The sequence below is a fragment of the Centroberyx affinis genome, unplaced genomic scaffold, assembly GCF_046629955.1.
Source record: "Centroberyx affinis isolate AG114_WGS23_722 - 3 ecotype Tasmania unplaced genomic scaffold, CSIRO-AGI_Caff_v1 ptg002260l_1, whole genome shotgun sequence".
NCBI classification, from domain to species: Eukaryota; Metazoa; Chordata; class Actinopteri; order Beryciformes; family Berycidae; genus Centroberyx; species Centroberyx affinis.
In genome coordinates this window covers 701-72789 of record NW_027280548.1, presented here as the reverse complement: position 1 = coordinate 72789, position 72089 = coordinate 701, and the positions used below count along the sequence as shown (strand labels likewise).

General features: G+C 40.0%; 3 protein-coding genes across 3 annotated transcripts in view; 1 reads left to right on the top strand and 2 right to left on the bottom strand.

Annotated features, from left to right (window-relative positions):
- Positions 1 to 16629: 16629 nt before the first annotated feature.
- trim54 (tripartite motif containing 54) lies at positions 16630 to 47466 on the top strand. Its single transcript, XM_071532853.1, has 9 exons — positions 16630 to 16842; positions 22220 to 22398; positions 27028 to 27208; positions 31500 to 31595; positions 33622 to 33855; positions 41140 to 41162; positions 44977 to 45101; positions 46767 to 46865; positions 47387 to 47466. Exons 1-8 carry the CDS (start codon positions 16630 to 16632, stop codon positions 46841 to 46843), a joined length of 1128 nt encoding a protein of 375 aa, XP_071388954.1. The 3' UTR covers positions 46844 to 46865; positions 47387 to 47466.
- A 10398-nt stretch (positions 47467 to 57864) lies between these two features.
- Positions 57865 to 64400, bottom strand: LOC139655442 (UI-like). Its single transcript, XM_071532855.1, has 2 exons — positions 64383 to 64400; positions 57865 to 58311 (listed from the first exon to the last, which is right to left on the bottom strand). Exon 2 carries the CDS (start codon positions 58306 to 58308, stop codon positions 57865 to 57867), a length of 444 nt encoding a protein of 147 aa, XP_071388956.1. The 5' UTR covers positions 58309 to 58311; positions 64383 to 64400.
- The window catches only part of LOC139655441 (mitochondrial inner membrane protein Mpv17-like), a gene marked incomplete at its 5' end in the record, with an annotated part of 10301 nt that continues 585 nt past the window's right edge, over positions 62374 to 72089 (bottom strand). Inside the window, 3 exons of the mRNA XM_071532854.1 lie at positions 62374 to 63309; positions 65859 to 65911; positions 66103 to 66135. Of these exons, the coding sequence (XP_071388955.1) occupies positions 63240 to 63309; positions 65859 to 65911; positions 66103 to 66135 (156 nt within the window). The remainder of the gene's footprint in view (positions 63310 to 65858; positions 65912 to 66102; positions 66136 to 72089) is intronic.

Here is a 72089-nt window from a genome sequence, read left to right as displayed (position 1 = left end):
TTGTCCGGATGCATGCCCCTACTGTACAGCATGTTAATACACACATACACACACACACACACACACACATACAGAGGACTGCCTACCTCTACAGACCCGTGCAGACACTGGTTACACGCACCACATACAAACACATACACACACTCTCACTCACACCAGCCCCCCTCATGTCCATCCTGTGCCATCCTGTGCTGAAAAAGCCCCCCCCCCCCCCCCCCCCTTCCCAGAATAATCCATTGACTTTTAACAGACAATGACCATACCAGTGAAGCCTGTGGATGAAAAAAAAAGAAACTCAACATTGAACTTGTTTTGAACAGGAGAGCGACGCATATTTCGTTCTCCTTTTTGTCCGATTTGTGTCCTCGCGCTATTTATTTTGTTTCCAGTCAGTTGTTTTGCTAGACCAAAGCCAACAGCTCCATGTAGCCAGCCAAACCCATAACGAGTCACATCAGGATAGTCTCTCCTCTTCCCCAAAGACCTGAGTTCAACGGAAATTGCCATCTGCTCTGTGTAACCCACTGATTTATTTGTCATAGGTGTATGTACAGTATACACTTGGGTCTATGCACTCTGTGAAACTGGGAAGCGGGTTATTTTCACGTTATCGTTTTTAGTCCTTTGACATCTTGGGTCAAGCAGTAGTTCTCGCATCCAGCCTCTTAGTGTCTGTTTCCAATAAAGGGCGAAACCATTGTCTGTAATGATACTTGATAAGATAGAAACTCAGGTCCAGATTCACTAAGATTGTTTTTGTCTTATTCACTATGCAAATCGAGTTGGGGCTCAAACAAGCTCTCGCACTGAACAAGCAAATTCGATTCAATTCAAGAAATCTTTATTGTCCCCGGAGGGCAATTCTGGTGCAGCATAAAAAACATGGGAGAAGCAAGTAATAGCAAACATCAAGTTAGCAAAGTGCAATGAATATTAAAAAAAAAAGTAGTAGAATATGCAAAGTGCAACAATAAGAGGTGGACTATGGTTGATGGCAGCAATTGCCTTAGGAATGAAGGAGCCTTGAGCTCTGGAGCTCCTGAGCCAAGCAAATAGACCCTTCATCCACAACTGCAAGCGCAAATTTGCATGTGTCAGTTGTAAGACGAATCCACCAAGAAGAAGAAGATAGTGCACAAACCTTAAGTGAATCTGGGCCTCAGTGTTGTTATCACAGCTCCTGGAACCGCATGGTGACGTTGGCCACCAGAGATCCATCGCGGAGAGAAGATCTGACCGCTGAAGCTTCATCAAAGAGATCCACATTCCCGGTGTCACACTTCCCAGTTATTGTACTAATCCTTCTCACTGTTCACTACTTTTCCTTTGTCACCTGTTTTTGGCATTTTCCCTTTTGGATGACGGTTTTGGTTTGAAACGCAGGAAGAGAGCGTCACACGCGGTCCTAGTAGCCGCCATAGTGCACGCCACATGGAAATCAGTATAATACCAATGTGCTCTACACACTGCCTACAGAGAGGTCACCAGTGGTACTAGTCTAGTGCTTCTTTTCTAAGGTCTATTTGTTAATATATAGGGCTGTGGATAGGGGTTGTGTTACCAGTCATCACTGACAGCTAGAAAATAATCACATCATTTGCTAACATCTAATTTCACATCATCATACCCTCAAGTATAGTAAGTCAGAGGTGACCGGATGCAACGGCCAAGTTAGTCGCCTTTAACCCAAAGCAATGTCTTCCCCTCAGTGTTTTATGAAGCCTATTCCAATTAGTTAGCCAATTCACTATTTCTGCGTTGCGTTCAAAGTCAGAAGTCAACCTCGGTGCGTTCCATTGGTCCAGCTCGGGAAAACCAGGCCAGAAACATGGACGCCCGCAAGACTTTCTTAGCCCAAATACAGTCCCTCACGCAACAGCTAATGTTAACGTCAGTATTTGGCAACGTTAGCTAGCTAGTTAGCATAGAACGTCAGCAACTGTAAGTGCAACTTTACATGTCAAATGTATACGTTTAACCGTTCACCACACAGTTGTTTTGATGAATTTACGGTCACGCACTGCTAAAAAAAATTGAATCTAAGAGTATTTTGAGGATTCTAAACATGTTAAACGTAAAGCTGTTTAGCATTTACAGTGTAGACGTCACGTCTTGGAAACAGCTTGGTTGAGAAATCTGACCCAGATTTCCTACTTGGATTTCCAACTTGAAGTTTCAACTTGTTCCATTGCATTTTTTCCTCGTAGGAAGTCTGACTTTCTCACTTTCCGGCATCTCTGAAACGCAGCATAAATCAGGGCATAAATTTCCAAACATTCTCATGTCTTTGTGGTGGTCAGTTTGCCTCTTTAATACACCACAATATATTTTTTTTTAATTAGTTAAGCACCAAATTTGCCTATACAGGTATTTTTAATCAGTGTTCTCCTAGAAAATATGTAAAAAAATTGTAATGCCAAGTTTTTAAAATGTTTGGTAAAGCAAGGCGAAGCTCTAGGAACTTTTTGTTGCCGTGCAATGTTAGTTTGTTTGATTTTTTGACTTAAGTCTGGAATCTGGAAGTTGTTGTGCTGTGGAGAATTATTGTCCAGTGCAAAGTCTTGTTGGTTGTTGGTGAATTGCCATAGTTTTTAAATTTTGATACGTTCTCTAGCTATGAATACGTTTATGAAATTTAAAGGATCTTTATTTTTTTTCTCCCATGATAAACGAAGGCCATGGTGTTTCTATGTGTCGGGCTGAGGTTTAAAGGTTGTTGTTGTAAAGCACAGACACTGGACCATGTCAAGCTCCTCAGCTCCTAAAACCCTTCAATATTAACAAATACATTGCAGTAAACTCTAGTGCAGACCTAGGACCAGCAACCAGCTTTCCTACTGAGAGATGCTTGGTGAATACGGGCCATAGACATAGAAAGAGTTCGGCTTATATTTCTCATTGGAATTAACTTTACTGTCAGCTTATCTAAACTCTTTACCATCAATAGCCAAAAACTTAACATATTTTCCATAGTGTTCCATACTAAATCAGGTGTTATTTCCTTGTCTTTCTTCAGATCATTACAAATCGAGTAATTTCAATGTAAATGCGATAAGGTCATAGAGCACTGAAAGAAGACATTATTCTTTTTTTAATTGTTGTAAATAATTCTCACAAAACAGCAGATGTATCACATCATGCAAAATAACTCAAGATTCCTCATGAATGGAAATGGTAAGAATCAAAATCCGTGTACATACATTTTTAGTCTTTTTTTATTTTATTTATCTATATCAAATAGAAATATTTTAATTGAATTTGATGACAGAAAATGAGGGGCAACCTCTGTTCTTGCCATTATGCTGAATTTGAATTCTCTCTCTCTCTAGAAGTGGACAATGTTAGGTGATTCCCCCTTTACCAATGAAATGCGTTTACTACATAATGGAAAGTGTACACTTTGCTGTGTGTGTGTGGGCAAGTACATAGTTAAAGGAATACACCAGAATACAAGTTTTTGGGAGTTTGTCCCGTTGGTTCACTTGAGAACGTGGGCACCAAAATTACTCATGTGTCCCGGGTAGATTGATGGTTCTGGTGCTCCATGCTAACGCTTTAGCATACACTATGTTGAGTGATACTAGGCTCCATGCTAACGCTTTAGCATACACTATGCTGAGTGATAGTAGGCTCCATGCTAACACGTTAGCATACACTATGTTCAGTGATAGCAGGCTCCACGCTAACACTTTAGCATACACTATGTTCAGTAATTGTAGGCCACCATGTGTCCCAATTATCTTCTGGGGACACAGGGTGGATTATGTGGGTGTCACTAAGTTGACCAATGGGCCAATGTACCAAAAACAAAAACCTCATCGTATTCCTTTGAGAGTGACGAGAAAAACATTAGAATTAAGCATAGGAGTAGAAAATAGCAATGAGGCACGTCAGCCAGTCAGTTTAGGGCGGGTCTAAACCTCACCAAGCTCCCTCTGGTAAAAGGGGACAAGGACACTGTCCACTCTGCAGTTAAAACTGGAATAATTCCTCATTGTAGATTTGACAGAAAAGCTTTTTATTTTTTGCGTGTCATTCATTGTTAACCATGGCTCCGTGTGGACGATCTTTAAATGTGTATTTATATAATGAAATTCAATCAAATAAAAAGGGGGATTTTATAAATCGTTGTCTGTTTGTGTGCACTTGTTTGTGAAGTTATGGCAAAATGTAGGCCATCCTTCTAACTGTTGTCTCAGGCAATGACTCTGCAATCATTAGTGTAAATTCGATCAGCTGCAGCATCATGCCAAGCACCAACCACAGGAATGCCATCTGCTGCTCTGCTACAGAGAGAAAGCAAGAGACTAAATCTATTTCAGTCAGGCAGCTTGCATATGGAATGTGAACGTTTACATAGAGAATAAATACAAATAAATTGAATTGAAGTCAAGTCAGAACAAATCAAGAGTCCAGTATCAATTTAATATCTTAAAGAAAACTAAATATCTAGGACTTTTCAATGCAATATGGTTTTAATAGGATAAAAACTTGGTAAGAGCAACATGAGTTTTATTTCTATAATGAGTTTCAGCTTCAATAAATTGAATCATTCCATACAAATTCAGAAAACAGAATTTAAATTCAGTCGTCTGCTGGAACAAATCTCATCACTTTCAATCTAAGTCATTTACACAAACACAAGATCTCAAGTCAAGACTTTAGAAACCTTTTCAAGTCATCAGAGTACAAGTCAGAGTCAAGTCCCAAGTCAGCAGAACCCAAGTCAAGTCAAGTCTCAAGTCTTCTCTTCATGCATCAAATCAAGTCTCAAGCTATTAAACTTGTAACTCGAGTCTTTGTGGCACAGATGCTCATTTTTCAGCAGACATTACTCCACCTGAAGCCATAAGAAGCTGGTGGAAAGGCATGAATGATTGTGTATTAGTGTGTGTTGAGCTTACTCCGCTCCCCAGCCTATAAATAGTCCTGTAATCCCATTAGCAGCTTAGTTTTAGCTGACTCTATTCTGTTGATTAGCAATTACCTCATCTCTATGGGAGCTAGGAAATGACCTCACCGCTGTCTGCTCACTAACCAGGAAGTTGGCAAAGGGAAGGTAAGTGAAAGTGGTTCTGGGTAATGTAGTGAAGATTGGGGTTAGACCGATATATGGGGCTTTATTAAAAAATGCGTTCTGGTCCAGTCTGATATGATGGATATGGTGCAGTTTGATTTGATTACATATTTATTACCTCCGCCAAGGAGGTTATGTTTTCGATGCCGTTTGTTTGTTTGTCTGTTTGTTTGTCTGTTAGCAGGATTACAGAAAAACTACTGGCCCAATTTTCATGAAACTTTGTGGAAGGGTGTAGCATGGGCCAAGGAAGAACCCATTAAATTTTGGAGCAGATCCGGATCCGACCCACGAACAAGCAATAATAGCACAAACTTTGGCGGAGGTCTGCGCTCTCTGAGTGCCCTTCTACTTATTATTATTATTATTATTTCCACCCTGCCAAGAAACACTGAATACTTATTTTCTAATTTTGTAATTTCTTTATTTTTTGGCTTGAACATGGTCAAATCTAAAGTCTAGTGAAGATGAAGATTATAGACTGCAGGCCTAGACTTTGAAATCCAAAACTGAATGTGGCAGATGCAGATTCTGAATTTGTATGGAAACTCATGATGCTCTTACCAAGTTTTTATCCTATTAAAACCATATTGCATTGAAAAGTCCTAGACTGTAACACACACTGACACACTGTACACACATTAACGCAGTGTAACACAGTGTAACACACTGTAGCACACACTGACACAGTGTAACACACAGTAACGCAGTGTAACACACTGTAACACACACTGACACACTGTCCACACATTAACGCAGTGTAACACAGTGTAACACACACTGACAGTGTTACACACAGTAACGCAGTGTAAAACACTGTAACACACACTGACACACTGTCCACACATTAACGCAGTGTAACACAGTGTAACACACACTGACAGTGTTACACACAGTAACGCAGTGTAAAACACTGTAACACACACTGACACACTGTACACACAGTAACACAGTTTAACACATTGTAACGCATACTGCACACACAGCAACACACTGTAACACACTGCAATACACTGTAACACACACTGGCACACTGTACACACAGCAACGCAGTGTAACGCAGTGTAACACACACTGACACACTACACAAAGTAACGCAGTGTAACGCAGTGTAACACAGTGTAACACACTGTAACACACACTGACACACTGTACACACTGTAATACAGTGTAACACTGTAACACACACTGACACACTGTACACAAAGTAACGCAGTGTAACGCAGTGTAACACACTGTAACACACACTGACACACTGTACACACAGTAACGCAGTGTAACGCACTGTAACACACTGTAACACACACTGACACACTGTACACAAAGTAACGCAGTGTAACGCAGTGTAACACACTGTAACACACACTGACACACTGTACACACAGTAACGCAGTGTAACGCACTGTAACACACTGTAACACACACTGACACACTGTACACACAGTAACACAGTGTAACGCAGTATAACACTGCAACAAACACTGACACACTATACACACAGTAACTCAGTGTAACACACTGTAACACACTGTAACACAGTAATGCAGTATAACACTGTAACACACACTGACACACTGTATTACAGTGTAACACACAGTAACGCAGTGTAACACATTGTAACGCATACTGCACACACAGCAACACACTGTAATACACTGCAACACACACTGACACACTGTACACACAGTAACGCAGTGTAACACACTGTAACACACACTGACACACTGTAATACAGTGTAACACAGTAATGCAGTGTAACACACAGTAACGCAGTGTAACACACTGTAACACACACTAACACACACTGACACACACTGACACACTGTAATACAGTGTAACACACAGTAACGCAATGTAACACTGTAACACACACTGACACACTGTACACACTGTAACGCAGTGTAACACACTGTAACACACACTGACACACTGTAATACAGTGTTACACACAGTAACGCAGTGTAACACATTGTAACGCATACTGCACACACAGCAACACACTGTAATACACTGCAACACACACTGAAACACTGTACACACAGTAACGCAGTGTAACACAGTGTAACACACTGCAACACACACTGACATACTGTACACAGAGCAACACAGTGTAACACACAGTAACGAAGTGTAAGACAATGTAACACACACTGACACACTGTACACACTGTAATACAGTATAACACACTGTAACACACACTGACACACTGTACACACAGTAACGCAGTGTAACACATTGTAACGCATACTGCACACACAGCAACACACTGTAATACACTGCAACACACACTGACACTGTACACACAGTAACGCAGTGTAACAGAATGTAACACACTGCAACACACACTGACACACTGTACACACAATAACGCAGTGTAACACACTGTAACACACACTGACACACACTGACACACTGTAATACAGTGTAACACAGTAACGCAGTGTAACACACAATAATGCAGTGTAACACACTGTAACACACACTAACACACACTGACACAGTGTAACACACAGTAACGCAGTGTAACACTGTAACACACACTGACACACTGTACACAATGTAACGCAGTGTAACACACTGTAACACACACTGACACACTGTAATACAGTGTTACACACAGTAACGCAGTGTAACACATTGTAACGCATACTGCACACACAGCAACACACTGTAATACACTGCAACACACACTGACACACTGTACACACAGTAACGCAGTGTAACACAGTGTAACACACTGCAACACACACTGACATACTGTACACAGAGCAACACAGTGTAACACACAGTAACAGAGTGTAAGACAGTGTAACACACACTGACACACTGTAACACACACTGACACACTGTACACACAGTAACGCAGTGTAACACATTGTAACGCATACTGCACACACAGCAACACACTGTAATACACTGCAACATACACTGACACACTGTACACACAGTAACGCAGTGTAACGCAGTGTAACACACTGTAACACACACTGACACACTGTACACACAGTAACGCAGTGTAACGCAGTATAACACACTGCAACACACACTGACACAGTGTAACACACAGTAATGCAGTGTAACACACTGTAACACACACTGCACACACAGCAACACACTAACACACTGTAATACACTGTAACACACACTGGCACACTGTACACACAGCAACGCAGTGTAACGCAGTGTAACACACTGTAACACACACTGACACTGTACACACTATAATACAGTGTAACACATGGTAACACACTGTAATACACTGTAACACACACTGACACACTGTACACAAACTGACACAGTGTAACACAGTAATGCAGTGTAACACACTGTATAACACACTGCAACACGCACTGACACAGTGTAACACAGTAATGCAGTGTAACACACTGTAACACACTGTAACACACACTCACACACTGTACACACAGTAACGCAGTGTAATACAGTATAACACACTGCAACACACACTGACACTGTAACACACAGTAATGCAGTGTAACACAGTGAAACACACACTGCACACACAGGAACACCCTGTAACACACTGTAATACACTAACACACACTGACACTGTAACACACAGTAATGCAGTGTAACACAGTGAAACACACACTGCACACACAGGAACACCCTGTAACACACTGTAATACACTAACACACACTGGCACACTGTACACACAGCAACGCAGTGTAACACACTGTAACACACACTGACACACTGTAACACAGTGTAACACACTGTAACAGTGTAATACACTGTAACACACACTGACACACTGTACACACAGTAATGCAGTGTAACACACTGTAACACACACTGACACACACTGACACACACTGTAATACAGTGTAACACACAGTAACGCAGTGTAACACTGACACACTGTACACACAGTAACGCAGTGTAACACTGACACACTGTAACACACTGTAACTCACTTTACATACTGTAATACAGTGTAACACGCAGTAACGCAGTGTAACAAACTGTAACACACGCTGACACACTGTACATACAGTAATGCAGTGTAACACACTGTAACACACTGACACACACTGACACATTGTAATACAGTGTAACACACAGTAACGCAGTATAACACACTGCAACACACACTGACACACTACACACAGTAACCCAGTGTAACACACTGTAACGCATACTGCACACACAACACACTGTACTAACAGTAACGCAGTGTAACACACTGTAACACACTGTAACTCACTTTACATACTGTAATACAGTGTAACACGCAGTAACGCAGTGTAACAAACTGTAACACACGCTGACACACTGTACATACAGTAATGCAGTGTAACACACTGTAACACACTGACACACACTGACACATTGTAATACAGTGTAACACGCAGTAACGCAGTGTAACAAACTGTAACACACGCTGACACACTGTACATACAGTAATGCAGTGTAACACACTGTAACACACTGACACACACTGACACATTGTAATACAGTGTAACACACAGTAACGCAGTGTAACACACTGTAACACACACTGACACACACTGACACACACTGTAATACAGTGTAACACACAGTAACGCAGTGTAACACTGACACACTGTACACACAATAACGCAGTGTAACACTGACACACTGTACACACAGTAACACAGTGTAACGCAGTATAACACACTGCAACACACACTGACACACTACACACAGTAACCCAGTGTAACACACTGTAACGCATACTGCACACACAACACACTGTACTAACAGTAACGCACTGTAACACACTGTAACACACTGTAACACACTGTAACTCACTTTACACACTGTAATACAGTGTAACACGCAGTAATGCAGTGTAACACACTGTAACACACGCTGACACACTGTACACATAGTAACGCAGTGTACCACACTGTAACACACACTGACACACTCTGACACACTGTAATACAGTGTAACACACAGTAATGCAGTGTAACACACTGTAACACACACTGACACACACTGACACACTGCAATACAGTGTAACACACAGTAACGTAGTGTAACACTGTAACACACACTGACACACTGTACACACTGTAATGCAGTGTAACACACTGTAACACACAGTGACACACACTGACACACTGTAACACAGTGTAACACACAGTAACGCAGTGTAACACACATTAACGCAGTGTAACACACTGTAACACACATTGACACACACTGACACACACTGACACACACTGACACACTGTAATATACTGTAACACACAGTAACACAGTGTAACACTGTAACACACACTGACACACTGTACACACTGTAACGCAGTGTAACACACTGTAACACACAGTGAAACACACTGACACACTGTAATACAATGTAACACACAGTAACGCAGTGTAACACACAGTAACGCAGTGTAACACACAGTAACGCAGTGTAACACACTGTAACACACACTGACACACACTGACACACACTGACACACACTGACACACTGTAATACAGTGTAACACACAGTAACGCAGTGTAACACTGTAACACACACTGACACATTGTACATACTGTAACGCAGTGTAACACACTGTAACACACACTGACACACACTGACACACTGTAATACAGTGTAACACACAGTAACGCAGTGTAACACATTGTAACGCATACTGCACACACAGCAACACACTGTAATACACTGCAACACACACTGAAACACTGTACAAACAGTAACGCAGTGTAACACAGTGTAACACACTGCAGCACACACTGACATACTGTACACAGAGTAACACAGTGTAACACACAGTAACGAAGTGTAACACACTGTAACACACACTGACACATTGTACACACAGTAACACATTGTAACGCATACTGCACACACAGAAACACACTGTAACACACTGTAATACACTGTAACACACACTGGCACACTGTACACACAGTAACGCAGTGTAACACCCTGTAACACACACTGACACACTGTACACACTGTAATACAGTGTAACACACTGTAACACACACTGACACACTGTACACACAGTAACACAGTGTAACACATTGTAACGCATACTGCACACACAGCAACACACTGTAACACACTGTAATACACTGTAACACACACTGGCACACTGTACACACAGCAACGCAGTGTAACGCAGTGTAACACACTATAACACACACTGACACACTGTACACACTGTAATATAGTGTAACACACTGTAACACACTGTAATACACTGTAACACACACTGATACACTGTACACAAAGTAACGCAGTGTAACGCAGTGTAACACACTGTAACACACACTGACACACTGTACACACAGTAACGCAGTGTAACGCAGTATAACACACTGCAACACACACTGACACAGTGTAACACAGTAATGCAGTGTAACACACTGTAACATACACTGACACACTGTACACACAGAAACACAGTGTAACACACTAACACACTGACACACTGACACACTGTACACACAGAAACACAGTGTAACACACTGTAACACACACTGACACACTGTACACACAGTAACACAGTGTAACGCAGTGTAACACAATGTAACACACACTGACACACTGTACACACAGTATCGCAGTGTAATGCAGTATAACACTGCAACACACACTGACACACTGTACACACAGTAACTCAGTGTAACACACTGTAACACACTGTATCACAGTAATGCAGTATAACACTGTAACACACACTGTACACACACTGACACACTGTACACACAGTAACGCAGTGTAACACATTGTAACGCATACTGCACACACAACACACTGTACTAACAGTAACGCAGTGTAACACAGTGTAACACACTGTAACACATTGTACACACTGTAATACAGTGTAACACGCAGTAACGCAGTGTAACACACTGTAACACACTGTACACACTGTAATACAGTGTAACACGCAGTAACGCAGTGTAACACACTGTAACACACTGTAACACACGCTGACACACTGTACACACAGTAACACAGTGTAACACACTGTAACACACACTGACACACTCTGACACACTGTAATACAGTGTAACACACAGTAACGCAGTGTAACACACACTGACACACACTGACACAGTGTACACACAGTAACGCAGTGTAACACATTGTAACGCATACTGCACACACAACACACTGTACTAACAGTAACGCAGTGTAACACAGTGTAACACACTGTAACACACTGTACACACTGTAATACAGTGTAACATGCAGTAACGCAGTGTAACACACTGTAACACACTGTACACACTGTAATACAGTGTAACACGCAGTAACGCAGTGTAACACACTGTAACACACTGTAACACACGCTGACACACTGTACACACAGTAACACAGTGTAACACACTGTAACACACACTGACACATTCTGACACACTGTAATAGAGTGTAACACACAGTAACGCAGTGTAACACACTGTAACACACACTGACACACACTGACACACTGTAATACAGTGTAACACAAAGTAACGCAGTGTAACACTGTAACACACACTGACACACTGTACACACTGTAACGCAGTGTAACACACTGTAACACACAGTGACACACACTGACCACTGTAACACAGTGTAACACACAGTTACGCAGTGTAACACACAGTAACGCAGTGTAACACACAGTAACGCAGTGTAACACATTGTAACACACTGACACACACTAACACACTGTAATACAGTGTAACACACAGTAACGCAGTGTAACACTGTAACACACACTGACACACTGTACACACTGTAACGCAGTGTAACACACTGTAACACACAGTGACACACACTGACCACTGTAACACAGTGTAACACACAGTTACGCAGTGTAACACACAGTAACGCAGTGTAACACACAGTAACGCAGTGTAACACATTGTAACACACACTGACACACACTGACAAACTGTAATACAGTGTAACACATAGTAATGCAGTGTAACACACTGTAACACACTGTATCACAGTAATGCAGTATAACACTGTAACACACACTGTACACACACTGACACACTGTACACACAGTAACGCAGTGTAACACATTGTAACGCATACTGCACACACAACACACTGTACTAACAGTAACGCAGTGTAACACAGTGTAACACACTGTAACACATTGTACACACTGTAATACAGTGTAACACGCAGTAACGCAGTGTAACACACTGTAACACACTGTACACACTGTAATACAGTGTAACACGCAGTAACGCAGTGTAACACACTGTAACACACTGTAACACACGCTGACACACTGTACACACAGTAACACAGTGTAACACACTGTAACACACACTGACACACTCTGACACACTGTAATACAGTGTAACACACAGTAACGCAGTGTAACACACACTGACACACACTGACACAGTGTACACACAGTAACGCAGTGTAACACATTGTAACGCATACTGCACACACAACACACTGTACTAACAGTAACGCAGTGTAACACAGTGTAACACACTGTAACACACTGTACACACTGTAATACAGTGTAACACGCAGTAACGCAGTGTAACACACTGTAACACACTGTACACACTGTAATACAGTGTAACACGCAGTAACGCAGTGTAACACACTGTAACACACTGTAACACACGCTGACACACTGTACACACAGTAACACAGTGTAACACACTGTAACACACACTGACACATTCTGACACACTGTAATAGAGTGTAACACACAGTAACGCAGTGTAACACACTGTAACACACACTGACACACACTGACACACTGTAATACAGTGTAACACAAAGTAACGCAGTGTAACACTGTAACACACACTGACACACTGTACACACTGTAACGCAGTGTAACACACTGTAACACACAGTGACACACACTGACCACTGTAACACAGTGTAACACACAGTTACGCAGTGTAACACACAGTAACGCAGTGTAACACACAGTAACGCAGTGTAACACACTGTAACACACAGTGACACACACTGACCACTGTAACACAGTGTAACACACAGTTACGCAGTGTAACACACAGTAACGCAGTGTAACACACAGTAACGCAGTGTAACACATTGTAACACACACTGACACACACTGACAAACTGTAATACAGTGTAACACATAGTAATGCAGTGTAACACTGTAACACACACTGTACACACTGTAACGCAGTGTAACACACTGTAACACACACTGACACACACTGACACACTGTAATACAGTGTAACACACAGTAATGCAGTGTAACACTGTAACACACACTGACACACTGTACACACTGTAACGCAGTGTAACACACTGTAACACACAGCGACACACACTGACACACTGTAATACAGTGTAACACAGAGTAACGCAGTGTAACACACAGTAACACAGTGTAACACACTGTAACACGCAGTGTAACACACTGTAACACACACTGACACACACTGACACACAGACACACTGTATTACAGTGTAACACACAGTAACGCAGTGTAACACAGTGTAACACACTGCAACACACACTGACATACTGTACACAGAGTAACACAGTGTAACACACAGTAACAAAGTGTAACACACTGTAACACACACTGACACACTGTACACACAGTAACGCAGTGTAACATAGTGTAACACACTGCAACACACACTGACACAGTGTAACACACAGTAACGCAGTGTAACACCCTGTAACACACACTGACACACTGTACACACTGTAATACAGTGTAACACACTGTAACACACACTGACACACTGTACACACAGTAACACAGTGTAACACATTGTAACGCATACTGCACACACAGCAACACACTGTAACACACTGTAATACACTGTAACACACACTGGCACACTGTACACACAGCAACGCAGTGTAACACACTATAACACACACTGACACACTGTAATACAGTGTAACACACTGTAACACACTGTAATACACTGTAACACACACTGACACACTGTACACAAACTGACACAGTGTAACACAGTAATGCAGTGTAACACACTGTATAACACACTGCAACACACACTGACACAGTGTAACACAGTAATGCAGTGTAACACTGTAACACACACTGACACAATGTACACACAGTAATACAGTGTAACACACTGTAACACACACTGACACTGTACACACAGAAACACAGTGTAACACACTGTAACACACACTGACACACTGTACACACAGAAACACAGTGTAACACACTGTAACACACTGTAACACACACTGACACACTGTACAAACAGAAACACAGTGTAACACACTGTAACACACTGCAATACACACTGACACACTGTACACACAGTAACGCAGTGTAAAACATTGTAACGCATACTGCACACACAGCAACACACTGTAATATACTGCAACACACACTGACACACTGTACACAGTAATGCAGTGTAACACACTGTATTTAGTTTTCTTTAAGATATTAAATTGATACTGGACTCTTGATTCGTTCTGACTTGATTTGCTGTTCTACATTTAGACTTGAGACTTGACATTAATGACATGGACTTAACATGGACTTGACTTGGTAAGCTACATTGACTTGAGACTTGTGCCTCAAGACTTGAGACTGAGACTTGGGGCTTGAGTGAAGTTGGACACACCTCTGGATATAGTAAAGGAATCACAGATGTACAGTGAATAAATCCTTATAAATCCTTTCTTAAGTCAAATGAGTGATGGTAAGTAGAATTTGTCCTATAGGATGTTGAGTTGTTGTTGAATGCATCCTATGAACTGTGTTTGTTTTGGCGCCATCAGCTCTTGGCCAGCGTTTCCATTCACCAGCTTTATACTGGGGTCAAGTTACTGACAGGCTCTCTCTCTCTCTCTCTCTCTCTCTCTCTCTCTCTCTTTCCTCCTCTGTTTTAATCTCATGCCTCCTCTTCTGGCTTGATGACTCAGTCACGCACACTTCATGTTCAAGTTTCAAATTTATGATGTCCCCAATGGGCCAAGCAAATATTAAAAACAAGACTACATAAAAACATAAGCCATGTGGCATCAACCCCCATCTCTTAATTATCATTAAGGGTCAAGTGGAAACACTGAATACTTGGAATTTTTGGGCATAAAAATGGTCACATCTTAAGATATTAAATATCGACATACAATATTGGCTAATAGGGCCTTTGTAGTTCTGTCAGCAATGCTCAGACTTCCCAGTGGTCAGCCTGCGGAATGCAATTTGGACAGTAACCCAAGCCAGAACAAACATCGGGGCTAAATATACCAACAGGCTTGTATGTGTGTGTGTATGTGTGTGAGAGAGAGAGACAGGGGCGTGGAGGGTCTTTATATAGGGGCGAGGTAAAAGAGAGGAAAGATAGCAAGAGAGAGAGACAGAAAGACTTCAAAATAGTGAACTATTGTTGAGAAAGCCACAAGAAAACCAAGGATAGAGTGGGATGCTGCTGATGGATAGAGAACACTGGAATCAGGAGCAAAGAGCTAGAACATAAAGGAAGACAAACAAACAAATCCACCGCCCCGGTGTTTCTGGAAGCCTCCACCTTCAGGCTCGAGCCGTTCTCTTCTTCTGTCCGTCTAGCTGCCGCCCGGACGTGATGAACTTTGCTCTTGGCTTCAAGCCCCCGGCAGCGGGCGGGTCTGGGCCTGGCGGTGGCGGTGGCGGTGGCGGTGGCGGTGGCGGTGCTACCATGGAGAACCTGGAGAAACAGCTGATCTGCCCAATCTGCCTGGAGATGTTCTCCAAACCCGTGGTCATCCTGCCCTGCCAGCACAACCTCTGCCGCAAGTGTGCCAACGACATCTTCCAGGTGTGTGTGTGTGTGTGTGTGTTTTGGGTTTTTGGCAGTGGTGGAAGAAGTACTCAGATCTTTTACTTAAGTAAAAGTAGAAATATCACAGTATAGAAATACTCTGTTACAAGTAAAAGTCCTGCATTCAAAATGTTACTTAAGTAAAAGTACAAAAGTATTAGCATCAAAATGTACTTAAAACAACAAAAGTAAAAGTACTCATTATGCAGAATGGCCCATTTCAGAATAATACAGTATATATTATATTATTGAATTATAATTATTGATGCATTAATGTGTAAGCATCACTTTAATGTTGCAGCTGGAAAAGGTGGAGCTGATTTCCACTACTTTATATACTGCTGGGTAGCTTACAGTAATCTATAATAATACATCACAGTTTATTAGTTGATTATATTTTGTATTAATAATCTGAATCTGCAAAGTAACTAGTAACTTAAATTATCAAATAAAGGTAGTGGAGTAAAAAGTACAATATTTCCCTCTGAAATGTAATGGAGTAGAAGTATAAAGTAGCATAAAATGGTAATACTTAAGTACAAGTACCTCAAAATTTTACTTTATTCGAGGAAATGTACTTAGTTACTTTCCACCTCTGGTTTTTGGAGGTGACATGTTTGCACAGAAGCTGCTGATGGCAAAATATTTCGTGGCAATACTCCAAAATTCCAAGCAATTGCAACTATTCAGTGTTTCCAGAGTTTCTCCCGAGTTTTTAATCGTATTTTAATCAATGGTGAGTTCGATCAAAAAGTCACATGTGAAAACCCAATTCACATGTGGGTTTTCACATGTGACTTTTTTTGTAAGGGATGTACATGTGCTTTTTGGACACTTGTTGATTCGCATAATGTGAACATGAGAAATTTCCCGTTTGACATTTTCGCCTGGGAATTGTCTCCTGTGAAATAAACATTGTCATAACTAAAGGCAGGTGAAAATGTGAAAATAAAAGTTCACATGTGGAAAAAAAAAACTCTTCATCTAGGAATTGAATGTTTCACATCTGGAGTATGACATGTGATGTGTGACGTTGATTTGCATATGTGAACATGTGAAATTTCCCGTTTGACATTTTCACCTGGGAATTGTCTCCTGTGAAATAAACATTGTCATATCTAATGGCAGACGAAAATGTGGAGAAAAAAAAAAAATTCACGTGGAAAAAAAAAATACTCCTCATCTAGGAACTGAATCTTTCTGAAGTATGACATGTGACGTTCACATGTGAAAACCAACATGTGGTCCAGAAGGCACATGGGTTTTCACATGTGACTTGTTTGGAAGCCCACAAAATGTGGAAAATGTCACTTTATGAAGCCACAGTATGTGTCCTTCTGTGTCAGCCTTGGATCCATGCCCATTATGATTTTTATTTTCTAATTATTATAATATTCAATGCATACTCAATAATACAATAAATATGTAATTAACCAAACTGCATTGTAAAACAGCTGGACAGCAAAATTTCAAAAGGGGATTTGATTAAAAAAAAAGGCCAATATTGGCAAACTGATATATCTAAGCTGAATTACATCCACATACTACATATAATTCTCCTATAGTAGCAGTGCAATTCAGCCATTTGCAGGCTGGTTCAGAGGGTGATAGTGTAGGGACCAGGCAGCTGCTGTTGATCCCAGCCAGCTGTCTCTTTCCTGGGCTGGAGGAGGAACCAAGGCCCTCTTTAGTGCCAGGTGCTGGAAGCTGACTTCATACACTAATCATGGCTGCCTGAAATGGCTTTGCTCATGCCAAGGCCGGGTTTGAAAAGGAGCAGAAAATCGGATGCGGACTCATTTCCGATGGTTTTTACATGTTTAACCAGCAGGGTAAAGATTCGATAAAGTAATAGCATGAAAAAAACAAAAGCCAAGCCAGGCCAGGTCTGTGATCAGTGACAGTAGTTGGGCATTTAAGATAAATCATGAACATATAGCATTTTTGCATTCATAAATCACTGACATGTAAAATTGGAGAAATTAGTGTAATTACCATAAACAAAAGACACAGTCACTGAGAAGACTGGCTGTCTCTAGTGGCCTCTACACTGCATTTTACATACCACCGGGACGGTTTTGGCGGGAAATCTGCAGGATTGCTTTATGGCACAAGGGAATACTGCTTTACGGCACAAAACAGGTAGAGGGCGCTGTTCTTCCAGAGCAAAAGGAGCTAAAGCTTTCAGAGTTTCTGGAAAAGGCAGATGGTGGAAGGAGTGAAAGGCCGATGGTAAAATCACTTCCAACAGGTTGATCCTCTTCGGGGAGGGGGGCAGGAAGCAACGGGGCTTATGGGAAATGTAGTCTTAATTTGGTGAAACACTTGCACTAACAATACCGCTGGCATGAGAGAGGCGACCAATCCTGTCAACCATGTTCTCATTTGTTTATGGTAATTATACCAAGGTATCACCATTAGTTTGACAGTGATATATTGATGTTTTAAAATGAGACACATAGCACCTTTAACACAAAGATATTACCACATTGTTATATTTTATTTTGCATACTTTGATAGTCTTTACACAGCTCTGTTCAAAGTGAACTTGTATGAACACACCACCATCAATCCTTTGCTAAACGTAAAATTGAGAGAAAGACATTTTGGGTTTTTTTAATACTTTTTTATTGTCATCATATCATTTCGTACATCTTACCCATGTTATATAGCCTATGTATGACAACATTTTTTTTTTTATGACATGCATAAATGATGTGAGTAGGTGTGTCACCCAGTGATACATCATAATAACAATCAATCAATATGACAATAAATTAAGATAAATAATGACAATATTTACAGTACAGGTTTAAATTATTACAGTATGTTATAATTTTGAATTTATAGAAAAACATCTTTGATCCTATTTTATATTTGAAAATCTGCCTGCTGTATTCCATAAAGCCATACGTTTTTATTATATAAATATATATATCATTTTGATATAAGACATTTATTTTAAAATATTTTTTTACTACCTTTCTTACTACCTGGATGACTGAAATGAATCTGCACAGACCTTTCACCAGGTAGGGAGATTAAGACTTGATCATCGGCTGAGGAGATGAGCATGGCACAGTGCCACATGGCTTGTGAAGAGTGGGGCGGGGCCACTGCTGGCAGCCTTTGGAGGAGGCAGCTGCCTTCCAGTCGACACTCAGGGAACAAAAGTCCCTGGTGCCCAAAACAGGCTGTAGCTCTGTAGCTCCCTTTAACTCCTCACAGACCAGTGGAATGAGGAGCTTACAGTACCATGCTCTCATGTTGTTGTGGGTTGGACTTCTGGCTCATGATCAGTGTAGCATGTCGTCCCCCTCCCTCCTCTAATGACTCATCACTATATTGACTAATAAGATTAGGCAAGATCAGATGAAAGTTGGGTTGTTGCAGCAGCAAATAGTATTGGATATAGCAAACAAAAATAGAATATAAATACATATATGCATGAGGAAATTATGGAAGCCCATTCCCGCCACTCAATAAAATAAAAAAACGACTCTATTTCTCAGAATTCTGACTTTATTTCTTCCACTTTTGTCTTTTTATCTCAGAATTCTGACTTCATATCTCACAATTCTGACTTTTTATCTCACAATTCTGACTTTTTATCTCATAATTCTGACTTTTCTGACTTTTTTTTTTATATAAAATTCTGAATTCTGAATTTATAAAGTCAGAATTGTGAGAAATAAAATCAGAATTGTGAGATAAAAAGCCAGAATTGTGAGAAAAGTCCGAATTTTAAGACAAAAAAGTCAGAATTGTGAGAAAAAAAGTCAGAATTCTGAGAAATAAAGTCAGAATTGTGAGATAAAAAGCCAGAATTCTGAGAAAAAAAAGTCAGAATTTTGAGAAAAAAACGTCAGAATTGTGAGAAGAAAACTCACAATTGAGTCATTTTTTTTATTTTATTGATTGGGCTTCCATAGAAAATTGTACTATAAGTGCATTAATGCATTATAAGTAAACTACAGCATTATAAGTGAAAAATAACAGCAGAACATACTGAGACAAAACAAACTTAAAATATGTACAATAAAGCAGAAATGACTGATCATAAAGAAACTAGTCATTGTTGATATGGCATCCTATATCTAGGTATACCAGGTCAAATTATGCAGACCTCTGTCTCTATTGTACCTTGTTGCCAAGCGATAAGGTACAACAACACAACACAAAGCAGTATTTACCGCAGGCGTTGACGCTTCATCAGCCTAGCCAAACATTTGCGAGGATTCCCATCAAAACCCTGAGGCCGACACCACGAGTGTGTTCAGGGGAATTGTGTTCGGACGGTGTTTGCATGACACTTCCTAAGACCCATATTAATGTTTTAAGTTCTCCCCCCCGGCTGCACCTCGGTCTTCCTCCTCTCCTCTGTCTTCCCTTATCTCCTCTTCACCCTCTGCTGGTCATGAACATTCGCCTCTCCCTCTCTCAGGTGGCTATTCCTCTACTCCTATGATCCAGCCACATCTATTCCAAGTGCTATTTCTCATGTCTTTCCTATCATAAGATGAGAAAAATATGACACTTTATGAAACTTTTATGATCCCTTTGGGGAAATTGGGTCGTTGCAGCAGCAAACTGTAATACGGTACAGCGGGGGAAAATAGAATATACCCTATGAAAATATCTTATAAACAATAACCATATGCAGCTGGCAAGTAATGGAAAGAGTATAGATTGCTGACATTTATGGATACACTTACTTACTTTCTTACAGTTGTTACTAACAGATGTTACTAGGCTTGGGCTGATATTTGATAAGATTGAATATCGCGATATTTTCCACAGTATCAAATATCGCCCCATTTTAATTCAAGTGGGTTCCCTTTTCCACTATCAACCCAATTTCCTGGAAATGGCAGGGGTAACACTATACAATAAGTGTTATAAGGGTCACTAAGTTAAGCGTTAGTTAATACTTAATAAGCATTAAGTAACTAACCCTTAATTAACAGTTAACTAATGTGTAATTTACTAATGGTGTTCATGTTAACTAAGGTATTAATATATACATTATTTAATAGTTTATAAAGATGACTATTAAATAATGTATAAATCAATACCTTAGTTAACATGAACACCATTAGTAAATGATTATCAGAAACATTAGTTAACTGTTAATTAAGGGTTAGTTAATGCTTATTAAGCATTAACTAACCCTTAATTAATGTACCCTTAAGTGTTACCACTTACCCATGTGACAACTTGCCCCGCTCTCCCCTACTACCAGTCTATCGGTCAAGAGAAAGTTAGTGCTTCTCTGCTTGCTCTTGAAGAGGAGGATGAGGACCCAAACTCTCTCTCTCTCTCTCTCTCTCTCTCTCTCTCTCTCCCCCCCCCCCCCCCCCCCCCCTTCACCCAGGCAGCTAACCCTCTGTGGCAGACCCGCAGCTCTTCCGGCATGGCGGCCAGCGGAGGTCGCTTCCGCTGCCCGTCGTGCCGCCATGAGGTGGTGCTGGACCGCCACGGGGTCTACGGCCTGCAGAGGAACCTGCTGGTGGAGAACATCATAGACATCTACAGGCAGCAGGAGTCCTCCAGGTGAGAGTGCACAGAGGGCCTCAAGGAAGAGCTAGGGATCCTTGAGTGGGTTCAATTGGCCGTTAAGAGGGGTTCCACAGGAAAACAAGGCATAGTGTAATTTCACTACGAGTTAATTCACTAGAAATTACCCCAATTAGAGAATGTATAAGAATGACTTTTGGAATCCTATGTTTTACTCTTACTAGTGTTATCTTACCACATACAGTGTAGAACGTTCTACAATTCAGTACTAAATCAACAATAACAAAAATCTTCCCATATGGGTCATTGGGACAAAATCTTGGGGTCTGCAGCCTAATGTGGGTCTATGGGATTTTGAAAGTCGATACCAATATTTCTGGATTGAAGCTGCCACAAGCCAGTATATTTGTTTCTGTATTTTTAAATCGGACCCTTTTCATGACAAAAAAAAAAAAAAAAAAAAAAAAAAAAGTTAAAATCAAAATTGCAGATGTATTTTAACTCCTGGAACAAAACGTAGTGTACCTTGTGGGTATCCGTTCAACACGACCATTATTTTTGGCATTGTTTGAAAAACCCATTGGTAACACTTTACAATAAGGGTCACTAAGTTAAGGGTTAGTTAATGCTTAATAAGCATTAACTAACCCTTAATTAACAGTTAACTAATGTGTCTGGTAATCATTTACTAATGGTGTTCATGTCAACTAAGGTATTAATTTATACATTATTTAATAGTCATCTTTATAAACTATTAAATAATGTATAAATGAATACCTTAATTAACATGAACACCATTAGTAAATTACACATTAGTTAACTGATAATTAATGCTTATTAAGCATTAACTAACCCTCATTAAGCATTAACTAACTCGTATTAAGCATTAACTAACCCTTAACTTAGTGACCCTTATTGTAAAGTGTTACCAGCCCATTCATATTCCCCATAGGGATCTTAAACTACACACTGAATGACATGCTAATCTATGGCATACAAAAATTATGCAAAATGGCAACTTCTGCTCATGGCCTTTATATCAGTCTAACCCTATTACAGTGTATTAGTGTATCACATACTCTGGAGTATCAGCCATCTCTCTGCATTGAGTGTTGCCCTGGCCTGAGCCAGCTTTATTTATAAGCACTTTACATAGTACTCAAAGACACTTTACAACAGCGAGGGGAAAATAAAATAAATATATAAAATACATAAAAACATTGATACAAAAGTGATGATAATAAATGAAGATGATAAAATAATAACATGAGTGTGCATTTCAGTTCTGGAGAGGCAGTGGGAGTTAGATATTGTAGGCCTTTTTGAAAAGGTGGGTTTTGAGTTTATTTTTGAATGAAGGGAGTGAGAGTGGGTGGGGGTGTGGCGATACTGTTGCTACTAGTAGTAGTAGCAGTAGTAGCAGTAGGCCTAGTAGTAGTAGTAGCAGTAGGCTAGTAGTAGTAGGAGCAATAGTAGTAGTAGTAGGCCTAGTAGTAGTAGGAGCAGTAGTAGTAGTAGTAGTAGTGGTGGTGGTGGTAGCGTACTCCACCCTAAACAAAAGGGTTCTAGGCGGTAGAAGAAAATGGTTCTTTAGGGTTGAACCCAGAAAATGAAATGTTCCAAACCTGCAGTTTTAAAGGAACTTTTTATAAACCACTCTGGGTTCTTTGATGTGATTCTTCCAGTTTTTTATTTTAATAAACATTCCTCAGCCCTAGGACAGTGGGGTCCTGTGGATTCTTTTTTAAATGAAATAAAAATGTGCACCCATAATTTTTTATTTCATTTATGAAAAAAAAGGGCTTGGATACTAATACTAGTTCTCATGTGACCCATTGTTGTTAGCATCTGGTGAGAATAATGACTATCTTTATCAGTTACATTATTAACAAAATACAACATAATATCTAAACCATTTGGTGTAATAATATGTCCAGTAACTCAAAGTTCTACATCAATCCAAAATACTTTGCTATAAATGCAACTATAAAGTAAATGAAAGGTGGTTTATTTTTCCATTCCACAGAAATCACAGTTATAATGAATATTTAGCTCACATCTTCCTAACATGTTTGGCTGGATATAAAATTTAAAATGTAACTGCTAAGAAACATGGTATTACTGGCACTGTGGCATGCTATTGTAATAATAGGAGACTACCAATAGAGAGCACTATTGCATTACTGCCAGTCTAGTATTCTGACTGGTATGTGTTGCTTTGACTGAGCATCAGACTAGGACTATAAGGATTTGTATCAAGGATGAAGTGGAGAGTTAACCCACATAGATCTACTTTACCACCTTTTTAACTGTAGAATACAGTTTAACACCTTTATGACATAAATTGATAATATACATCATAGTAAGTTGTGTCAAACTGATATTAAATTGCATGAGAACATGGTCTTTTAAGGGTCTTTTTTTTATGGTTTTAAGGTCTTAAGGTAAGGGTTTTAAGGTCTTTTGAGGCTGTAAATAGCAAGTTAAACTAAGCGTTTGTCACACAACTGAATAATTCAAAACCAAAACAATATTAATAATTAAAAACTGTTCAATATATTTCACCCAGTTGTGTTACATAGATCCTCAAAGAATTTTTTTCTGTCAACATTAGCGTAGATTTTTCACCATCACAAAAAGATGGTTGCATTTGACATTAGGAGTTAATACAACATGGCAAGTTGAGTTCTCCTTGCTTGATCATCATAAACCGTTTTGTTAATGCTGGGCTTTGCAGTGGTGCTCATAAGGAATCATAAGGCATCATAAGTAAGGCATTATATGGCATAACACATCATAAGACATTATAAGGCACATAAAGCATTATAAGGCATGATAAGGCATTATAAGCTGTCATAAGGCACCATAAGGCATTATAAGGCATTATTAGTGCAATGTATGGAATCTAAAGGCATTGTTATGCGTTATAAGACAGCATAAGGCATCATAAAGCATTCTAAACATTATAAGACTTCAAAAAGCGTTATAAAGCATTATAAGACTTCATAAAGCAGTCTAAAGCATTATAAGACTTCATAAAGCATCATAAAGCATTATAAGACTTCATAAAGCATCATAAAGCATTATAAGGCATCATAAAGCATTCTAAAGCATCATAAGTCATCAAAGCATTCTAAAGCATTATAAGGCATTGTCAGCACATTATAAGTGCATGATAACTATATTATACAGTATATTATAATCAGATCATGATTTTAAACAATGTGCAAAATATGTGGGCTTTGAATACTTAATGATGCAACTTCATTTCATCAACCATTCATTAAATAGTTAATGAAATGAGACTGAACTGAAAGCAATTTTCTGATGTTTTTCTGAGGATTATATAAGAAAAGTTGATCCTGCTTGTAATGGGCTTACAATCTGCCAATGCGTCACAATGCGTTTCAAGTGATGTGTCACATCTGGGCTTGTTTTCAGAGGTTTTTGATGCTAGTTTACCGGTGTTGGTCATTTTCAGACATCTCGATGTCCTTGACTAGTCCACTTAGAGAGAATGAGCCGGCATGAAAGGAAGCTGATCCTGGACAAGGTTAACCTCGCCCCATCGCACCTGCCTCGCAAACACTTTAGCTGTTTGACAAGTGGTAAACATGAGAAATGAGCATGGCGCAGTGATTTTAAAGCAGACGTTTGGTGTCTCAAAGCTGTGTTCCTCAACATTAATATAGGCAAACAAACAGGACCTGCCGATGGATATGATGCAGTTTGATAGATTCCATATTTATTGTGTAGCGGTTCAAAACAACACTGGTTGTCTATGGCAGTGATGCTCAACCTTTTTCATATCAAGGACCCCGAATTTATTACACTTTAGACCCCCATTTGATGAGATTTGGCATCTCTGGATAGATAGAGAGATAACAGTGAAACTATGATCAAAATAATCATTCTTCTACATTCTGTAATTGTGTTAACTTCTTGGAAAAGAAACAATGGTGAAGTTTAACAGTTGATCAGTTTGCTGGGGACCCCTTGGAACCCCCTCAAGGACCCCCCGGTGGTCCTCGGACCCCACGTTGAGAACCACTGGTCTATGGAAAACTGTTCACAACACATCATTTTATTATTATTATTATTATGGTAACACTTTACAATAAGGGTACATTAATTAAGCATTAAGTTAGTTAATGCTTATTAAGCATTTAATGCTTATTAAGCATTAACTAACCCTTAATTAACAGTTAACTAATGTGTCTGGTAATCATTTACTAATGGTGTTCATGTTAACGAAGGTATTCATTTATACATTATTTAATAGTCATCTTTATAAACTATTAAATCATGTATAAATTAATACCTTAGTTAACATGCACACCATTAGTAAATTACACATTAGTTAACTGTTAATTATGGGTTAGTTAATGCTTATTAAGCATTTACTAACCCTTATTAAGCATTAACTAACCCTTAACTTAGTGACCCTTATTGTAATACTTATTGTGTTACCATTATTATTATTATAGACTGACAAGAATAAAATTCTGGGCGAAACACTAAATACTTGGATTTTTTTGGCATGAAATTATAAACTTTAAAGATCCAAGAAAACATCAGTATGGTTATCGACCTTCAAAAAGCTCACATCAGTCAAAACCAATGAACATCTGATGATCCCATTCAACCTCTCTCTGTCTCTCACAGGCCTGTAAGCATCCAGCCGGAGCAGCAGCAGCAGCAGCTCATGTGCGAGGAACACGAAGAGGAGAAGATCAACATCTACTGTCTGTCCTGCCAGGCGCCCACCTGCTCCATGTGCAAGGTGTTCGGCCAACACAAGGACTGTGAGGTGGCCCCGCTCAGCAGCGTCTACAAGAGGCAGCAGGTAAGGGAGGCTCAGAGGGAAGGAAAGGCCTGCAGAATTTTTACATTTGAGGAAAAATCCCCCGTAAACACTATAAGACTGTTACTAACCAGCTATTTGGTGATGTACCTTGCATTTTTGTTGTATTTCTCATTGGTAACGCTTTATTTCCTTGGTCCACAATTTCCCTAATAATTTCCTAGAAAGGAACAGTTCATTTCTTAGGACGTTTCCTGGAAAGAACCATGAAATGATGCAGTAGTTGTATAGAAAATGTAAGCAGGTCTGGTGGAGTCGATAAGATACTGTACGTTTCTAAAAGAGTTTCCTGGAAAGAACCGCAAAACTATAAACTGTGGAAAATAATAGGCAGAGGTCAATCTGGTAACCCAAGTCATGATTCATATAATTATATAATATATTTATTTGTTGAATCCCTTCCTCTAATTTCTAATTTTCTATATAACCACTACATAATTTCATGGTTCCGTCTTGGAAACTTACCAACTACCATTGAACTCTTTCTCTATTTTCCCTATAATTAGTACATAATGTCATGGTTCTTTCCAGGAAACCTACTAAGAAATTAACTTAATATCTTGGACCTGGACCCGAGCCCCTTAGAACCCCCCCCCTTAGATCCCCCCCCCCTTCCCCTGACCGGCACTAATAACTGAACTCCTTTCCACTGATTATGCATATATACAGTACATATATATATATATTATTATTGTTTGCATTATTTGCATTTTGCCTTTTCTCTTTATTATCTTCTGTACTTGTTTTTCCCTGGTACTGTTCTGCCAGTTGTTGCTGTGGCACCCGAATTTCCCCAAGGGGATTAAGAAAGTGATATTTTATCTTATCTTATCTTATCTTAACAGTTCCTTTCTAGGAAATTATTAGGAAATAGTGGATCCAGAAAATAAAGTGTTACCTTCTTTTTTTTCCTTCTGTTACTAGAGCTTCCGGTTAGTCATCCGCTATTACAGAAACTCGGCATGGTGCTAAGCACTAGATATTAATGGCCTTCAACTCATGCCTCTCTCTCTCTTCCTCTCTCTCTCACACACACACACACACACACAAACGTCCACCCCGACCAACCCACACCTAAGTGCAGATACACACAATTATACTTACTCATGTAACCAGTAAAATCAGGACTACACACACTTAGAATAGCAAAGAAATACATACAGTGAATCACATGTACATCAAGAAGACACACACACACACTCTCAAAAAGTGGTTGTCCAGCTATCTAAAGGTCAATGAGCGCTAGAGCAGACACGAGCTTCTTCTGTATGCAATATTAGACGCATGGAACATGATGGTCTCTCTACTGACAGTAACGGATGGACGCAGACACACAAACAAACACTGACTCCGTCCAGGTCAGTCAGAGGTTTTTTTGTTGGCATGCAGATGGCGGCGGCAGCGTCCGGCGTGTTATCGAGCAGTTGGCTTCGCTGACATTTCACTCCCGGTCTCTCCATCTCTCACTCTGTCCTCTGAATCACTCATTTGAAATTTAGATGAGCATGGGAAGAGTTGTCGAGCCTCCCGTCTTTATGCAAAAGTTGATTTAAAAAGCAACAGTCGGTGATGTCATCCTCATCTGGTCATCTCGGTGCCTGCGTGGAGGCGAGAATGCTTGTTACTTCGGCGACACTTTCTATGATGTCTGGAGGACATTGTAAGTGTAGCTGTGACACACATGCGTATAATGTCTTATGATCCTCTGTAAGAAGAAGATTTATAAGTGGTGATAAAGCTCATTTATAATGTTTTATAAGTATTTGCTTGTAACGGCTTGTAGAATATATTTATAATGTATTACAACACACTATGGTAGAAAACTTAAACTTAAAACACACCTTGGACTTATAGGGCATTATGACTCCATGATTGTAGTGTATTATAGAACTTTATAAATCAACTATTCATGTGTTTTTGTTTGCTTTAGATAAAGTGAAAGGCTTGCTTATCGTGTATTATAAAGTTTTATGGGTAACTCTTTACAATAAGGGTCAATAAGTTAAGGGTTAGTTAATGCTTAATAAGCATTAACTAACCCTTAATTAACAGTTAACTAATGTGTCTGGTAATCATTTACTAATGGTGTTCATGTTAACGAAGGTATTAATTTATGCATTATTTAATAGTCATCATTCATCATCAATCATCATCATCACAAGTCATCATCATTAATACCTTAGTTAACATGAACACCATTAGTAAATTACACATTAGTTAACTGTTAATTAAGGGTTATTTAATGCTTATTAAGCATTAACTAACCCTTAAATTAGTGACCCTTATTGTAAAGAGTTACCTTTATGAATCACTTTTTTAAGTGAAGTGATCCACTCAACGCATTTCCCAACCTGGATCATTTACTATACTTGTAAGGCAGTGTTCCAAAAAACATAACCTCAATGTCAACAACAGGCCACCAATGACAGCAATGCCATACATATAAAGGAAGTTATTAATTATCCTGTTGGTGCACAACGTCTGGCATAGCAATCCTTGTTCTTTCTTGACCAAAAAAATATTCTAATAATTTGAGCGAGTGTAAAATCTTTTTACAATATTGAGGAGATTTTAACACATTTCATTTCCTTCAGAGAAAAAGGCTGGACCTCTGAAGTACGAGCCGGGAATTTCTGATTTGTGACTTTAGGTGAATGTCCATACACAAAGTCCCTGGTGCTTGACAATGCTACGCTCAAAAATATTGGCCGCCTCGAGGGTGGGGAAGTGGGTGTGTTTGTAATGATGCAATCTCGGAACCCATCGTCTATCGGTCTGACGACGATTAGACTCTGGGGGGCGACGGCCAATATTTAGGGGTTTCCGACGTCTCATATGCAGATATCTGTTTATAGAGATTAGCTGAAATGTAGTCTGGACCTAAAAAACTTGTGAAACAATCCGGTCATAGACGTCGTCTCTCAACTCCAACTCCATTCTCACGTCTCAAGTTGCTAATCGGACTGTAAACAATGACCGGCTACACCGGAAACCCCGAAATATTGGGCGTCACCCCCAGAGTCTAATTGTCGTCAGACCGATAGACGAGGGGTTCCAAGATTGGTAATGATGCAGGTTTTGCTTTCATAGTAGGGTTGCCTACGAAATAAATAGCGATTGAATATAAATGCATGCGAGTAAATTTCTCTTCACCCACCATCTACACCTATGATTTCAGTCACTGTCCTCCACGCCGTTGCTGTTTTTATCTTGTCATGGTGTTCTGCCAAAGTTGCATCTCATATTTTGGGGTGACTGGACATGGCAATAATGAACTTCTTCTCCATATCAAGAAGAACAAATGACAGGCGGAACTAGTTTTGTGATGTTTCGTGAAGGAACTTAATCAAGCAGACACTTGGCCGCGAGCCAAGAGGTCTACTCCTCCCCGCCGCTCGCCTTGCCACAATCCTCTGCAAATTTTCTATGCTTGCATTGATTGATTGATTGATTTTAGTTTTGGGTATAAAAGTACAGGCAGTAGTACATCCCAGAGGATAACACATAAAAACGTACTTAAACACTTGTTTCCAACGTGGTCCTTGATGGAGAACAGAAAAAGTAAAAAACAGTACACAAAACATACAATATTACAATAACAATGAAGTTAGGTATTTAGTACAAATTTATTTCACACAGCATATGACTTAGCTGGTGGAAGCACATGTCAACAGGAGACCCTGGGTTCACATCCCAGCAGTACCTCACAATGTTTTTCTGCAGCTACCTTACCAGTCTTTCCAGGAATTCATGGTCTAGTGCTTAGGATTCCTGGTTTTCACCCAGGCAACCTGGGTTCAACTCCTAGTATAAGAACAAAATAAGCAAACTTGGAGCAAGACTACACCTAGTAGGCCGCCTATAGAGCAACAAAGGCAAATTGCTGCATTGCATTTAGTATCAAAATGAGCAACTTGTGTTGAAGCTTTGAAAATACCATCTGTTTACTGTTGTTTTGCATGGCTCTTACACTGTCGATTCCCAATGTGGCTCTCACTAATGCTGTCATGGTATTGTAAGGTGGTTTGCATAAATGCGTCCAAATGGCAACTCTGTTACTCAATTTAACAAGTTTTCAGGCAATTTAATCTCTCAAAATCAACTAGCAAAAAATCTATTTCAGTGCATTGGGAAAAATGTTAACATGTTGACTCCCAAAGCATTGGACAACTAATAGACCTGATGCCAATTTGTGCTTCTTGCTCTCTAGTTTTAAGTTTCACAGCAAAGTTGGCAGCTAAATTAATAACAGTGATGTTATCACTGGTTGCAGACAGAACTGAGTGACGGCATCGCCATCTTGGTTGCCAGTAATGACCACACCCAGGCACTCATCTCTCAGATGGAAGAAATCTGCCGGGCCACAGAGGTTAGAAACACACACACACGCACTCCTCAACATCAGCCTTCCTTCTTTCTTTCCTGCCTCCCTTCTTTTCTTCCTATCTCTCCAATAAGAACAACAACCAGAAGACGCAAAGGAGAGGACTCGTTTCTTTTCCTTCTTTCCACTCTCCTGCCTTCCTTCCTTTTCCTGTCCACAAAAAAGTTGCACTAGGGAAGATGTTGATGTAAAAATCCAGCTGTCCTATCAGCCTAAATCACAAATTGGGGCTGCAACAGAGAAGAGCATCCCATCCCAACTAATTGAGACACTGTAGATTTGCCCTTCTTACCCAGAGTAAATTCTGGTATCGGTATGGTCACTGGTTGCAAATCTCCTCCACACAGGCAGTGAGTGATGAATGAAAACGTATGAGTGAAATCCAAAAGTATCTCTGTCCAGAGAAAGCTGGACTCACCACCGATGGTTGAACCTCTTCGCTACCTCCACTCTTACCACACAGGAGCGACTAGGGGGCTGTCCTGGGGCCTACATGCAAACCCATAGTGCTTTGCACCTGGCTGGGAGCAGTTGAGGCGAAGTTCACCCGGCTGCAAAGCGGTAACTTTATCACTGACTGGATGAAAGCATGAACTCTGATGTATGGACTTGAACCAACAAAGAAATGAGTGGAATGAAATTGTCATGTTTGTGTTTTTTTAGCGTTACCAGTAATATAAATAAATTGACATCAAATCATGACAATTGTTGTGAGAGCGACAGCTCACTCACTGCATGATTCAAAACACTTCCCCAGCATGATAAATCAAGGAAGATATGAGATTCATTTATGTATGAGTGTAAATGAAGAATAAACAAGTTTGTTCTCTCTCGTATGGAGAAAGTTACGCCAAACTCCATTCAAAAATCTGCCAATGTAAAGTTGCTTTGCTTATAGGCAAAGTATACACCTTACAGGACATGACTTGAGACAATGTACAAATTCTTCACTCTTCAATTCGGCATACATCCAATATACCAAGCAGCCCATGTTACCCAGTTGTAAAAGCTTAGATTTTTATTAAAATAATATGCTGCTTTGTGGATCATTTGTATGCAGAAAATACCAGCCAAACTTAAAACTTCTTAAATCATGTTCTATCAGACGTGGACAATTTGCAGTAAGCAAGGCAACATTAAACTGACCTCACTACCATATGGGAAAATGGAACATATTGGGGCTAGTGTACCAACAGTCCGCACAAAATTTAGTTGAGTATCCAGTTGTAACTTAAGATAATGATGTATGGTGGCTGTTAGTCTTAAAGTTAAATCAGCTGTAACCATCACAAAATCAGCAGGATTGAATATTACAATGAACGTAAGGAGATTATAGGAGCTAACTACTTGTAAGTGTTAGCGTTTGTATATAACTGTCCAGCTTCGGCTCAGCTTGGCTCCCAGTTAGACATGCAAAGCATTAAGGGTTTACACATCGCAGGAGGTCCCCTAGCCGCTCTCTAGTCCCTCCCCACCTCAAACTAAGAAGAAGAAATTTGGTTTACTGACAGGATTTCTGGGTAATGATGTCATCAAAATTCAAACAGTTACCTCTAGATAATAGGTAGTCAAGCATTTGCAGTTAAGGCCCTTTAACTTTAGACAGCTTGCCTGAGGAAATATAATTAGCAAACTGTATTTTCTAAGCTTGCATTTAGCTACTAACTTGATTTCGCTCTCATTGTGGCATAGTGGTAATGTGGACAATGAGCAGTTACAAGACAGTAGTATAAATTGTACTTTTGGCTTGAGTTTGATGGGGTACATAGTGATTGGTGAACTGTTGAGAGGACCTTCAGGCCTGTGATATTATTTTCAAATGTCAATTTGAATTGTTTCAATAATATTGCTGTTACAAACAGTTGTGTCCTATTTCCAGGCATTTGTGGAGCTAACAGTGGAGGTCTTCCATTTATTATAACATGTTTTGTTAATTTTATTTTACAAAACTTTGTAACTTTGTCAAGAAAGATGTTATACAGAAATAAATAATCTTCCTTCCTTGTCTCAGGAGAACGGCCGACGACAGAGAGAGCAGTTGGCTGACCGTTTTGACAGCCTGGTGGCCATCTTGGAAGAGCGGAAGAAGGAACTGGTGGGCCTCATTGCCAAACAACAGGACGATAAGCTCAAATACGTACGCTCCCTCATTCGTCAGCATGGTGATTACCTGGAGGCATCAGTCAAGCTGGTTGAGTCAGCCATACAATCCATGGAAGAGCCACATATGGCTTTGTTTTTACAGGTAGTCAGCAATTCAAATCAATCAATACTGTCCCTATAGGTTGTACTATATGGTTAGACAGATACACTACATGGCCAAATGTATGCGGACACCCCTTCTAATTAGTTGATTCGGCGATTTCAGCCACACCCATTGCTGACAGGTATATAAAATCAAGCACACAGCCGTGCAATCTCCATAGACAAACATTGGCAATAGAATGGGCCATACTGAAGAGTTCAGTGGCTTTCAACATGACACCATCATAGGATGCAACCTTTCCAAGTCAGTTCGTCAAATTTCTGCCCTAGTCAACAGATAAGACATGAAGTGGTCGGCTACACAAGCTCACAGAATGGGACCGCCGACGTGTACAAATTATATGTCCTCAGTTGTAATACTCACTACCGAGTTCCAAACTGCCTCTGAAAGCAATGTCAGCACAAGAACTGTTGGGAGCTTCATGAAATGGGTTTCCATGGCCAAGCAGCCACACACAAGCCTAAGATCACCATGTGCAAGGGTTGGCTGGAGTGGTATACACCACCACAGCAGTGGAAACTTGTTCTCTGGAGTGATGAATCAGGCTTCACCATCTGGCAGTCTGACAGACAAATCTGGGTTTGGAGGAGGAATAATGGATTGGGCTAGGCCCCTTTGTTCCAGTGAAGAGAAATCTTAATGCTACAGCATACAATGACAGTCTAGACAATTGTGTGCTTCCAACTTTGTGGCAACCATTTGGGTAAGGCCCTTGTTTGAGCATGACAAAGCCCCTGGGCACATTGGGATGAATTGGAATGCCGACTGAAAGCCAGGCCTAACATCAGTGCATGACTTCACGATTGCTCGTGGCTGAAGCAAATCTCTACAGCAATGTTCAACATCTAGTTGAAAGCCTTCCCACAAGAATGGAGGCTGTTGTAAAAGGGATTTTGGAATGAGATGTTCAATGAGCTGTTCAATGAGCAGGTGTCCATACTTTTGGCCATGTAATGTACGTCCAATTGATGATCTGTTGAGCTTTAAGGCAGTTTATAAAGTCAAAATATGGTCAAGTTAGTGTGGTCCATGTCTGAGGGGGTTCTCCCTGACCACAACTAGTCAAATGTTTCAGATGTCTAAGCAGAGAATCTTCCGAGTGGTAGTGTAAAACCTGCGTCACCCTGACCTAAATCACTAGCATGACAGTGAAGTTTAGTGTCCATGATTAAATGTGGTTTCCGAGGCTTTTCCACCCCGATAAGGCAGTTCTGGGAACACTCAGTTGGGCATTAAGAGTATACAAAGTCCAGAAAATTGCCATTGCTTTCTGGCCATTGGTCCAACCCTAGTGCAGCACATTACACAAATACAACCATTGTGGCCTTGACTGAAATTCGAGAAATTCGAGTGCAATTTCCTCAAAGTAGTGATTTGGGGCATTTAAGTCTTTGAAAGTCCATAAATCTTTCAAAGCTGGTACATGAGTTGATTAGACTTACAACTGACACCTTTAGAGTAAGGGTTGAAAGCAGCACCTTTTGAGAGATTAGAGACGCTGATGCAGAGGAAGAGTAGGCTACTTGTAAGGATTGTAAAATTAAAATCCAAGATGAGGCATTGTTCCAAAACCCCACACAAGAAAGACAGTTATGAGAGCCATAATTTATTAGTCATCCATGATGTACAGTGGGAGCAGCAATGGCATGTCTTAGAAGATGAGACCTGCAAGGTACAAACAGACATTAGCAACTTGTCAAGGCATAGCAAATATTGAGTGGCATTTTGCCTTACCAGGAGAGTCTTTTAGAAGCCACTTTTCGTTGGTGCTTCAACAGACGTCCTCGGTGCAGAAACAGCTGGGCTGCTGATCCCTCCCTGATCTCCTGGGGTGTAGGTGGTTTGAGCAAACAGCGTTCTTCCTCGATGGTAGCGTGAACGGGAGCTGAAGGAATAGACTGGCTCGAGATCTGACACGTCACTGAAAACTGGCTCAAGGCTTCCATCACTGGTTTCCTCACTGACGTCATAGCTAGTCGCGGCTCCAGAGCTGCCATCCTCAGAGCCTCCATAAAACCCTTCTGCAACACCGAGGTAGCTGTTGTCTACATAACCACCATCAGAGCCTTCATACCCACTAGTCTGAGGGGCAACATAGGCCACATGCCCAGTACCAGCATAGGAAACATCATACGCACTAACCTCAGGGCTGCCATAGCCTTCATCCTTTAAACTAGCATAGCCACTGTCAACATGTGTGTTACCCTCATAGCTGAAACCATACCCACTGTTTGCAGACCCTCCCTCTGCAAAAGAAACACCACTGCTACCCTGGTAGGTGTCAAAGCTGGCTGGGTAGCTGCTAGCTTCATACACTGAAGGAACACTGTTGGTGCCACCTTGGTATTTAACGTAACCACTACTCCCAGAAGGAGGAGCAGAGAGAGACCCAGAGTTTCCAAAGCCAGAGCTGCTGGAGCCAGCCAGATTGACAGATGACCCACTGGAACGCTTCTTGCTCGGCTTTTGAGGGGCAGGGAGCGTTCCCCCAGAGCTGGGGTAGGATAGGCTGGGTAGCGGGAAGCTGCTGCCCTGGCCAGAATGCCCCCAATGTCCAGAGCTAGAAGGGATTGGCTGCCGCATGAAACTTGTGGCTGCTGGAACGGCATTGTTTGAGCCATAGCCTGGGGAGAAGAATCAATATAGTTTACCCCATTCATTCTAAATCAAGTGAAATTCCTTTACCTACCTTTGCATTAGCATAAGTTTGAGTAGGCCAATATAGTCTTACCTTTCCATACAGGGCCACAAGTTATGCTTCCAATCAGCAGGCATGAAATCCACAGCACCCTGCAGATACATTTACCTTTAATCCAGCAATCTACTTAACAATTTAAGTAGAGTAGACAACCTATACTTACTTCATTTTGTTGTAATTAAGTGGATATATTCAGGATATGGTTAAAGGTGATTAGTGACTTCTCCCCAAGAGACTACAGATTCTATGTAGAGAAAAGAGCTCTGGTTACCAATGAAGTTACACTAACAATTACTGTACAAACGGAACACTTCACTCTTAACATTTCATACCTGAAAGTAGCTCAGCAGACTTCCTCCACAGGAACCCCTCCGCAATGTCCTCATGATGTCCAAGTGCTTCTTTTAAAGGATTCTGCAAGCCGAGCTAATTGATGGCTAAGTAATAACAGCTGGTTGCAGAGAAACCTGGGGTGTGGCTGATTGGCCTCCTTTGTGAAGGAAGGAACAATGCCCTGAAATGGGCATCTTGTAGCATTTCTTTGCCAGGAGGTGTGAAAGGGTTTAACTGACTATTGAGGCTGCTTTGGTGAAATAATTTCACAGGTTTGCTATGGCTTGGAGTTGTCTCTCCACCATAATGCCAAGTTGAAACATTAGACTTTGACATTTCTGAACAAAAGCTAGAAATGACTTGTTGCTTTATCTACAGAAACAAGTCTGGCTTTTCCAAGACCAAAGGTCGGTCTCACCAAGCAGCAGCATTTGAGGATTAGCAAGCTGATTTTGGGCTTTGACCCCATGGCTTTTCGGTCTTCCAATGGTGGCTCACGTTTAAGCAGGGTACATCGCCATGGTAACTTAGGCTGAACAGCACAGAGCAGATTATGTTCAGGCTATCGGATCCAAACGTATAAAAAGCCCACCTCCTCACCAAACATGTCTCTGGACAAATGGCATCACCACTGAGTGAATGAGATATGAAATGAATGAGACAAGTAATAAAAACGACTTTGTGAACAGAAAATCTTTTCACAGCCTCAATGTGATGATACAAAATTGTATCAATGAAAAGTATGCCCACTGTCCCTTAATGACGAGCAGTCTATTTATTTACGCATTTACACTAGCTGCAATTTTCCTCCAGCAATCCTCAAAACCAAAAAAGTTTTGGCAGCAGCAACAGTGTTACTTGACCGTTTTTTTTATTTTTCATATTTATTCAAAAAGTCAACTGTTATTCTAAAAATGCAGAGCAAGTCACAATACAGTAATTGTGACTTAGGAAATATTTGTTAAAGCACCTGTGTGGTAAATGGTTGAACATATAAATTTTAAATATAAAGTTGCACTTACAGTTGCTAATGTTCTATGCTAACTAGCTAACTTTGCTTACATCTACTAGTTAAAGCATGCTATTGTAATTGAAATCTGTTATTGGCTGATCTTGGTTGCTATTGGCTGATCCATGACAAACCGTGACAAAACAGGTAACCGACATCAAAGGTAATCAGGTTCAGCCAATAGCAGATTGCAATTGCAATAACATGCTTTTAACCAGTAGATGTCAGTCCAACCTGGAAAATAGAGTCTGTGTTTGGTTTCCCTTTAGTATCACTGACATAACATTAGTTGTTGCAGAGGGAACAGTATTTTACATTGGGCAAAGAAAAAGTTTTTTTTGGGGCAATTTTGCTTTTTTTATTAGAGAGTCACAGTATGACATGCAGAGAGAGATGGTATGCAGCAGTGGTGTGTCAAGGCCATTTTGACTGGGGTGGCCGAGGTGGGGCAACGGTGGCACTTAGCGCGGCATTTAGGAAGGATGTAGGCAGGTCCCAGGTCAGAATTCTGAATTCCGAGTCAGAATTCCAACTTTAAACTCAGAATTCTGACTTTATTCTCAGAAATCTGAGATTAATATCAGAATTTAAATACATTTTTCACATGTGGCCTTAATCCTCTTCCATACAAGGCCCAGGTTGAAAACAACCAGAATTATCAGGCATCACTGTCAACTGTATACATATAAAAAAAAAATGTAAGCTACTAACATTACTTCTTGGTCTTTATCTATAGGTGCGTGCTGCATTCCGTTTGGTCAGACATAGTGTTTTTTTCACATTGATCCCTAATTTGGTTTTCTCTTTGCTCCCCTTGGCGTGTTTCTTGAAACTCAAGGAGTGTAGTTTTGGAAAAAGAAATTAACTGGCTTGATGGTCCCACCTCTAACATGGCCATCAACCAGTCATAACTCAGGATTTTGGGGTGGCCAATCAGATTTGGCCAGTGCCACCCCCGGCCACCCCCGGCCACCCCCGGCCACCCCCTAGACACACCCCTGGCATGCAGCAAAGGGCTCGGGCTGGATTCAAACCCATGCTGCTGCAAATAGGACTTCTCCTTAATGGTACACACTCTACCAATTAAGCCACCAGGCCATCCCAAGCAAAAAAAATCTTGTAGGCTTCCATGTTTCCCTGGTTTTTCTGAGCTGGACCCCTGGCATGCATGGTGGTTGTAATTACGACTTACAAGGTGGGAATTTCTGACTTCCCACTTTAAATGGGATGCTGCATATTTGACCTACAGTATACTGTATACTCTATGAAATCTGGCCTTTCTAGTGTACTTCCACTCATGCTCAACATACAGGTGACATACGCTGACGCAACACAAAAGGCAGAGAGGCTTTTGCTTCACCAACATTATGCAAATCCAATTTACATCCATATGCTTACTTACCATGCTCCTCCTCTTCACTGGAAAATTTGAACTCTTTCACACACACTCATTGATATATTTCCCTGTCACAGACGTCATTAGACATGATCCATGCTCAGCCCCGAGTCCATGTCTGGTACTGCTATTGATGATCAATGGCTTTATGTGCGCAGCTCCAGCGTATGGATGGAAAGAGGAGCAGTAAGCCCAATGGGAGGCCTTGATGTTGGGGCTGCTGCTTTCAGAAGCCCCCCTAGGACGGCTGGGTCTCTGATCACGCATACCTTAAGACACACACAGCATCATCACACACACATGACTAATGCATGCATCCGCAGAGATAACGATGACTGGGTCAGCCCCTCGGGTGCGCCATATTGATCAACTGGTCGTTCACACGCATATACATATATAAACATATTTTGATGGAAAAAGCATGCACACAAGCCCAAACCTGCTGTGTTTTTCCTCCTGACTTCTGCATCTCAATCATCTTCTACAACTGTGGATACAGACAGTAGACTTTTAAACTAGGGTTCGACTGATATATCAGTTAGCCGATATATCGGCACTATTATTATTATTATGGGTTTCAATGGTCTAAATGCTGTTTTAGAGGCTTTCCCATCCTGACAAAAATACAAATCTGGGGGGACATCTTGGGAATTTCTTTTTTGACTTGTGTTAGTTAATCATAACGTACAAAGTGTACACCTATTTAATATTAAATGCCAAAAAAAAATGTATAAAATTTGAATTTTCTTGTATTTTTCTATCAAAAACCCATTACATTCACTTCCCGGAAAATTCGAAGTGGATACATAGTACACCATGGTTTTGTCTTGGTGGCTGGAATTTATACACTTTCAATAATCAAAAATTTGTCAAGCTCAAGATTATGTGCAAAGTATTTTTCTTAAGTCTTTTCCTGAATTATGTCTCGAAATATGTTGAATTGCAGAAGCAAGACGCCGCGCAAATGCCGTTTTCTTGTGACTTTAGATATTGAATATCTGCACAAAATATCGGCTATCAGCAGCTTCCAAAAACGTTGGTATCGGCCTTCAAGATCCATATCGCTCAAACGCTACGTTAAACTTTTATACCCATCTAAATCTATAACTGCTACCAGCTGGGGAGATGCACACGCACACACACACACACACACACACATACACACAGTGCTGCTTGTCCTCTACTGTCCCCCTGCCTCATCCTTCAGCTGCTGACACCTCCACCATCAATACAGATCCCCAGAGTCCTGCCAGTGAACACACACACACACACACACACACACATACACAAATTAATTCCCAGTGTACAGTAGTTAGTCACACCTCAGTGCTGGACAGACAGGTAGATGGATTGGTAGCACCTCCATTCCACCAGTCCCACTCCTCTCTATAAAGACAACAGGTTGAGCAATGACTGACAGGCTGTTGCTATATTCAGCAGTCTTATTGCCAACGCAAGGTGTTTGCGTCACACCGTCTCCACTGAGGAATGTGTGTGTGTGTGTGTGTGTGAGAGAGAGAGAAAGAGAGAGAGAGAGAGAGAGAGAATGAGCCTCAGGTGTCACTGCTTTATGTCTGACTACATCCTGTGCCAAAGCAGGTGTTAAAGAAGATAGAGAGGAGAAGCGGGTTGTAAACACCATCAGGCCATTCTGGCATAAGGCGGCTTTTTTCTTTAAATCATGCTTTTTTTTTTATGCACTGTGAAAATGTCTTACAAAAGTGTGTGACAGATGTCATCGGCACAGGAGACGAAAGTACGATTTGATTAACTTCTTTGCCTCTTCCCTCCAATCTCTGTCTCTTCCCTCGCTCTCGAACCTCTCAGAGCGCCAAGGTGATATTGGAAAAGTAAGTCGTGGTTTGTGATGGAACGGTCCGTGCCCGTGCTTGCAGTGGGATGTGGTCCAGCTGACTTGATCATATCCGTTTTACTCGGGTCAAACGGTATTTGATTGGGCTTGTTTGTCCGTCACTCTCTGATTGGGTTTTGATGAAACGTGGAAGAATGATGCATCTCACAACGGTTTCAAAATGACACTGATCGGCCCAAAGGGGGCGCTACCAGTACACAATGACATATTCATATCTCCCAATCCACAAGTTGGAATGAAATTTGGCAAATTCCAGCGATCCCTCCAGGAACATCAATATACGCCCTGTTGGATTTTCCACCATGTTGAGTTTCTTGAAAAACAGCTGCCACATGTGCAAAAAAGAAAGGACTAGCACTCATTTCAAATAACCTATGAAAAATTTGCCTTGTTCTACAACAGACTGGAAACTGACTTTTTCTGTATTTCTGTGAAATGTATTTTAGTCCAAATCATATTTTCTTGGCAGTAATTGATAACACTTTACAATAAGGGTACACAAAGTTAAGGGTTAGTTAATGCTTAATAAGCATTAACTAACCCTTAATTAACAGTTAACTAATGTGTAATTTACTAATGTGTTCATGTTAACTAAGGTATTAATTTATACATTATTTAATAGTTTATAAAGATGACTCTTAAATAATGTATAAATTAATACCTTAGTTAACATGAACACCATTAGTAAATGATTACCAGACACATTAGTTAACTGTTAATTAAGGGTTAGTTAATGCTTAATAAGCATTAAGCTTAATTAATGTACCCTTATTGTAAAGTGTTACCCAGTAATTTCTGACTTGATAACATTGGTGTTTGAAGTCAAACCTCTTTTTAAAAGAGTCACAAAAATTGATAGAATATTTATATCAATCGCCAAAAGAGAGCAGCGAAATGGACATTTACCATTTATTGAAATGAAAATGTGATGGATTATTACTTTAACAGGGTAAACCACATGTGTCTGGTATTCCAAATAGGCTAAAACAAAATTGCAAATACTATTTGACCCAGGCATTTCTGTAATTTACTACTTACATTCTAGCTTTTGACTTTGCTCTAATTAGCTCTATAGGCAACACATAGTCTCATAGACTGGTGAGCACAACTCTCTCCCACTTCCACTTCAGTGAGTCACATCTAACATGAATGACACCTGTAACATGAACTAATCCAATTTATTGAGTAATAGAATCCTATTTTTGCATGTCTAACAGAACAGGAGGAAGGAGAGGAAAACCCCCCCAGACCAAAACAGAATTTATACCTTATTCCCATAATCTTTAACAGTTCACTCATTATTTTTGAACATGAGCAAGATGAAAGTGTCAGGATGGCATGTAATTATAAGGATTACAGATTATTTGCATTGCGTTGTCATATACTGTGATATAGGGATGTAGTGGAGGGTTCCCACCTAAACTCAGTTTACCTGCCTTTTGTATTTGCAGATGTTTACCATGTTTTTAGAAAAAAAAAAATGTTGTGGTAAAGTCATAGTATAGTCTACATTAGGGCTGGACGATAATTCAATATTATCATTTATCATCTTTCAGTGGGATTATATTGTGATGATATGGTGATTTTGGGATATCGAGATGCACAGTTCTGCTGTCTGAACTGATGAGAACAAGCTCATTTTATTTAGAAACTCAGACAAAATGAAGTATGGTAGGAATATTATGTGAAAATTCACACCAAACATTACCATTCGGTTCAATATGATGAACATTAATTTGATTATTTAACGTGATTTCACTTATGTGAGCCATATCGTCATATATATCGATATTGAAAAAAATCCTTATGATTATCGTGATATTGATTTCAACCATATCATCCAGCCCTAGTCTACATCATATATAGTAAGTAGTCTCAAACTGATCTTTTAAGCATTGTTAATGCTTTTCTGATAAATATTGTAGATTTTTTTTGTTAATGTTGTTTCCCCTCATGATGATCACTTAGTCGAGGTGTACTGCTTTGCTTTGTATTACACAATAATGCATTGTACTGCGATGTGGTCTGAAGTGAAATCTCTTGTGGACATTTAGCATGCGGGGGACAGTCAGATTCAACTTGAATTCATACCCAGCACAAGCCTTGAGTTTGTGTTTGTGTGTTAGAGTGTTGAAATGCATGTGTGTATATTTCAAACTCTCTGTGCTTGTTTGTGTATGTGTGTATGTGTGTGTGTTAGGGTTAGACTGATAAATTGGTTTGCTGAAATATTGAGTCAATAAGCCCAATCCCAATGTGCCCCCTATGGATGAGCCCTAATTGACACCTGTGTGTGCAGCTGTAGAGCCTGAGTGTGAAAAGTCGTGAGGGCTGGAAATGGTATGGGACAGCACTTTGTGACATCACGTGTTGCCTTGACGACGTTAGACGTTGCTATCTCCCGTCAATTAATCAATTTGTAATTTACTCTTTGTTTGTCTCTTTGTTTTTTTTTGTCTAAACAGTATTATTAAGTTAAATGAAAAAAATGTTGATGGATAATGTTAAATAGGCCTAGGTATATGTTTTGTAACATTGCAAAGTTTATATACTGTGCTAATGGATATAGAAAATATTCTTCATTCTGCTAGAGGTTAGCCTGCACTAGTTCATTACAATATGGAAAAAAAAAAAAAGAAAAAAAAAAAAAACAGTAGGCGGCACCTTGAAGGCAGAAGATACTTTTAATAAAGCTTAATGAGCGAAAATAAAAAGCGCATAAGAAAGCAAAAGAACACAAGCAAGTTATATTACATGCCACTAATATTTAATAATAATCTAATAATAACCTTCTTAAACCTCAACAGACATTAAGTTAGACAGCTCTGGATAGATTCAATCATAAATCTGAGTATTCCAATGTGTTTCTAATGCTCAAAAAGCATAAAATAGACACCACGTTTGCCAAAAGAGTCAAAAGTTATGGTAAAACTCATTTTCGGGTAGCCGCCATCTTGGAAATATGCAAATTAGGGGTCCAGACACACCCAATCGTAAAGATAAGCATTCCAACGTGTTTCTAACGGTCAAAAAACATAAAATAGACACCAAGTTTGCATTTGTAGCTCATCTGGTTCAAAAGTTATAGCCGAAACCTTTTTCGGGCGGCGGCCATATTGGATTTGGTTGCCATGGCGACCCCGGGGGTCACCGGCTCGGGCGCTCTCACTAAATCATTAGGGCATGCCCTGGGCTACATCTGGGCCAAATTTGGTGCTTTTAGACTGATTTGCACGAACTTAGCCTCATATCTCCCTAAGGCCCTCGACTAATTGGGATTGGACCAATATTGCCCTTTTATTAAAAAGTGGATATGAATGTAATTTAACCATATATTTATTGTAGAATTGATCAATACTAGACTGGTTGTCTATGTGAAGACCTTAACATGAATTGACTTTAATGAGATATTTTGATCAGATTTGATACACATATGCATGAATATGTATTGTGTTTTTGCAGTGGAGAGTTTTAGTGTCTCATGGTGGTCTAAATGCTGTTTCAGAGGCTTTTCCACTCAGACAAGAATACAATTTTTTGGGATTTTTTTTTTTGGCATTGAATATCACCTCAAAAATATCAGCTATCTGCAAAAATATTGGTATCAGTATCGGCCTTCTGAAACCCACATCAGTTGAACCCTACTATGTATGTCCACATATGTGTGTGAGTTTACACTATTGTTGAGGTCATTTTTGGAACTTGGAGTTCTGTATTTGTGTGTGTGTGTGTGTGTGTGTGTGTGTATGTGTGTGTGTGTGTGTGTGTGTATGTACTGTATGTGTTGACAGAATCACAGCCACAGCCAAGGCATCTAAGATGGAGCGTCCAGAGCTGGGTTATGAGAGTATGAGCCACTTCATCATCAACACCGAGGATGTAGCCGACATGCTCAGGAACATGGACTTCTGCTCAGGTTAGCTCAGAGTAGCACAGAAAATGATAGGAGTGATAGTATGAGGCAGCAGAGGAACACTGGCTTCTGATCTGGTACATAAAACATAAAAAAAACAGATGCGAGCCAATATTATTATTATTAGAATTGTATAATTTATTTATTTTAATTTCTGTCTATTACTATTTTTAATTTGTTATTTGTTATTTTTTATTTTTTTCTAAGCTGTACTTAGTATAAAATGTCAACTTCTTTTGCTCATCATATTTCTGCTATGTGGAATAAAAATTTGGTAAAAAAAAACAAAAAAACAGATGAGAGTCAAGTAGACTAGAGGTAGAAGATGAACATGTGTCCAGGGAAACAGTACCAAAATATCCTACTCAAATAGAAGTATGGTTACTTTTCTGAAGTTGAAAAGAGAGAATGAATGGGTCATTCCTCAAAATAGGTGCGTTTTGTACTTTTTTTGGTGGTGATTTCCTTTTAAAAGAAAAAAAAATATCATTATTGAAAGGAGTTCCACCTTTTAGGATATATAATCGGTAACACTTTACAATAAAGGTCACTAAGTTAAGGGTTAGTTAATGCTTAATAAGCATTAACTAACCCTTAATTAACAGTTAACTAATGTGTCTGGTAATAATTTACTAATGGTGTTCATGTTAACTAAGGTATTAATTTATACATTATTTAATAGTTATCTTTATAAACTATTAAATAATGTATAAATTAATACCTTAGTTAACATGAACACCATTAGTAAATTACACATTAGTTAACTGTTAATTAAGGGTTAGTTAATGCTTATTAAGCATTAACTAACCCTTAACTTAGTGACCCTTATTGTAAAGTGTTACCATATAATTGGTTTCCTCTTCCCTACATATACAAACTAATATTTGCATCCCATTCGGTGAGGTTATGACATTATTATCAAAATACTGTATATTTATACTGAAATGTACATCTGCAATTGGCTGATCTTTGGTGCCAGGTAATGTCACCACCTGTTGTGTACTCTACAGGAGGTGACATCACCTGGCATCAAAGATCAGCCAATAGCAGATGGCCATTTTTTAGTAGCATGCTTTTTTTTTACCATTAGATGTCAGGCTTTACACAGATTTGGGTTTGAGGCTACTCATTCAATAACTTTTATAACATTTATAAAATTCATTGTATATCTTTTGAAATACAGGGTAATGGGGTTGACATGTTATGATCATTCCCATCAGTTAAATATTTTAAAGAATTAAAAAAGACAAAATAGAGCTGGGAAGCTTACATGCCCTCTCAATGTTGTTTTCCCTCCATGAAAATGATGTCACTTCCTTAAAATCATATGACATCAAACATGATGTAATGTCTTGATATCTAGGAATATAAAAAAAATTATACACATGATGTGCAAATTGTGCATCATATTCACATTAAGAGGTCTACTCATGAATATTGGCAGCAGTGGCCGTTTCGGTGCTTAATTAGCTCAAGAAATCAGGTAGTGTGTATTCACCCTGAATGAGCATCTTAGTAAACATCCCGAAGCAAGTCAGACAGACACCTAAGGGAAGGATTAAACACAAGACCACTTCCTTTAGTCTCCATTTACACAGGTTTAACTAGCTGTGTTTGCTCTCTTCTGCCTGTCTAAATAAGCCTGTGTGTGTATGGGTGTGTCTTCAGGCTTGGGGGATGATGGAGAAGAGGATCCAGAAGAAGGGGGAGAGGAGTCAGAGCTTGACTACTGCTCCAGATATTAAGCACAAGAGTCCACCAGCTCAGGTAGGACACTCTGTCTAAGGTAGGGGCCATGGGCACTTTTGGCCAATTAAAACCACTTTCTTGCAATTTTACTATAGATTTGCATAGTTTATGTCATCTGAAACTGCAAAAATGATTTACTGTATTTGCAAATTCCAGTAATCACAATAGCCCATTATAATGCAACCTTTTACCTTAAGGCAGTAAATGTATTGTTAGTCCTGCCCACTGATAATTCAGTTGGACAATAACAACTATATTAGCACAGAAAAAAACTTTGGACCTACAAGATACTGAAGTGAAGTATTACGCAAGTTCAATCAAGAAGACTACCTAAATCATTCATTCGTTCATGCTACTCTTTACCCAATCAGAGTTGGCAAACACTCTCCCTCTTTTTTCCAGAGAACCAATCAGAGTTAGCCGTCACTTCCCTCTCTTTTTCAGAGAACCAATCGTCTAAGTAACAGGAGTATATACACATCACCTACTATGCTATTGTGCTACTCACAGATCTATGCTGTATGCTGCTGTCATTCCAGTCGCTGTGCTTACCTTCGTCCCTCCTCCACCCCATCCCCACCAATGTCCAGGCTCCAGAGGAACTCCCCAGGGGGACGTCCTGATTCCTACGTCCATCCCTGATGAACTCCTCCACGAATGGGAGGAGTTCCTCCATGGAGCTTATGGCAAAGTTTCCATCATGTTTCATGTCATGAATAAAGTTTTTCATTTGACCATTCAACCTAGTCTCTCCTGATTGAAGACATATTGGGTATATTCATTGTTATAATTGCAAAAAAACAAAAACAAAGCCCTAACCTGGCAACACTCTGTCTCTGTGACAGAGAAGCTAACTTTACCACCACAATATCAGAGGAAATATTCCATCTCCTAATACTACACATCCCCATTCACCAAAAGATAAGACACTTTTGCAGCAATCTACAGTTTGACATTGATTCTGGAAGCTATTTACATTTTCCACAGTGTGTTTTGAAATGGTTAGCTTTGCTATACCTGTAACATTAGCTAGGATAGCTAGCAAGCAGGCTCCATTGCATTGCGTAAGCATGGCTTTGCCAGTCCTTTTCAATTTTCAATTATACAGGGAAAGTAGGACTGGACCTGACCTTACATGATTTAAGGGACAGAGCTTTGTTGTTAGTGTTAAGTTCAACTTCACTTTATAAGGCAAACATATTTCAAACTGGTGCCATTAAGTTTTGGGGCAACTGGGTCATTCCAAGGAGTTTTTAGGTGCGTGGGCCCTAAGAGTAGTGCACTAAAATTATACAGACACAATACACTCAAACACCATCTGATAAAAATATTACTTTTCAGACTTGTGTACTACTTGAAGTTTCTTGTGTGTAATTAAGAATGACTTTCAAACTTCAATATTCACCAAAAAGTGGAGATTTCTTTGCCTTTGGATGTCATGTCCTATTGTTACCCCATAGCAGACCCAGTTACATCTATTAAAACTGGGATTCTTTGTGTGTCTGTGTATGTGTTGATGGATGGGATTAACAATGATGAAGAAAGAGAGAAAGAGGGTCATGGTATATTGGAGTGTATAAATTAGGGTTTGACCGATATGGGTATTTGATATTTCATATCTTAAAATGTTACCGTTTTCATGACAAAAAAACAACAAAATTCAAAAGTATTCATTGTTTCCCTCTGAATTTGATTCTTTTCAGGGTGGAACAGCCTGTGAAACAGCATTTAGACCATCATGGGACACTAAAACTTGAACTACATTAAAACCCAGGATAATAATAATAATCCGATCAAAACGTCGGATTTGATTCAGGTTAAAGGCTTCCCATAGACAACCAGTGTAGTATTGATCAGTTGTACAATAAATATGTTATCAATCAAACTGCATCATATCCATCAAATCAGAAGTGGACGACACTGACTGGCAGATATGGGTCAATATGCGTCCCATATATCGGCAAACCGATATATAGGTCTAGCCCTAAGTATAAATGTGAGTTTGTGTGTTAAAGAGAATGAGTAAAATGATTTAAGATTTACTGAGAGAGAGAAGGGGATAAGGGGGACAAACAATCTGTTTGTTACTACTCTGTATCTCCCTGTCAACCTGCATTGAATGAATTGATCAGCGCTTTGTGGTGCATTTGATTTTGGTTGAGAAGGTGCCAAGCTCCTCACATTAGCTATTCAGCTCCCAGTAGGGTTTCCAGGAATGTGCCAGCACAAAGAGTCCCAGGGCTTCTCACGTGTTTTCATGTCACAGACCCCCAAATAGACCCACGTTAAACCGCAAATCCCCATTTGATCAGACTTAGTCTCAGGGATCCATATATAAAGATTTTAGTTGTTGTTGATTTAGTATTGAATTGTGGAAGTGTACTCACTGTATGTGGGGACAAAGTGGTGAGAGTGAAACCTGGGATTACAATAGTCATTTTTATACGTTCTCTCATTGGAATAATTTCCAGTGAATCAAATTATAGAGGAAATTCAGCTATTTCTCATTTAGCTGGGGACCCCCTGGGATCCCCTCAAGGACCTCTGGGTGTCCCCGGGCCAACTTTAAGAACCACTATATATTATAGGCCATAACAGTGTAGGCTGTAACCCCACTAAATGAATATGGGATGATGGTATTTCTGACCACTCATCGTCTGAACAAGATCAAGATCTCTGGAGGCAAGACAGATATCTTTCATATATTTTCATGTTGTACATAGGTAGTGGGCTTGCTGGAAGCAAACACACTATAGAAATTGCCAATATTGGCCATTATTAGTGGGGTTGCTGCAAGCAACACACACACACATACACACACACACACACACATACACACACACACAGCTACTGGTACATAGTATCAGTACCAGTACGTGTTCCAGTATGTGCCAGTACCAGTACATAGTCGGCCACTAACACACACACACACACACACTACACATCGGTACATGTTAGGGTTAGGGTTAGCTTTGACACCGTGTGTTCTGTGTGCAGCTGTCTTCTCTCAACCCAAGTCATTATCAAAATAATTATATAATATAGTTATTTGTTGAATTCCTTCCTCTAATTTCAATTTTTCTATAGAACTACTACATTATTTCATGGTTTTGTCTTGTTTCTTACCAACTACCATTAAACTCTTTCTCTATTTTCCCTATAATTAGTACATAAATTGATGATTCTTTCCAGGAAACTTCCTAAGAAATTAGTAGTTCCTTTCTAGGAAATGATTAGGAAACTGTGGACCCAGAAAATAAACTGTTCCTGAAATTTCACCCACGGTAAGTTGCGATTATGCTGAGAATGCAGCCATGCGTTGTGTTTTATGGAAATGTACACGTTCCGGGGCCGGCGGTGGCAGCTCACTGTGTGTGAAATCTACCGACAAGACCGCTTATGTAAAAAGCCAGGCGGGAGTGAAGGATTCCCCTCAGCCACTCATGGTGATGGGGACAGAGTCACAGTGTATTCATGTTGAGTCAGTCAAAAGGCAACAACAACAGCGTCCTCCTCCGTGCTGCCTTTGTGTGGAGCAGGCACATTAGGCCAAGCAGTTGGAGACTCGCTGGTGATTGCGAAGACGTGGGATGATGACACTGATCTCATGATATTCATCTTTTGTTCTTCACTCAGGGTTCCTCCAGTCCTGAGAAAAAAACAAACAAAAAAAAACAAGAGACCGAGAGAGAGGTTTACCATAATCCTCCGGAAGATGTTGAAGTTTGAAGACTTGGTCCACCGTCCTCCTGCCAACTCACATATCTCTGTTCTAGCATGAAACAGGGACAATGAAGAAAATGTATATATACATGATATAAATCACACATTATCTGTCCATTCTCCCTCCCTCACCAGATGCACGAAGACCGGCTAGTCCATGGTTCTTGCCTCCCACATTGATGCCTTTTGTCCGCTAAAAAGCCTGTGCATTGTGTGTAAATATATCAACCTATGTATAGCTTCAATGGAAACGTATACTGTGCATTGGGCACTGCACTGCATTCTATGTTGTGGGAAGAGAGGTAGGATTAAAACCCTTTATATAGCTTTATACCACAATACCTTCTAAAGCCTTCCATAAGGAGGCTATAGTTTGTGCATTTTGTCAGTGTTGTTCTGAATGGCATGTCTAAACTGTGTGGGATTCAAGTCAATAAAATGGAATTGCTGTCTTTGAGAGTGGACATGCTTTTAAACCCGTATTTAACCAAGTTGACTCAGAACTGGGGTTAGACTGATATATCAGCTTGCCGATATACTGTATGAGGCTGATATTGTACTTTTATTAAAAATGGGATCTGGTCCACCTCTGATATGATCAGTGGTGGAAGAAGTACTGAGATCTTTTACTTCAGTAAAAGTAGAAATACAACAATGTAAAGATACTCCATTACAAGTGAAAGTCCTGCATTCAAAATCTTACTTAAGTAAAAGTACATAAGTATTGGCAGCAAAATGTACTTAGAGTATCAAAGTAAACGTACTCATTATGCAAACTGTCCCCATCTAGAGAGTTCTATTTTTTATAAATTATTGGAATATTAATACTGATTTATTGACATACAAATACATGTAAGCAGCATTTTGAAGTTGTCAACGTGAAGCTAATCTTAACAATTTAGCTATACTTTTGGGTAGTCTAATCTATAACAATGCTATTTTATAGTTATTTTATAAAGATGATCAAATGTTTTAAATATAAAATATTGATCTGAAAAGTAACTAGTAACTATAGCTGTGAAATAAATGTAATGGAGTAAAAAGTACAATATTTCCCTCTAAAATGTAGTGCAGTATAAGTACAAAGTAGCATCAAATGGAAATACTCAAGTAAAGTATAAGTATCTCAAAATTGTACTTAAGTACAGTACTGAGTAAATGTACTTAGTTACTTTCCACCACTGAATATTATGGATATGATGCAGTTGGACTGATTACATATTTATTATAGAATTGATCAGTACTACACTGGTTGTCTATCCATGACTTGCAGTGACATAACTGACTCTCGGGTTAGTGAGAGAAAGTGCCTACCATCGCTGTTTTATTAAATATTAAATATTAAATAACGCACTTTACTTACCCAGTACCAGTTAAACTGCTTGTCACATGTTGAGCTGTCAGTTCTAATAATCGTGTTGGGATGAAGGCGGTGAAATTTCATCTCTGGCCCACGGATAAAGAGAGACAGGGACATAGTCGCAACAATTTCTAAAGATAACACTAGCTTTTTCTCTTGAAGATGAAGGCTGGATAGTTGTTCACCCACCCTGAAGTCAAACTGAATGCATGAATATGTTTTTATTATTATCAGCGGAGCGTCAATGAAGAGTTTTAGTGTCCCATCATGGTGTAAATGTTGTTTCAGAGGCTTTTCCACCCTGACAGTAATAAACTTCTCATCATTATTTAAGGGACAGCACACAAGAGACAGACAACAAATATTCCTGTTCCTGCACTGGAGTGACAAACTTTACCCTAGATCTCCAAAAAAAAAATTGCCTGAAAATAAACAGGGATCAAATAAAGCATGAATACACACTAAAACCACAGAGAATTCAAATTAATCGCTGAAAGCTTTGTAATGCAAATTTTGGTTATTTTCATTTTTTTTTACTTTAACTGAAGGACTACAAGGTCCTCGTTGATTTGAGAAAATTTGGTAACATTTTACAATAAGGGTCACTAAGTTACGGGTTAGTTCATGCTTAATAAGGGTTAGTTAATGCTTAATAAGCATTAACTAACACTTAATTAATGTACCCTTATTGTAAAGTGTTACCGAAAATTGTATGCCCCTTTGATTTACGGGGCCTTTTCAAAAGTTGACATTTTGCAGCTGGAAGGTTTTCACCCAGCAGCAGTCATATGTTTGTTGAAGGAGAAAACACCGATAAGTAATCTGTGGCATGACGTCTTATTTGGTTTTACGTCATGATGTCTCATTTTAAGTAAAACCACCCATTCCCACATGAACCTCTCTGCTCTTGTTTTTGAGTAATTCGATTATTATTAGTTAAAAGTATGGTGACACCCCTGTTTGTCATTGCTTTGATCTACCAAGTGATGTGCGATGGCATTTGTAAAGCACAAAGAGGGAGATGAAACAGACCCAACGCTAACACACACACACAGAGGGTGATAAGGCGGCAGAAGCACCGATACACCCACAGTTTGAGCTGAGTCATAGAAACAAAGGGCCCAGAGGCCATTTTGACTTCTGTGTTTTTTCCTTCTCCTTCTCCCTGTCTCTTATCTCTTTCAACAAGTTGGACAAGATGCCATTAACTGTCACTTCCATCACGTCTGGGCCTCCACACTTCATGGATGCAAACACTCATCTATCAAGTCCGACAGTATTCTGCAATTCAGCAGTGTGATACTAATTCGGCAATCAAATTGTATTGAAGTTGTATTCTGAGTCACATGCAAGATGGTTCAGAAATGCTCAATGAACTGTCAGCAAATCCTCAACTATCTATTATGAGTGTGGCCAGACTGGATGTAGTCAAAAGGACAATTTCTCATTTTAGGGTTTAGATCCTGAGATACAGAAAAAAAGACGCCTGAATATCATTCCCTTGGTGGTTTATTCTTCTTCAGGCAATACATCTGAAACACCTGACGCAGACCAGAAGAGGTGGAGACCTGGTGGTGGTGAGGAGTAAACCTCGGCCTGCTCATTCACACTGTGACCTGGGAAACTCGGTCGATGTGTGGACGGTCAACAAGCAAGAGAAATTGTTTCATGAAGTTCCACCTGGTGAGTGCAAATCAGATGAGAAGTGGATTCCAGCCACACAAAGCTTCCCAGTTCTCTTCAGCTTTTATTTGAAAGACAAATAAACATCTCAAAAACTATGCATGGAGTGGTTGCATCCATTGTTGGGGTCATTTTTTCTGTATATTTTTGATTAATGCAAAGGTTAACAGTATGTTAACTCATCAAAACAATGTATATTATAAAAGGCAATAACAAAGCATCAAAAAATACATGATTTGCCAGTAGCTGCACATCTCTCGCACTCTTACACTGCCCACAATTGTTCAGAATAGAGAGACCTATGAACAAGTAGGGATCATTGTAAGAACTCTAGCATGCAAGTATTTTCTATTTCTCACCTTTTGTATCAACCAAGTTAGGGATTTTGGCTGTGCACACACAGTACCTCCTTGCTACAGACCAGGCAAAAATCTCTATTCATCTCTATTGCGATCCAATCCAGGGATGGCTTTCTCTCCTGGCGTTTGCAATGACGTTTCCACACAAAGCCTTGATATCAGAGCAGAGATGTCAGCCATTATGGTGTTACCCATGCCGAAAAACTTCCTGAATAACCAGATATAATCCCAGTGGAGCATTTATGAGGGCGTTCATTAAAGTTATAAAAAAAGAAATCATAAAAGAGGTGTTCAGATGAACATCTTTAGAATTGTTCATGTTAATGTAGTGTGGTTAGCATTGACCAGGAACATGCTACTTGCTGATCAACCCCAGTTACACTGCCGGAGTGAGGTTGTCTGATGTTAAAGGATAAGTTTTGCGATTTTGGACCTATATATAATTTGTCTCTTACATACCTGTAGTACTTGGCCCCACAGAGAATATTGGCTCCTGCGTCAGCTGTCGGTTGAAACGACGAACTCAGATGCTAGGCCTCTTGCTGCTAACAATGAGTCCAAATGGTGTTTGTAAAAATATCTAGAGGAGTTGAGAGTAAACATGACACAATTCCGCCATTACGCACACTTTCACTCATCAGGAAATCACATCCCTACTGCAGCACAGACTGCTGTGGGGTGAAAGTGCGTTACTGGCGGCGTGAGCCGGGTACAGTGGAAATGGTGTGGTGCTGCTGCTTTCCGGGCTGTGAATATAAATATGTTGGTTGGTCGCCATATCGTCTTCACAGACTGCCTTTTTTGGAGATATTTTGACAAACCCTGTTTGGACTCATTGTTAGCAGCAAGAGGCCTAGCAACAGGAGCTCGCCATTTAAACCAACAGCTGACTAAGGAGCCAATATTGTCTGTGGGTCCAAGTACTACTAATGCCGTTTTTCCACCGCATGGTAACTCAACTCGCCTCGACTCTACTCTTGTGGTAGTACCACTTGGTTTTCCACTGCAGATAGTACCCCCTCAATGTGCCCCCCCGCCCCACAACTGGTCATCATAGCGACGCCATGACGCCACATGAAACTGCCGTGACGTCATCTTCAACACGACACACACTGCAACAATGGAGGATGTGGAGGGGATGGTGTTCTTGATTCTCGGTATGTGGCTGTTAGTCACAGCAAGGAGACAGATTTTATTTCAGAAGAGGCTCAAGGCTCTCTGGCTGCTCAAAGGCCACACAAGAGGGTAAGCTAACCTGGTAGCTAACGTTAGCAAATATGTCCCGTATTGCGCAATGATGACGATTCTCTCTGACCAATCAGTAGTCTGCAGTGTTTTCACGTCACCTTTTGGTATCGCCTCAGCTCGCTTGGAACCTCAATGGAGGTGCTACCAAAAAAAGTACCAGGTACCAGGTGATATGGTACCTGGTACCTGGTACTTGCCCAATGGAAAACCAAAAATGGCGAGTAGAGTCGATTCAAGTTGAGCCGGTACCAGGCGGTGGAAAAGCGGCATAAGAGACAAATTATCTATAGGTCCAACATCGGCAAACTTTAAAAGACCCGAAACACCCAGTACCTCCAGTTGCAACTCACTGTCGCATGGAAGATACATGTATAATCCAGTCATGCTGGAAAAAGAGGCCACATCAAGTGAGGAAAGTCTTTGGTTTCCAGTATTTTCACCAGACCCTGTGGTTGGATTACAGCAGCAGATCCCCATGGTAGACAGAGTATGGGTCTTATTACAAAATGGAAAACACTTAGAAACACTTAGACATCACTATGACCTTATAGCAGTCAGAAGAACATTGTACTTTATTACTGATCAAACACTGACCTACTACTATAGTCACTACAATGACAGTCAACAGCCATGATTTTACTCCGAACTTTTTTATTACAAAATATAAATGGCAAAAAAAAAAAAGCTTTTTCTTTACTGCAAAAAACAAAGATGTCAGACAAAACAGTTTACGATGAAACAAAGCATTTGGTTTTTTTTTTTCCTTTTCTTTTTCTTTGTTTAAGGGTTAGCATGCTACAGTCAGTACAGTACAGATGATAGTGCTCTCACTCAAAGTAAGGGACAGAAAAGAGGATGACGGGGAGGTGAGAGCTGACACTTTAGGCTGCGAAAGAATCCGTTTTAGTTGAACCTTAAAGTTTGGCTTGCCTTCCTCCCAACCTCTCACTATACATATACCACTGTCTTCAAACAAATCCAGTCAATCCATACAACACCGATCAATCAGACAGAGTGGATTTAGATGGAGGAAAAGAGTCACACCACAGACCAGAGAGGGATTTTGAATTTTCAGCCTCCTGTTGTACAGTTGGACACAAATTAGCCTTATTTATTCATCCATCCTACACAAATTTACTCAAAACCTTTCCTTAGAAAATCAAACAGCAACTTTTTAGATACTTCGGGACCTTGTGGTGTGCGTCCAATCCAGATTATTGTTCACATCCTGCACAATTACATAGGACTCTTTTTTTTTTAAATAGTTCTTTAGAGTTCTTTGGTTCCTTTGGTTCCTAATGTATAATTCCTCTTTGAGCAATTACTCTAACAGGGCAATTGGCTCTTCCACTCTTAACAAAGACGGTTCTATATAGTACCGGAAACTGGTTCTTTAGGTTTGTACCACAGTAGAACCCTTTTTGGTGCTATCAAGAAAACTTTAAAAAGGTTCTCTATAGTACCATGCTCACATGGTTCTACATAAGAGCGCTGTAAAGAACCCTTTTAGAACGTATAAAATATACACCGCACTGGGTTCTTTATTCTAATTCACTATTTTTTGTTATTTGAATAAATCAGATGGTTCTCTGAGTCATTACGGTTCTATATAGAATCATGAACTAACCAAAGAACCCTCGAGAAACCGCTTGAAGAACCGATCTTGGTTTCAAAAGCAGACAGTTCCTCAATGGTTCTGTAACTGCTCTATGAGTAACCACAGACGGTTCTTCATGGAACATTTCAGAGGTAAATATACATCATAGCTGTATCAATTTGATGTAAGTTATATGAAGATGAATTATTGTCAGAAATGTCAATATTTCAGTTTTTTCCTTATGATTGTTTACCCTCATCATTATATACCACTGCATCACTGAAAATATGGAAACATGTCTGCCCTTTGAACAAAATTGGGCACTAATAACTTGAACTTCACTTAAATATGAATAATTTGATTGTATAGTGTGTGAAGTGCCATAGTATCTTAAAGCCTTAGTGTAATTTCATTATATTTAAGTCAGACATGCAAATGATTTGTCAGTGATTCAAGAGGTGCAGGAACAATAAAAAAAAAAAAGCTCATGCTGTCTTACTTGCTTTGGTAATGTGTCATCTATCATTTTATAACTCAGCAAAGAATTATTCAGAACACACAGATATGAGTATTATTTTGTACGTCTCGTCCAAACCATCGATCGATCACAGAGACACATTATCAAGACCCGGGCTGTTCCCTCCGTTTCCAGCTCAAACTGTGTCCCGAACATCAGAATGTGAAAATGACACATGGGGTGTGAAATCCAGTAATGATGAGGCATACACCCGACAGTTTCCCTTTTGCCACAAGTCCATCATGAGTCCAGTGTTGGGGGGTGGGTGGGGGGGTGGGGGGATGTGGACCGTCCGTTTCCATTCGTTCAGCTATTTTCCAACAAAGTTTTTTTTTTAGGCGACGCGAAGAATTTTACTTTTTACTCACGGATACTGTGATGCGTAAAGTGGCACCGGCTGCGCGTAAAATGATGTGGAGAGGAAGGCAGGCGCACAAACAAAAAGAAAACTAGAATGTCAAGAGGTCTGAGACACTGAGACAGCGGTTGGGCTTTATGAAGTAGGCATATTTTCTTCTAGTTTTAGCGCTTCACTTCCCGACCTCGTCCAGGACCTTGCGGTTGAGCTGGGCCTGCTCTCTCTGGCTCTCCATCTTGGCCATCTGGATCATGTTTCTAAGCAGGTGGAAGGTCAGGTCGATGGACAGCGGCGGCTCTTCGCTCCGCTTCCACAGCTGCGACGCCGTCCTCACTTCCTCCTCTTCGTCCTCGTCCTCCTCCTCCGGGGGGAGCAGGTGCAGCGGGTCCGGGTTCCTCCTCTGGAGAAACCTCAGGATGTTGTCGCCCAGCAGGGCGGAGGCGGCGCTGTCTCCGGCGGCGGCGGCTCTGAGCAGCACCTCGTCCAGCTGCTGAGTCTGGATGCGGCCGCCGCCGTCCAACCAGGCGGGGAGGACGCGCGGTCTGCCGGCCGCGGGGCGGAGGTGTGATGAGAGGAGGACCGAGGAAAGGAGCAGGAGCAGGGGGACGGACTTCATATCCTGCAATCAGCAGCATTACATTTAGGGGACATATAGGTAATAGAATAGAAAGGATCTAGTGGATGATGAACCCAATTAAACTAATTTCCACCACCCATTTATTAGCAGTATATACACCTTTTTAGACTGATATGATATTTCTGAGATAAATTAATTGCATTATAGTAAGTAGTATCAATCGGATCTATTCTAAAAGCATATGGGCTTTTAAGCGGAAAAACCTAAATGAAAGTTTTCTGAAAATATAATTGAATGTTCTTTCTATTAGTGGTTGTTTGGCTCATGGTGATCAGTGACTAAAGGTCACAGTTTACCCCTCTTATTATTTACCACTACAGTACATCGTGGATGATGATAAATAAATGATAAATAAATAGAGTATGCATCTTAGTGGTGAGTTGTTTACTGTTTTTGTGCATATATCTACAGTATATATTTGCGTGTTTAAATCCTATTTCTCTTTTTTCCCTCTGCTAAATCCTATTGCTTTTGCTGCTGCAACGACCAGATTTCCCTACGGGGATCAATAAAGTTTCATCTTATATTATCTTATCTTAAACAGGAGGAACCAAAATCCAGTTGAAGAGATTCCTCTGCTGTAGGAGAAAAGCATGCTTGCTTATGCATCCTTGCCTCGGATGCAGTATTAGGCATCTTGAAACTTGTTAGAAGTTGAACCTTGACATGATAAATACAAACAAAATGAGGCAAAGTGAAATGGAGACACTTACTTTGTTTTCTCAAGATGCTGCAACCAAACTTTGCGGTCGGGCCGGTGAGATATCAAGCCGGAGTCCGGTGTGGAAAGTCCCTGTGAGAGGCGACTGGAGAGGACGGAGGGTTTTATACATCCAGCCTGCTCCTTTGACGTCAACGCAAGTGCAGATACCGGTTTGGAAATTAGACGACTATCGGGGACGAAAGGCAATATTGTTGGGAGGGACAGCTGAGGATGCTCTGATGGAAAGAAAAAAAAAAAAAAGGACGCGTCTTTTTTTTTTCCCTGTTTATTTCCAGTTATTTAGTCCCAGTGGTGCTCAAAGTTGGGGTCCGGGCACTCCCAGGAGTCCTTGAGGTGGTTCCAGGGGTCCTTAGCAAAATGAGGAATAGTTTCATTTCACTATGATTTAATTCACTAGAATTTTCCCATTTAGAGAGTGTATAAGAATGTAATCCCAGGTTTCAGTCTTAACTATTATCTCCCCACATACAGTGTAGACAGTTCTGCAATTTAAAACCAACAACTAATATCATCCCATATCACTAAGAAACCAAACCCCTTAATTTTTATCCCTAGTAAGGTTATTATCATGGGATTGATTCATGAAGAAACTAGTAGGCCTTAATTAAAGGATTTTTCATGCCTTTTGTGCATGGTTTATAGGGTTATTAGTGAGTTATTAATGGAAAGTTTCTGTCTCAATGATTTTTTCAAGTCAAGATTAAGGGGGTGTTTAAGGGGGTTTTGATGGGGTCTCCTCCATTAATCACTCCCTTTGCATAAATTAAGGGATGAATTAATGTAAGTTAATGTGAATGTAAGGCTATTTTAAGGGATTACTGGCTCGAATGGATTCCTGAGTCTAAATATGCTCAAATGGGGGTTTGTGACATTAAAATGTTTGAGAACCCCTCATCTAGCCTAGACAAAATTAGGGCTATTTTATTTTGATCAGTTGAATTAGAAGCGGCTAATTAAGGATTCAAGGTAGAGCTGTACCTCCTAAGGCAACCAGGGAAAAACATAGCAACAGTCATCATAGCTTTGAACAGCCACCCCAGAGCCATGTCAGTTCTATGATTAGACAAACAACGCTTCAATCAATCACAACAACACTGTTATTAATATTTGCTGTGGACAGAAATGTAAAGTGATTGGTTATGGTTAGAATGACTGGATCCAGCCTGCAGGAACTGTCCACGGTGCTGAACCAACTATTTTAGGCCTGTCTAAAACACTTCCATGCCTATTGATGGGTTATATGACCTGATATACCAGGGGATCCGATTTAGTCCCAGGAAGATTTTAGTTGTTTTACTATTGAATGGTAGAACTGCCTACACTGTAGGAGTTAATAGTGGTGAGAGTGAAACATAGGATTACAATATTCTTTCTATACATTCTGTAATTGGGATCATATCTAGTGAATTTACTTATAGTAAAATTAAACTATTCCTCATTTTACTAGGGAACCCCCTCAAGGACCCCATGGAACCTCCTCTAAAACCCCTGGAATATCTTCAAGGACCCCTGGAACCTCCCCTAATGCCCCTGGAATATCCTCAAGGACCCCTGGAACCTCCTCTAAAACCCCTGGAATATCATCAAGGACCCCCAAGGACCCCATGGAACCTCCTCTGAGACTCCTGGAATATCCTAAAAGACCCTATGGAATCTCCTCTAAGACCCCTGAAATATCCTCAAGGACCCCCAAGGATCCCATGGAACCTCATCTAAGACTCCTGGAATATCCTCAAAGACCCCCTCTCCTCTAAGACCCCTGGAATTTCCTCAAGGACCCATGGAACCTCCTCTAAGACTCCTAGAATATCCTCAAGGAACCCTGGAACCTCATCTAAGACTCCTGGAATTTCCTCAAGAACCCCTGGAACCTCCTCTAAGACCCCTGGAAGTTCCTCAAGGAACCCTGGAACCTCCTCTAAGACTCCTAGAATATCCTCAAATACCCCCTGGAACCTCCTCTAAGACCCCTGGAATTTCCTCAAGGAACCCTGGAACCTCCTCTAAGACCCCTGGAAATTCCTCAAGGACCCATGGAACCTCCTCTAAGACTCCTGGAATTTCCTCAAGGACCCCTGGAACCTCCTCTAAGACCCCTGGAATTTCCTCAAGGAACCCTGGAACCTCCTCTAAGACTTCTAGAATATCCTCAAATACCCCCTGGAACCTCCTCTAAGACCACTGGAATTTCCTCAAGGAACCCTGGAACCTCCTCTAAGACCCCTGAAATATCCTCAAGGACCTCATGGAACCTCCTCTAAGACTCCTAGAATATCCTGAAGGACCCCATGGAACCTCCTCTAGGAGCCCTGGAATCTATTACACTTCTACACTATTATATTATGGGACTGGGTGACGCAGTCAGTAGTGCATATTATAGCCTACCTATACTTTTTTGTGGGAGTAGGCTGTTATTGCATTTACATTTAAATCCTCAAGGCCAGAAACTTTGACTTTTTAACTTTGACCACAACCATTTGGTTTTAACTTGGGTTAGATCCATATGTGGGTTTTCTGTTATGTCCGACTGGAACTGACTTTTATTCAAAATCAGATATTGTCCGGTCAGTGTGGTCCACCTCTGATATGATGGAGGTTCCTCCCTTCATTTCTCAACAGCTTCAAGAGCTACTACCCCACCTAAAAGAGTTACATTATTATGGCTTTCAATGGAGAGTTTTAGTGTCCCATGATGCTCTAAAAGCTGTTTCAGAGGCTTTTCCACTATGTTAAGATAGTGAACATCAGCGCAAATTATAGGCCACCAGCAGCTTCAGTCCAAAAATATCGAAGAATATCAGTTTTGCCGTTCAAAAATCCACGTTGTTCATATCGAACCCTTGATTTGGCCTCAGAATGCAAGCCTGCGACAACTCCCAACTTCAACAATGAGCATTTCAAACACAGATCTAAGCTATATACCATGCAACATGCGCACATGTTGCAGCACTAATAAGACGATCTACCTAATTACCTTGGCATGCATATACAACACTGCGAGCCCGGGTGCTGAATCAAAAATGGATTCCAACTTTCTGGGGGAGAAGCTCATATCCCTAAGGGAACGGGGCTATTTGGCAGATTTTCAATGGATTCGTCAGACGCTTTGCTCTTCTCCCCCGATATAGCCCAAGTGTGTTTGTGTGGGGAAAAAATGTGTGGAGTTAATTCGGTTGACAGCCCCGCTCAGCAGCCTCCATGCCTCTCTCCAAAAACAACCCCGCCCATCCAAACCCCAACTTGGCCACAAAAGTTAGCTAGGTCAAACACACCAATAACATCACCTCACGTAAAAACTTTAAGACGCGTTATATGCTAGATATATGGCTTTTAATATTAAAAATGTGCACATTTCAAAAAGTATACAGTTTCCATGTACATTGAAATATAGATTAAAGGCAAAATCCACCCTAAAACACTTTAACACTATTAAACAGCTATTGGTAATGTACCTTGCATTCCTGGGCCCATTTTGTTGTTTGGTGGTATATTTTTCTTATTCTGTGGATAACTGGCCAAACGTAGAAACATTTTCAGCTATCTAAAACTTGGGGGTTGTCAAAAGGCATTCTGGGAAAAGCAGAAAGGTGAGATGAAGATGAGATGAGGTACAACGAAAAAGTAAATTACAACACTTCATCACAAAATATCTCCTGCAATGTATTGAACATCACAAATTGATATCTAACAGTGTAAGAGGATCCGAGTGTGGATTTATCTTTTAACCCAGGCTATGAAATAATCCTTTAACAAATTATCCTTAAAATAATTTCTGGTAAGTGACAATCTATTATATAGATTAGAAAATTTACTTATCAATGTGTGTGCATGTATTTATGTATGTGTGTGTGTGTGTGTGTGTGTATGTGTGGCTGCACTGTGCGGTACCAGTGCCAAATCCTATTTCCAAAAATAACAAACTTTCACAGACATTTCTGCAAATGCAAGTTTGACTTTCAAGTGTGAATTTGTCATTCGGAGTAGACAAGCACTTTCTTCTGACCTTTATAAGTGACTCAATCACAGTTTTACACATTGGAAATATCAGAAGACTAAGTAGCCTAAAGTAAGCAATCTTCAGACCAGAACAGCCCATATCACACTACAAGTGAGTGCAAAGACATCATTAACAACACTGACAGTCCTGAGGGGGTTTGAGGCAGGGGGCGGGACTTGTGAGAATCCTTCACATCTTATTGGCCTTCCAGGACAGGTAGGAGTTCCAGGCGACAGCGACGACCTGGACGACAGCCAATCTGCAAACATGAGAAATTTGACGTCTTTGGATTCATTCACCAGGGTGTCTGATAGTTTCAAGATGAAAATAAGGCTTTTTAGGGTTAGACACTTTCAGAACGACATTAAAGATGAATTTTACATTTGAAATATAGGTGAAGGATACAGTAGGACTGTTTTTTTTTTTCTCACTAGAAAAACAATACACTAACACCAAGAAACCCCAAATTTTTAAGACTTTTAAAACTGACTTTCAGTTTTAAAATGCTTTATTCGACTGTATTCAAAACATTTTAAGGCCTTGCCTTTGGATAATATAATGAAACCGTAGCATTTTTAAGACCTCTATAACTGACTTTCAGATTTAAAATGCTTTATTCAACTATATTCAAAAGCATTTAAAGCCTTGAGTTTAGATGAGAGATTTTAAGACTTTTTCAGGACCTCTGGATACCCAATTTACATTGCTGAGATCCATTTTTTTTATTTTACATTTGTGAAAGACAGACTTGCTATTTTGATTGCTGGCAAATCATATAAACCTCATAAAAATCGGATTTTACCTATTTAGAGAACAGTAACATCAGATTTGTGCACTCCAGTTGGGCTGGAAACGCAATGCAATGAATGTGTGAAACAAGTTTGAGAACACTTTCTGCTATAGTCCTGTAAAGTGACTCATTTGTAAATTTCCTTGACTTTCCCTGTCTGGAAATATAAATATCAATAATAATAATAATAATGATAAATATTCCAGAAATTGAATATCAGACCAGTGGGAATCCTGGTAGACTTTTTCACTCTTCTTAAAACAGTGATGTTTGACAACACAAGATGAAAAGATTTAACAAGGTGATACTGAAGCTTATATGTCCATGATTTGCTAAAATACTCGATACTTCATACTCATTACTGTCTAAAGCCCAATTGGGCTGGGATTAGTTTTTCAGGGGGAGGTGTGGTAATGTAATCATTACCGTAGCATGTCTGTAATTTTAGTCCTGTCCGAATCTGCCATGTCAGTAGCTTCTACAGACTTCACACGCCCACAGCAGTAAAAACTCTGGCCTCTTTTAGCTCCTGTAAAAATTACCTCAGGTAAAACTAAGAAATAAATAGAAGTAAATTACATCATCTAATAAGAGAAGCAAAGCAGCATCACTATCAAGCAAAAAGACCTGGTCTATAATTAATCTTCTTTCTGAACAAATCACCATTTAATTGAATCCCCTGTTATCCCCCCTCTGTGTTTAAATCTGATGACTCTTCTGAATTTTTGAATTATCGACCTATCTCCATTCTTCCTTGTCGAGCCAAAGAACTCGAAAGATTAGTGTACAATAGAATGATGGATTTCTTTTAACAGTAAATAGTCTTATACCAATATGGCTTCAGACAAAAATATTCCACATCAATGGCTCTAGTCCAGTTAATAAACAATAGTTAAACACTATGTATCTTGGAATGGATCTGCTTCAAGAGAACATTCATAATTTTCCAACTGAGAAACAGCATTACAACATGCCTCCTATGTCAAGTTCTTAGGTGTATTATTGATTGATAAGAGACTTTCTTGGAAAAATCATAGTGGTCAGACACAGTATTGGAATCATCAGATATTATGTCCCAAGAAAAACTGTGGTAACCTTGTATTATACTTTGATTTGACCACTGCAGAATTTTCAGTTTCTCTGGTTTTACTATTTATAGGTATGTGTTTGAGTAAAATGAGTAAAATGAACATTTTTGTTTTTTTCTATAAACCACTGACAACATTTCTCCCAAATTCCAAATAAAAATATTGTCATTTAGAGCATTTATTTGCAGAAAATTACAACTTGTCATTGTCTTGTCCTGTGTTTTCAGACCTCGAATAATGCAAAGAAAACAAGTTCATATTCATTTTTAAACAACACACTACTAATGTTTTAACTTAGGAAGAGTTCAGAAATCAATATTTGGTGGAATAACCCTGATTTTCAATCACAGCTTTCATGCGTCTTGGCATGCTCTCCACCAGTCTTTCACATTGCTGTTAACAAACAATTATGATGTTAATGTTTTACAGATCTGCCAGTTTCTTTACAAATCTAAAATGAAGTTACTTCCATCAAGATTTGAGAACACGTTTATCTTCAATGATCATATCCACAATTATGGCTCATAATTCATATCTACCAATTTACCCATAGCTTTTTACAAAATCACACAAGGTCAATTTTCTGTACGATGCCAAGGTCCTATATTGTGGGACAGTTTACCAAACCATGTCAAAAACTGGGCATTTATGCTGTCTTGCATGATAGCCCTAGACTTTAACTGTGTACAACCTACAGTCTTTGGTTCTCTGTTGTGTCCTTGTTTTTTTTCTTTCTCCCTGTCGATTGCTGTGACTTTTTCCCCCAATAGTGCCCGCATGTCAAAGGAGGCCACTTTGTAATTATATTCAGTTGACGGCCTTTATCAGTGTTTTACATTGTATATGAAAATGCTTTCTGTACAAACTGTGCATTTCTTGATCAGTGCGGCCGATTGTTACTATGCTGACAATCAGCCGATAGGCCCTTACCTGTGGTGTAGTGGAACGAAATAGAAATTGGCAATCTGGACTGGTGGCCATAGCTGAAACACAAACAAACAACGTTCACTGGACAATTCACGCATAACATTCACATTAAGAATGGACAGCAAATGACGTGTTGTGAAATGAGCCATGTTTACCTGATTCTTTCTGTGCACAATCCAGATGGACAGTGCACACATACGTCAATGCACATATCAATAAAATGACTAACTATAAAGGGAGAACTTACGTAGTAATTTGAGATCAAGGCATCTGCATAGTCCTGTGATGAGAGAAAAAAAAAATTGCTATTATATTTGTATCGTAATGAGAGCCGTTACTTCGGATGTGGACTCTGGGGTGAATTCACAAAAGGACTGCGGCGCTTTTGCGGTCGTTAAACCATTGCAAAACAAAGAGAAACACAAAAGTGTGATTCACAAACCGTCCGCAGTGAGTGGAAAGTACACTTAATTACGCTGCCGAGGAAATAGAGACACAGTGCGCTGACGCTGTTCATGCATATTTAAATTGCAAATGAGGCTCATTACAGGGTGCGTCCAATTCACAAAGATCCTTGCTCATACTTGGATACTCATCAATCGGTGATGTCCAATGCAGTTCAGGAGTTATTTTATGATAAAGTTTTGTAATTTACTTTTTTGGTGTACCCACTTTCCCCCTACTTCACTTAGTGATTTTTCCTACATATCCCAGAATGCCAGTCGACAGCCCCCACAGAAGGGCAGGAACTTGTTGCTTTCAATCAAAGGTGGGCATATAGGCACATAGACATAGACAAAATAGCCAAGTAGTTCTGAACATTGGGGCATGTCTATCTGTCCTCAAAACACAGCATGTCTTGTGGCTGCATTGCATTCTGGTCTATTGAGGCTACTGTTAGTGGAGAAATCTCTGCCTCTTCTACAATGGATTTGTCCCTGTGTGATTGTTGAATGTCAGTGGTGAGTCCAGAAAGTGGTCTAGAAAGAAGCCTTTACGCTTTGATTCTGAGGGACTGACACCAAAACCTGATGTTTACCGTTGATATTTCAGACAGATGAAAAATTGTCTCGATAATACCCACATGAATAAGATAAATACACTACGAAACAACAAAACAGACCAAGGAATGCAAGGTACATCACCAACAGTTGTTTTTAAAATAGTTTTAGGGTGGATTTTCCCTTTAACGGTCTGTCGGCGTAGTAATTTAACACCCATAATTTAACCGTTAAAGCAATGGGTCAACAAGCTTTGTGCTTTTACCCATCTATGCCACATATGTATATATGAGTAAAAGGATAAATAACGGTTTATACATATACACGTACACACACTCACACAAACACACACCCTTACCCTTACCACCTTACCACACAAAATCCCCTGTGTCATCTACTTAAAGGTCAGCTCAACATGTCTCGACATATAAAAACAGAAAGCCAATGTTCCAGCAACAATCTTTTCTTTTTTTCTTTTTGATGGTTTTCTGGGGCGTAACTGTTTTCTAATTATGGCCAAACAAGCTACTTTGCCACCTGAGGTGAAATTGCCACTGGTGATCACTGCGTCAGACGGACATCACAATTATTCCTCCTACACTCGAGAATACAGCACTTGTCTTGCCTTCCTTAGTGGTTTTATATTGGTTGGTAGATGCACTTTTGGGGTATGCGCTCAATTTTAGTATTTATTATTCGCGGGGATGCATTTATGAACTTAATTCTCTACACTTGAGAACCAGAGAACGCCAGAGAACTGATCTGTCACGGTTACATTCTTGCAACTTTGGGTAACAATTTACTTGAAGTGCATTGTGATGCATAACCAGCAGATTATACGGCCATTAGAAGCGGAAGCATAATTGGTTTTAGTGGAAAAGTTAAAGGACAAATCCACCCTGCAACACTAACCCTGTTAAAATCGGCTATTGGTGATGCATTTCTGGGTCCGGTTTGTCGTTTGGCAGTGTATTTTTCTTGTTCCCGTGGATAATTGGCCAATTGTATACGATGTGATGTCACGTTGAGATATGTCCAGCGCTGCTACAATGGAGTTTGAAAGCGTAAAATGTAATGCAAAGTTTTAGTGTCAGCCCCTCAGAATCAAAGAGCAAGGGCTTTTTTCTAGAGCCGCCATTTTGCACCGACATTCAGCAATCATACAAGGAGAAATCCATCGTAGAAGAAGCAGAGAGACCAATTTCTCCAACAGTAGCCTCAATAGACAAGAATGCAATGCAGCCACAAGGCACGACTTGGGGGTTGTTGTTGAATTGATAATTTCACAGTTCTGTACTGCCTTTGAGGTCAATGTCAACCTCACACTGTCAACGCATTGTCTTAATGCAGAAGCATGCAAAGTAGTTACTTTTGCACACGTGTGTGGTGTCTTAGCCTAGTTGTCGTTACCATAGATGTTGATGATACCATAAATGGCGAAATCCAAAACAATAGCATAACTTTATAGCAGAAGCTAGGTTTATCATAGTGAGTATTTCCCTCCCCTCATTGAAACTACAGCCATGATTCTTCTGTGCAATGCCCTGGTTGCAACTTTCTTACAATAGCAACACGGGATGGTAAAGCATCTGTATGACATGTTTTCTCCTTACTAAACTTCTGCCACGCCCATGTCAATGTTCACAAACAAACCAATGGACAGAAAAAAGCTCCCTTTTCTAGACTCACCAAAATCACTAGCCTCGGGTGAGCTTAGTGTCATGCCTTGATTATGATGCACTCACATTGTGCTTATTCATGTGCGTATGATGCCTTAAAATGCCTCGGGCGCACCACTTAGAGTAAAGTGTTACTGAAATACCAACCAGAATCCATTTCTAATATGATGTTATTTGTGAAGTTGGTCTAGCTAGCTGCCTACAGTAGCTATGCATTGCTGGTTACTGCTAGATAACTTGTAGCTATAAATTTGCTTTGTATTTCTTGAATATCCTTCTAGATACATTGATATGTCAGGCTATAATCAGCAGAAACACCAACAAATAGGCCTAAATGTGTGTTTACGCTGCAAGAAAATTGATTGATGGGTCACTCTATTCTGAGTAATTGTGGGCAGGCTCCAGTTCCAGTATCCATGTAGTGGTCTGCAGCTACAACGTTTTTAACAGGCAAATGATGTATTTTTTGCTGCTATGGTATTACCTTTCATAACTTGATGCGTTAACATAGCTAGCTAGCATCGAAAATAAACAGAAAAAACAATAAAATTACTTCAGAGCTTCCCATTGACCCCAACGATGGATGAAACGTGATAAGATAAGATAAGATAAGATAAGATAAGATAAGATAAGATAAGATATACTTTAATAGTCCCCTTAGGAAAATTTGTCTTGGACTCCGTACTGTAGTCGGTGGTAGGAGGCTTTGAATGGCTGTGATAAACTTCTCATCCATTTTGCACTGGGCAGTCAGAACAATTGTTCATGAAACGCAATCAACATTGGTAGAGAGACAACAAGGAAAGACAGAAATCTGATTGGCTGACGGCCAACGACCGCAAAAAGTACAATAAGTGTCTTGTGGTTAGAGGTTTGCCCAAAAATTCTCCATTGACTCTCACTTCAACACATCAACCCAGTCTAATGTCTCAGAGTGTGTAGCGTGTGTAGACTATTATGTTACCTATGATAACTTTAACTGTATTGCTTTACCACTGAGTCCCCATTCATTGTCCCCCATATTGTATGATAACTTAAACTGTATGACCTGCTTTACCACTGAGTCCCCATGCATTGTCCCCCACATTGTATGATAACTTTAACTGTATGACCTGCTTTACCACTGAATCTCCATTCATTGTCCCCCACATTGTATGATAACTTCAACTGTATGACCTGCTTTACCACTGAGTCTCCATTCATTGTCCCCCACATTGTATGATAACTTTAACTGTATGACCTGCTTTACCACTGAGTCCACATTCATTGTCCCCCACATTGTATGATAACTTTAACTGTATGACCTGCTTTACCACTGAGTCCCCATTCATTGTCCCCCACATTGTATAACTTTAACTGTATGACCTGCTTTACCACTGAGTCCCCATTCATTGTCCCCCACATTGTATAACTTAATCTGTATGACCTGCTTTACCACTGAGTCCCCATTCATTGTCCCCCACATTGTATGATAACTTTAACTGTATGACCTGCTTTACCACTGAGTCCCCATTCATTGTCAATGCTGCCCCCTAGCAGCACAAAGTCAGCATTACAGTGTGACTAACAAACTAACGAACTAACTAACTAACAGACGGAGACCGATCCATAGTCCCCCCTTTGGTGGGGGGACAATGAGGGACTTCTGCTGACTTCAGTACTGTTGCTCACAGTATGAGGGCCCCCACCACCTCATGTCATGCCGCTCCATCAGTAAACATCTATTTGACGTCAGCTCTGGCTAGTTCTACGAGACAGAGCCGCCGTTTGGCCGGCCAGCCGCTCCGTTGCTTTTTCGTCTCCCATTTCCTCAGTGCCGGGCCTGCTGTAACGAACACGTTTGTCATTTGTTTTCTGTCTTTTCTGACATTTACCTCGTTGGCCTTTCAGACCCTCACTCTAAACTGCAGGTCCTTGCCTCTCCTTGCGTAAATAATTGATGGTGAGCAGTGGAACGGTGAGTAAGCAGCGAGGCAGTGATGGACGCGTGAGCTCCTAGCGCAAGATACCAGCTAGCTCTGACCCGGCCCTGCAAACACACCAGGCAAATACACACTTCAACATGCGCATGCTCTCGCTTTCTCACACACATACACACACACACACACACACACAAAGACATGAGTCACATTGCTATTTCCACAGTCTCCCCCCCCCCCCTCTCTTCTCTCTCTCTCCATCGGAGGAAATAGCTTCTAATAATAATGAGGGGTGAAAGCCGGAGGTCAGCTAGCTTCAAGGAGAACCACGGCATCCTCTTTTTTGTACTTTAATTTACCTGGACTATGTTCACAGAGCACACTCGCTGTTCTGTAGCAATGCCCTCACCAGTTCCAGGGGGGGGGGGGGGGGCATGGGACTTCAGAGGCTACTTTGGAGGCCTGGCCAGTTGTGCCAAATTTTGTATCCCCTACAAAATGTGTCTCCCTGGCAGCGTGTCCGTGTTTTGTCCTCCGTGTGTGTTACGGAAATTATTGTGGGGGCAAATGCACTTAATAATAACAAGTGTAGAATCCATGTAGAATCAATGGAAGTGTGATCACCGTTCATAGGTAGGCAACTGTTATTCTGTGTTTCACCATTTGAAAAGCCAGCACTAGGAAAATAATCTGCAAAAAGTTTAAATGATTGGTATTTTCTTCACACTGAGACACACTCCTAGGGCAAACACAACTTTTTAAGGGGAAATACTTTCTGGCACAACATCAGCCCTAAGTTTAAAGTCATGATACCCTCAGTTTGAACTTTTCTCCACCTACTGTGTGATTTTTGAAAGATGCAAATGGCATGAGGAGCAGGGGGAAAGGTGAGGGGCGGAAGAGTGGGAAAGACTGTAACATGTTTGATGACGTGCAAAATTCTGTAAATCACCAAAACGGTTTTTCAGCCACTAGTTGGCGACAGTAAGCTGGGATTTGTTAACTTTTGTTAGCGATGTCTTTTTTCTTCGTTTTTATTTTTATGTTTTTAACTCTGTGGCACTTTGAGATTCACTGTGAATGAAAAGTGCAGTACAAATAAAAAGCATCATTATTATTATCATTATTATTATTATTAGTTGCAAAGAAAATCCAGTGAAAAGGAATAATGTGATGTATTGTCATGATTATGAGCAGGACAGATGTGTTTCATCATAAAATAAAAAAATAAAAAATAAAATTAATATATAGAGTATTGTGCAAAAGTCTTAGGCACAAAAGTAAACCGAAGATGCTTTCAAAAATAATTAAATGAAAAGTTTCTATATATAAAAAAATTTACTATAAAGAGCAGTCTACTGACACACTAATGCAGAAAAAAAATGAATAAACATCTAAGACACAATTTATATAAAAACACTTTGGTGCCTAAGACTTTTGCACAGTACTGTATATATCATATTAATATTAATTAAGGTTTCATACTCCTTTAAAACATAATGTTAAATTGTTTTGCACCTATTACTGTCATTACAGCAACTCTTTAGTTGCTGTAATGACAGTAAGTTATATATTCACATCTAATAGCGTTATTACGGTGGCATAAGTACAGGTAAAGCAATGTGAAAGATGATT

Coding starts and splice junctions, on each gene's coding strand:
- trim54 (XM_071532853.1), top strand. CDS start 16,630: ATGAACTTTGCTCTTGGCTTCAAGCCCCCGGCAGCGGGCGGGTCTGGG. Junction 33,856..41,139: donor ATATGGCTTTGTTTTTACAG/GTAGTCAGCAAT, acceptor CGAACCTCTCAG/AGCGCCAAGGTGATATTGGA. Junction 45,102..46,766: donor GAACATGGACTTCTGCTCAG/GTTAGCTCAGAG, acceptor GTGTGTCTTCAG/GCTTGGGGGATGATGGAGAA.
- LOC139655442 (XM_071532855.1), bottom strand. CDS start 58,308: ATGAAGTCCGTCCCCCTGCTCCTGCTCCTTTCCTCGGTCCTCCTCTCA.